Raw genomic sequence first — 60,948 nt, forward strand, 5'->3', positions numbered from 1 at the left:
TGCCACCCACGTTGCTGGAAGGCAGGGCTTTCAAACGCCGTCACTGAGCTGTAAAACAACTAAAACCCCTGTCTCCCCCATACTGTCCTTTTCACTTGAGCTTGAATCTTTTCCGAAAGCTAATTCTCACATTATGCTCCCATTTGGAGCCCATTCCCTCCGAGGCACGATCCCAGAGAGAGGTGAAACACCCAGTACTGTTTCCATGAATGAATTAAATCAAGCCAAAACTTGAACCCTTTGGTATTTCAAATTATAAATCATGTTAGGAGAGTCCGCAGAAGGGGGTCGATAAACTCTGCCTGCATGCAAACACAGCTAAGCGCATCTGTTCTAGTGTTATATCATCATCCCCTTGCATTCACAAATCTGTGTTTAAAAGCACAACATGAAAAGGAAATCATTTGTTTCGCTGCAGAAATGAAAGTAGAATCACATCACAGCAGTGTGAGTTACTCATTATTCCCAATTATGCCACGGGGATCGTTGAAGGCTGCCGATTAGCTTAAAAGCAGCAATGTCCTCTCCGTCACTTTTAAATCGCATTATGTGCGAGAAACACGTGTGAATCCCAGTTTTTCACTGTGATCCTGACATGAAAAGAGCTTGTGGGCGCCCACACTCTCAATGAATTTGGGCTTAGGTGTAAAAAAAATATGAAATTGCTGCAAAAGCACTAAATCTGATCAAGTATTTTTGGTCTCGTTTCTATAAATGTCTTAGTTCGCTTGAAAAAAAGACAAAGCTAACTTACAAGTAGCTTTTCAACACAATATGGGAGCTTGTGTTAAGTCAGTAGTTTGTGAATATTGATGAAACAGTACTAGTCCTAAGTGAACATTTTATCTTATAATATGGGAAATATATGTCACTGGCAGATTATTTCACATGTCAAGGGATTATTGATTTAAAACAAGCTCCTATTTCTTGCCAAAAAGTTGCTTGTATGTTAGTTTTGAGTCGTGGATCTCTGCAGCTCCTCCAGAGTGACAGTGGGCCTCTTGGCTGCTTCTCTATGTCCAGTCTGTCTGTATCCGGATTGACCAGAGTTCTGTGAGATGCATAAAGCTTAGAGAATTGTTTTAAAGTAAATTCAGATTCTCGTGGGGCCCCTCAAGTCAAAAGATGCAAAGCTTGCTCATACCACAGGCCGGCTCTGCTCAATGTGCATCTCTTTCCTTTCCAGTTTCATCAAGAACTTTGGAGACTATTGAGATTTGGACTGTTTGCAGGTCATGCTTATTTTTTCCAGCACAAAGTTTGAAATGTTCATTCCTCAGTGGTAAGACGCATTTTTACAACCTTCCTGATTTAATGAGATTTGCTTCAAATCTCCATTTTGTCACACTTTTTGTTAATTTACCTTGAACTCTTTTTCAGTGTTTCAACAGACGGATGTCTTGCTGGTTTCAAGCTTCCTATCAGCCAGCTGCCACAGCTTCTTGTGATTAGCAAGTATTCGCTTTGAATTGGAGGCTTACTGACACAAATAAACCAGAGTGAGTTTATTATTAGATTCCAGATATTATTCTTCTACTTTCTCTGAATAAATGCCATTGATTTCCATTCAGTTTATTTAAATGGCACATAAATTGTTGTTTCAAGACAAACAAATCCAAGTTATAGTCAGAAATATGTAAATTAAGTTCCAAAACAATGACAGATTCAAATAAAATTTCATACATTCCCTTTTGATCCTGGTTATCTGTTAGGAAAACCTTTTTCTAAAGAAAGAAAACCAGGCGATTGTATCGAGGAAATGATTTTGCAGCTATCCCTCCTCCTTAAACAAATGTTTGGTGACTGTTGATTGCAACGAGTTGTTAATTTTACAAGAATTCCCACAATCAGCATGCATGTGGAGACTGTGGAAAGAAAAATAAAAGTTATATAATCGTAGCGGTTTCTTCTTTCATGACTTTTGTTTGGTTTTGATTTTTGTTATGCATCCTTTAAGAATTGTGATTAAATTTCTTCTGATGATTTTAGTGAGGTAGTAGCCAAACTTCTTGCACTTCCATGTTTATTTTATATGAAAGAGCTTCAGCCAATCCATCAAATTGCAATTTTAATCTTTCTATTCCCTTTTCTTTGACTTTTTCTATTGTTTCAGAGAGGAACATACAAGGCCTTGAACAGCCACATTACAAGATAAAAGCAACGACCCGACCTGTTCCCGATTCAGTCGTGGTATCAGAGACGTGCGGCAGTGTTTGAGGGATTATCCACAGTTGAACAGGAAAGATTTGCAGCTAATCTTTATTGGAATGCCCATGCAAGAGAAGTTGAGGGGAAGTGGTTGGGACCAAAGGTTCGTTCCTCCTGGAAGCTGGTACTCACAGGAGTCAGGGCTAAACGATGACTAAGTCAGTTTACAGCTTGTTCCCTCTTACAGCGTCAGGGAACTGAAGTCATGTGCTGTCCTTGATTTGAAAAAGAAAATATTTTATTGCATTAAAGGCTGAAGTTTGGGGGTGCTGTGGTGGCGCAGAGGCAAAGCACAACCCATATATCGAGGCCTTAGTCCTCGTGCCGGCAGTTGCAGGTTCAAGTCCCGGCGTGGCGACATTTACTGCATGTCTTCCCCCTCTCTCATAACCCTCTTTCCTGTCAAACTACTTTCAAATAAAGGTCACTAGAGCCAACAAAAAAAAGCTGAAGTTTGTAACTTTTACAAAAAATACTTCTTTTTTTTTTTACATATTTTTTAATGCTGTCACTATGTTATGAGTTTATAATATATGAGACAGATTATGTATAAAAAAATCGAGCTCCTCCACCTACTCCCAGTCAAAAACCATGAGGAGGATCAAAGCGCTGCCAATCATGCTTGTTTACACGCTGCTAAATGTGCTAAGAATTTAGAAACAACTTACTGTTCCAGCAAAACTGTTTATCTGCTGCCATCGTAGGCTACACTGCAAAAAAACAAAATCTTACCAAGTATTTTTGGTCTTATTTCTAGCACAAATATAGTACACTAGAAAGGAGACAAAGCTAACTTACAAGTAACTTTTCTGCAAGATATAGAACCTTTTTTAAGTAAATAATTCTTAGTATCGATGAAAAAGTATTAGTTTCACTGGAGCTTTATTTCACTTATGACAAAACATTTATTACAATCTATAAGTGAAACTAATATGTTTTAAGTGTTTAAAAACCACCCAGCTGGTTTTGACAACGAGTTCATGTTTTTTTGTTGTCTGGAAAATGAGCCATTTCAAAAACCTCCGGAATGTAACACCACAAGTCAGCAGGCACTGTCCCTCACCAACCACAGCAAAGCACAGCCTCGTTACCTAGCAACCATAATGGAGCTCAGTCCGCCACCTAACAACCCAAGCAGAGTTCCAGCACATTTGGTCAGCTGGTTTTACCGCTGTATCCGCTGTACAATGGCAGCTGGAAAAGACAAGTGTTTTGCTTTTGACTTATCATCCAGAAACCACTTGCTACATTCTTGTTGCTTGTGCAGAAGGCTCCACTTCTGCTTTTTAAAGATATACAGGAGTTCAAAATAGGCAGAACTGATCAGACTTAAATCTCATTGTATGATTTTTATTTTTTTGCAAAATAATGTGATGAACATGTTTTGTTTAGCCCATAGACCTATCCTAGCCTGTTCAAGGAAGAAAAACGGGTCTCCTTTGACTTATTTTTAGGAGGTTGAGAATAAGAACTGGACCGAAATGGGAGAAATAGTTGCCAAAGTACAAAACAAAAATACATGTATCTCATGCACATTACTGTATGAGTGAAATCTCTCAGCTCTCTATGAGGAAATAGGCACAAGTTTAATAAGAACCATGCTGGATGACTGCAAACAGCTGTCACTCTAGGGATGCATTCTTCCAGATGTCTGTTTTTCTTCCCCCTCTTTCTCTGCTGCTCATCAGATGTCTGGGACAGTTAAAGGAGAACAAGTTGGCAGCCAAACAGACATCCGAGAGGGTTCGGCCTTTTTTCCCCGACAGCCATCAGTGATCTCACAGAAACACCAGACGCAGGCTGTGCAATGCCTCCCCCCGTTAACGGCTCTGCCCGCTGGACACAGATTTCCAGCTGAGAAATGAAAAGTCTGTGTTCTGTCTAAAGGAAATTGTTTGAGTACTGTAGTGTTTAAATTACAACTTTGGAGATCCACTTTGACATCCAGCTGGAGATGTAAAACAAAAGCAATATTCAGTATTTACACTGTTCACTTATTCCAATTTCCACCCTTTAGGTTCGACGTGCTGCTAAGGAAGCGTATCAGTTTCTCGTTATATTCCCAAACTCACACAAACGAGGCCAAGTCTGACCTCAATGTCCACTTAAGCTAAACTCAAGGAGGAACCAACAAACCACAAAACCTCGCCTCAACCCGACCAGGCCGCAGCCCCTGCTGGCACCCTCTCCCATCGCTGAGATCTTATAAACTATCGGTTGAAATATTGTTTTACTTTAGGCTTTTCTTTGTCCATTTTGGCAGCTCACATATCAACACTGGCTTCAGCGCTAGATCCATGAATTACCGGCCCAACATTTCAGTTTGAAAACGGGTCTCTAACAGAAAAACGTGGTCTGTTTTGATTGAACCTTCAAATAATTTAACGTGGAATGTTTCTCGAACCTGAGTTACGGTTGGAGTTTTCCTTCCAAATGCGCCAAAATCTGTGAGGCAGGTGCTGCCAAAAAACTTCCAAATCCCCAATTGATTCAGCTTCCTGGAGCATGGCGGCTTTTGCTTGTGCAACACTGACATCTCATGGAGGAGCAGAAACTCTGCACTCACATAAAGCAAAGTAATATCTTCCTGAAAATACTACAAATCTGCACAGATGTAATATTACTGGGATGTATAACACTCTGTGTGTATTGGTGGACATTCAGTCTGAATAATTTATGTCTTGCAGTATTTATATCCCTTAAATTGTTGCACATTTTGCCACATAATAGCCACACTGCTATAACACAAAATGTTCCAAAGTAATTTTGATCCAGTTTCAATTGCAAATATGTTAGTATACCTGAAATAATACAAAAGTAACTTACAAGTAACTTTACAGCAAGAAACAGGAACTTGTTCCTTAATATTGATTTTTAAAAGTATTTGTTGCATTGGCAGACTATTTCACTTATAACAAGACATGTTTCCCATGTTAAAAGTGAAATGATTTCCAATGAAAGAAACACTTTTTTAAGACTTAATATTAAGAAATTATTGACTTAAAACAAGCTCCAAGCTCTTTCTGCAAATTACTTATTAGTTAGTTTTGTCTTATTTCAAGTGTACTAAGATATTTGCACTAGAAACTAAACCAAAAATATTTGGAAAGATTTTGTTTTTTCAGTGCACGTGCATTTTAGAGATTTTACGTGAATAACCGACACAATAGAGCACATAATTTAGAAGTGGTGTTTGTTAGAGAATATTAGTGAACGATGTGAATAATTTTAAAGCAGAAACTTAAACGCCAAGTCTTTCAATGGAGCTCTGTTCAATCCATAGGAAAACGAGAAGAAGCTGAAAACCCACCACAACATTGTTCCACCGTAACTGAGAAACTGAGCAAGAAGAGAGTTAATCAGAGAAGAACTGTGGAGGAGCAGCTGAGATCCTGCTGACAGGACCGCTAATAGATGCACACTCCACAAATTTGACCTTGATGGATAAGTTACAAGTTTCAGGTTGTCTATGGTGCTTTGCTGTTTGTACAAATTGTTTTCAGAAATGCACTTTTGCAAACGTAAAGGATAATTTAAGAAATGCACCAGAGCGACTGAGAAAAGTCAAGTGATATTTTTGTTTACACTAATTAAATTGGGTTAATTTAAAGTTTACATTTTTTCCTAAAATTTCCAAAGGAAGGTTATGTTGTTGCCGTGAAATATAATTTTTATTTTAAAGCTTATTACAAATCATCACTGGGGTTACAAATGTATTTGACGTGGAGTTTTTTGGGGGGTTTTATCACAAAAGTATGTATCGCAGTCAACCAGTAGAGGGTGCTAGAGATTGATAAGTTTTTCCGCGATGGATGGACGTATAAACTTCATTAAAATGGATTGAATATGTCTTTATATGTATATATAGTTGTTTTTTTTTTAAAGTAGAGTTAGTGCACTGCATTGTGTGAATTTATATATTTGAACATTTTTTGAAATGACTGACAAATCATTGTCTTTGTTGGAAGCATTTTGGCAAACATTTTATATTTTGAAATATACATTTCTGCTAATGTCTGTTTAAAATGTTTAGCTTTCTCACTGTTGTGTAAAATGTGAACTGAGTTTAAAGTTCCCATGTGTTCCTATGAAACATAATGTTTGTTAAATTTTTTTTGGTAGCATGTAACTGTAGGCTGGGCCGCCCCAAGGCATAAGCAAACTAAGCAGCCGCTTAGGGCCCCAGGGCCTCAGTGGAGCTGATTTAAAAATAAAATTTCAGTAATAATTTCTGTGTCATTGTAATATCAAAAACACACAATTTCACTATGAACTGATTTGTTTTTGCAATAACATATATTTGATAATGTATGTGGAAATTGTTATTTTATTGATAAAAAGAAAACAAATAAATTGTCTTGGGGCGGGCTGCACAGTGCCACAGTTGGTAGCTCTGTTGCCTTGCAGCAAGAAGGTCCTGGGTTCGAGTCCCGGCCCAGGGTCTTTCTGCATGGAGTTTTCATGTTCTCCCTGTGTATGCGTGGGTTCTCTCTGGGTTCTCTGGCTTAATTGAGAACCCGGAGAGTTCTCAATTAACTCTCCGGGTTAATTGAGAAATTTTCAATTAACCCGGAATTAATTGAGAATTGGTCTCTCTGAAATTCTCTGTAGGAGTGAGTCTGTGTGTATGTGTGTGCATGGTTGTTTGTCCTGTCTCTGTGTTGCCCTGCGACAGACTGGCGACCTGTCCAGGGTGTACCCCGCCTCCTCCTGGAGATAGTTAACTGCAAATGTGCAGACATGACCTGGTGGGCCAGTCTGTCAGTCAAAGCTCTCACTGCAAAGTAGAAGAGGACAGAGGCTATAAGGATATTTAAACCTTTGCTGACGAAGATAAGCTCAGGGATTAAGATCAGCTTCACATGTACCGTATTTTCTGCACTATGAGGCGCACCTAAAAACCTTCAATTTTCTCAAAAGCTGAGAGTGCGCCTTATAATCTGGTGCGCCTTATATATGGACCAATATTGAGCCACAACAGGTCTGGCAACTACGGTAAGCAGCCGCCGACTTCATTTCCCCTGTAGAAGAAGAAGCGTGCGGTGCATCTGGGTTTTGTGTAAAGACCCCAAAATGGCTCCTATTAAGAGACACGCTTATGACTAAGCTCAAGGCGATCAGTCACGCAGTAGAACACGGGAATAGAGCAGCAGCGAGAGAATTTAACATGAACGAATCAATGGACCTTACCAAGCTCCGCCCATAGCCCACCCACGTGACCGCAAGTCTCACAAACAAAGTCTTGCGGCGCATTGTTTCTATGTAAACATGACTGATTAGTGCATCATTTCTACAGGATTTTCACAATATATCAGCTACTAAATGGACAGAGGAACTAACAAGTTCATGTCATCATCTGGGAGGAGGTTACTGGTTTCTCAGTCACAGGCTGGTTGCAAACCTGAGGCCAGCAGGTGTCAGTCAGTTATGGTAGATCTGAACTGTGGTTTGATGACGTCAATATGAGAAGCTACAGACTGACAGGAGGAACCAAAGAGCTCTGGAAAGGTAAAGGCAAATCTTCTGAAGTTGGGGTATAATTAATTTAATTTCACATAATTACCACGGTAGAAGCCATTTGTTTATTAAAATTTTATGAAATATATTTGTTCTATTTGATGTTTGTTGTGAATGACATAAAGTCACAAACGAACGAGGTCATTAGTCCAACGTTTAGAAACTACAGCGGCTGTAATGAGCCACAGCAAAGGTAAACAAAGGTAAAATAACCCGAACAGGTGATCAACTCAAAACCGCTCCTACCTTTTTACTCTTTGTAGTTTAAGGAATCATTGACTTAAGCACACCTGTTACCGTGGCAATCGCCTGCGCCCCGCAAGACTAGCAAAGATTAAGTTAAAAACATAACATTCAGTCCGTTACGATATCAAGTTTCCAGGCTTGATATTTATTTCTCGATTATTAATCAGCGCTTCCCTGAACACAGCGACGGTTGATTGACTAGCTGTACTTGGTGCTAACGTGGCTAACATGAGTAACAGTTTAGTCCAAAGCCTTTTCTGCTAAAATAAAATCTTTAGTGTATGTCAGATACAGACACATTGCATATTGATCTGTTTAGCTAACGTCAGACTGTGTAGCAGACAGGCTTCAAGGTGTAGAATTTGTATCAGTTCTGCCTTTATGCTGTACTTTAGCTAACGGGAAGCTAAGTGTGTTTGTGAGATGGCCACGCACGTTACCACGTAGAATGGACATCAGCCCCTGTGGTAAGGTCCATTGTGCGGAAGTGGATATATGTTGTGATAGCACTAACGTTTGATTTAGGAAGTGGATATATATTGTGATAGCACTAACGTTTGATTTACCGTAACAGTATCAGACTGTTTTTTACGTGTTTATTGAATCGAGGAAAAGTTCCCCTCCACTATATGTTACACCTTGCTGTTGTTAAAAGATAAACTGTGTCACGAACATACCACGTCACTTACTTTACCTCGGGGAAAATAATAAAACAGCTGTTTATTCATTTTGGGAATGAACGGAGTTTTCAGAACGCTGGTTTGTAATCTATTAATAAAGTTTGACTGAAACATCTGACTATTTTATTGACATTCCCTTTAGCGCAGTTCCATCTAATGGATGCATAACGTAACCCCAGCCTCTACTGTAGCGTCTATTCTATGCGCCTTATAATGCGGTGTGCCTTATATGTGAAAAAAGTTTTAAAATAGGCCATTCATTGAAGGTGCGCCTTATAATGTGGTGCGCCTTATAGTGCGGAAAATACGGTAAGTGTCAGTAGATCACGATACCCCAAAATTAAGGAAATCGGCGCCCAGAAATCAACTAGTGGATAAATCAGTTGGCCAATAAATGTATCCTATTATACATTTATATAATGTAAACAGCATTGCCAGAGATGCAATAAGTTTATAGCAGATGTGTGAATGATCTAATGATCGGACTGCTGATTGTAGCCAGTCCACGTTGTTAGCAGAGGGCCTCAAAACCAAATTTCGCTTAGGGCCCCATGGAGGCTTGGGCCGGCCCTGACTGTAGGAATTATATGTAGAACCAATAGATGAAGCATTGATAATGCTAAAAAGTTAAGTGGTTTTATTCCATAAAAGTCCAGTTATGTTCCAGTCCCAGTAAAACCAATAACAGCCCGTCCTGCCCCCATTATGTGCTGGTTACATGACAGCCACAGTTGAAACCTGGTGACATCATTTCTCACCCTATGGGTACGGTTTCTCTCCCGGAGAACTGAGGCACGAATTCCCATGTGTGTATTTCGGATCAATTCTCGTTCATTCAAACAGTTTGACCTTCCAATAACAATCTGATGTCAACAGTTCAAGCACGTCATTTACAGATAATGTTGCCGCTCTGAAATATTGTATAAGCTGCCAAACATGATTTTTTAAAATAAACCTAACAAGTAAAGTATTGAACACCACCGTTTAGAAGCTACAAAGCACATGTGTCAAACTCAATCTGGATTTTTAGACTCCACAGGGGAACATAAACAGAGCCTCACAGTTGTGAGTTTGAATATTTTATCAGTCAAATCAAAGCAGTTTTTATCTGCATATTGCCAAATTACATCAGTCAGTCACTCCAGGTTTTCACAGAAATTTGTGGAAAATCAACACATCCCTGCAATGTTTCGCCATAATACATAATTGTGAGTTTATTACAAATTTTATGCAAAAAAAATGTGAAAAACATTGGGTTATAGTGATACTAACACCAACCTGCAGGTGGCAGTATTTCGTACTTCTGCTGTACTGCTGTCTCAATTTTGGAGATGTCAAATTATAATCCGGGATCAACACAGCGAGTAACAAAAAGTCATATTTACCGTCATACAGAAGCGTTAATATGGCAAAATACCTTGTAAATATTTCTAAGTTAGCTAAAAAAAAAACAACAACAAATAATAATAATAACAATAATAAGAAGAATTGATTTTGATTTAAAAAGAAGAAGAAACAAACAAAAAGAAAAACAAATGAAATCTTATCAATGTAAAAAGATGTTCAATATTATTTACCTTTCTTTACCTTTAAGAAGTATATTAGTGGTGGTTTATATATTTATTTAAGCCTGTATGAATAATTTTGACCACTTATGGATTAGAAACGATCCATAAAAAGGGAAACATTACAGTTGTACACAGTATAATAATTCCACTTTGGAAAAATAATTATTCCAATGGACGAATAAATGCCTAAAATCAACATGTATGCTAATATCTACATATTAATCTTCACATTTTATCAGATTTTTACATAACTGTACATGAAAATACTTCTGAAACTAAGCTTTGTTTCTGGCATTAAAGATGAAAATATAACTAAATTACTGCTGATTATAAAATAATCTAAACATAAACTGCTGCTTTTTATCCATTTGACATTGGATTCATTTAGAAAAAGTCCATTCCCTGCTCCCTGACTCCTCGTGTCCTCGTAGTTTGATCCGTTGGTGTAATCATTTTTCCCGTGCACAATCAGTCATCAGCATTGTTTGAGAAGCGGTTTATTTTTGCCCCTCGCTGCTCAGCTAAACCAGGAAGAGGTGATGTCATGATGGCTATCGCTTACAGAGCCCTGGCTGCTCCAGATGTACAGACCTCCACCTCTCCGGAGATATGACATCAGACTGAGTGTCAGCAGGGGAACATCTGCTTGATGACCTTGCTGACCTGATGCAAGATATGAAAAGCGCAGGATTTTTTTTATGCTTTATATGGGAACATTTAAAGTCTAATAGAAGATGAGAAAATGTTAGTCTAAAAAAGCATATTGAGTTGGTAAAACATGATTAGGTTTTTGCTTGATTTCTGCCTCTTTCTTTTATCATTTTCATAAAGTTTCCCAGTATTGATTGTACTTGAAGTCTGTAGTTCAACAGTAAAAAAGCAAATATATCTTTCTTGACTCTGAAGGGTTTCCTACAGCTCTAAAATTGGGAACAGTTCAACAATTATCACAGCTTTCGTGGCCCTGAAATAATAGAACAGAGCTGTTTGGTTTCTGTGAGAACTTTAGAATGATTTCAGGTCGGCATTAAATATGGAGTTTCACACCATGAGCCCCTTCTTCTTTTTGAGTTCAACTTGGCTCAAACATTTTGTGTATCCTTCTATAAGTTTCTCACATCAGCTTGCTGGAGGTTTGGCCCATTCCTTCTAAAAGAACTGGTCTCTGGTCTGACTAAAAGTCAGGTTTGTCTGCCATCTTGCTTTCACATACATTTTCAGCTCTGCAGACAAGTTTTCAATGGCCACTTCAAAACACTGACTTTGTTGTCTTTAGCATATTTGTAACTAATTTATCAGTATGATTGGGGGTCATTTGACATTTGGAAGAACCATTTGCACTTCAGCTTTAACCTCCTGAGTCTTTTGTTTTTGTTCTGGCCATTCAGCGAGGATGAAGCAATGACTTCAAAAGAAACATAAAAATACAGATTGCTGTTTGCAAATGAACACAGAGAAAAACATTCATTTTTTTAATACATGTTCTGGAGTTTTAAGAAGCTAAAGTGGAACTATATGTGTATTTTTATTCAGCGTGTGTAATCTTCTGGTTCCAGCTGTATATATAGATTGTTTTTCTGTGCGTTTACCTTCTCAGTGGATATTATGTTTATGTTGCGCACATACAATAAATAAATAGGAATAACTTGAAAAAGGTTTCAATGATGAATTTTCCCCACCAAAGACATGAGGTTGAGATGCAATTCAAGAGTCAAAGCAAGTAAATCTTAATATGTTTTTGTATAAATTACAGCAACAATTTAACCAGTTTTATCACAAACATCTGACATTACAGGCAGATAGTAGTGAGCAGGAGACAGGTGACCAACAACAGGTGTAGAGGCAGTTGGATGAAGTCTAACATCTCACCCTTTGTTTGTGCAAAATGAGCTGCAACAACTGTGCTATCAAGGGTTAATTGTCCTTACTAACAAGTGACTGTGACAGCTGCTGTCAGTCTCCGGTTCTTCAGCTCAGTAAACCATCGCAGGCCTCCCGCCACTCAAAGTTTGGTTGATGTGGGGAGCAAGGCACAATTTCAGTTTACACATGCTAAGAAGAGAAATTGATTTTTTTTTTCTGGGAGAGGAACAGTGACTTCTTTACTTTTTTATTTTACAAACACAGATGCTAATATATATATTTTTTGTGATAGACCAACATAAAATGCTTCATAATTGTGGAGAAGGATGACAAGGATACATGGTTGCAATGTTTTTACAAATAAAAATTGGAAAATTGTGGCACACCTTTGTACTTAGCAACTAGACTCTGCATATGCATTAAAACCGCACCAGAATTCACTTACGGTAAATCAAACTGAGACAGAGGTTTGTTGGCGGACCAGACTTTGCTTTTTTGGTCTGTATCAGAGTTCAATTCTGCATACACACCTCCCCAAACGAACTGGACTTTAATCAAACCAGAGTTTGATTAAAACGGACTAAACAGGGCTGGTGTGAATGCACCCTTAGTGTGCCCCTTCTTCCATCAGAATAACAGGGGCTGAATGTTCTGTTGTTCCATTGCATGAAATCCCAATGAAATACATATATGTATATATATATATGTAACATGACAAAAGATGAAATGCTTATAGGGTAAAAACTACTTTGTTGTGCATGAGTACCTCATTTCTCAATGCTTTCACCACAAAATGAAAGAAATTGTTAGAATAGAATAGAATCAAATGTATTGCTCCCTAGGGTAAATTTGTCATGGACTCAAGGGTGTTTTATGCATAGTAACAAATGCTTAAACAAGCAATAAATACACCTAAAATACATATAAAGAGCTAAAACAAAGACTACACACACAGCCATTTAAAAAACATCACACAATGTTATTGCACTCCTTCCAGAGATCAACTTACTGTTAATTCGTTTAGCCTGAATAACTACTGATAACACTCTCTGATTGGTGCATTCGCTGTCTCTGTGCAGCAAACGGTGGAAGAGGTACACCAAGATCCCCTGGAGACAGCATTCAAATATTACCACCTTCAATATTTCTAGAAGGACTCGCAAAGCGGGAGCCAAATGAGCTACCCATTTGAAATGAGAGCTGGCTTGATGCACTACGGTCATGCTTTGCAATGCTGCAAAAAATTTTGCGTCACTGCCAACAGCCCTCGTATGACAAAATGAGTAGCATGCCCAAAGGAGTGGCGGCTCCACTTGTGTGTCAGTCATCGTAAAGCGTTTGTATCCAGTGCCAGTTTATGGAAGTCCAATGTTGTAATCGGTCCACTCTTCCTCCGGCTGGTCAGAGACAGGCAGCTCTCCAAGGTTTCTGAGCGGCTCCATCTCTGTGTGAACCCTGACCTAACAGAGCTTACTACCATAACGCTGATGTCCCATCTGCACACTTCATAGTTAGCATTATGGGGTTGTGGAGTTTGGCCTGTTTTGGGTCAAAGCAGAGAAGTACTGTAGATGGCAGTTTTAAAAGCAACAGGTTTGTGTTTACATGAGGAAATCTGCCTGTTGTAATCAAATGTTTCATTGTGATATCTGTCTTCCACAGCCCAATAGCATTAGTCTTAAAGAAATACAATTTTAGCATTAAAAATATCCTTTCAACCTCTTAGTAAGTCAACTTCTGCAAAAACACAAAGTCTTAAAAGTATTTTTGTAGTTCCTAGTGCAAATAGGAACTTTCCAGCAAGATACTTTTAACATTATAAGTGAACTAATCTGCTGCCAGTTGAACAAGTACATTTCCATCAATATTAAGGATTTATTGACTTGAAACAAACTCCTACATCTTGTCATAAAGTTACTTGTAAGTTAGTACTGCTGGGTGAATTCTTCAGACAAATAGCAGATGTACAAAATAACAAACAAGAAAATCATTTGCATTTATTTAGTTTTGTCTTATATCAAGGGTACTAAGATACTAGACACTAGTGCATGTATCTTGGTAAGAAGGTGCCAGATAAACACACTGAAAAAAACAGATGCACCTTCTTCTGCTCTTTATGTGATTCTGAAGGCTGAGGTCTGAGTCCATCACTACATCCAGATTTTAGGGCTGATCTCTAGTTTACAGCTGTAATAATAGAAGTTGTGTTCTGACTTTAGATTGTTCCTCTTTAGGTCCAAAGATAATAATGAATGGAAGTCAATGCAAAGTCCCCGTGAAGACAGAAAAATGTAATATGTGTGTGTTTTAATATTTTAACTTAATCTGAAAATATTTACAATAAAAATCCTGTCTTTAAAGACCCTATCTGTTCCAGTCTGGATTAGCTTCATAGAGTACTAATATCTGCAGCTTCAGGTCACTACATATAGTAATAAACATTTCCACATATCACAACTGACATATGACAACTGTTTGGATTCCCTCCGTTCTTACGTCACCGCACTTTCTGATTGGCTACCTGTCACATTCAACAGGCTGCATTCATTCAGGGAAAACTCCACAGACTGCAATCATCGGGCCAAGACCATGTTGAATATTCAACACACCACCACGCAACACACCACACACTGCAGGACGCTGTAAGATTGTCGTAAAGGGAAAATCGGGGGGAAAAAAAAAGAAGAAATAAATGGCTTTAGCAGGAACACCAACATGCAGAAGTATTATCTGACGTACCTCCCACACACTCTGCCCCGGGCTGCAGCAAAATTGCCAAGTCTTGACCAGTCCGCAGTAATAAAAAGGTTGGGGACCACTGTTGTAGAACACTTTGATCAGTTGAGGTTGTTGTAAATGTGATATACATATACATATACATCAGGGTTTCCCCCAGAAAATTTGCTAAGCCTGGTAGTCTTTGGTCGCCACCGTGTTTTTGTATTAAAAGATGTTAAGAACATACAAAAACTTTACAGCGCAGACACAGAGCCATGCTGGACAGCATGTTAAGACGTAAATGCCACATATAATTCTTTGTTCACAAAGATAAATCATTCTCACCGTTCGCTCAACCTCTTCAAGCGCAAATACATGTTATACCTGCAGTTCACATAGAGCTGCACAAGCAGAGCCAAGGCGGTGGGGTTTAATCTTGACTCCTACCTTGATGTAAGTGGGGCTACGGGGCTTATAATACACTGGGGGAAACCCTGTATATGTGTATATACATTAATGACTCCAAGATTTCTGGGCATCTCATCCTATCTCTATGGGAGTCCCGACACCCTACGGAGAAAACCCCTCCAGCATAACAAGGCAGTTCCCAGGAGGGGCACTCTCCAGTACCCCCTCCAAGGACTTCGAAAACTGTGGGTAATCTGAACTGTTGTTTGGCGTGTAAGCACAAATAGTCAGAACCCGACCCAAACCCGTAGGTAGAGGGGTCTACCTACAAGCATCCTCTTGGTGCCTGTACGTTGGGGTGGGTGAACAAGATGGGAGGCAACAAATGTGCCCAGTCCTGCCCAGCGCCTCTCACAAGGGGAAACCCCAGAGTGGGAGAACATCCAGCCCCTTTCAAGGAGACTGGCTCCAGAACCAGAGCCATCCACTGCAGTGAGTCCCGACTATTTCTACCCGGAACCTCAGCTCTCTCGGGGTTAAGCCTGGCCACCAGGCCCTCGCCAACGTGCCCCACTCCCAGGCCTGGCTCCACAGTGGGACTTCATGTACGGGCGAGTACAACCTCTGTTTCCAATGGTCGTATTCATCATAAGGGATCTTTGGGCTGCACTTGGTCTGGTTCCTCACCTAGGATCTGTCTGCATTGGGTGGCCCAACCAGAGGCATGAAGCCCGGACAGCATACCTCCTAGGATCACTGGGACACTCAAACCCCCCCACCACGGTAATGTAACCCACAAGAAAGGTTACTTTAAATTCACCTGATAATAATGAATGGCAGATAAATTAATTTACTTCAATGGCTAATACCAATTCTATACAATTACAAAGTTGGGCCGGATCAGAAGATTCTAAATACTAGGGAGCCTGGGTGTGAGTAATAACAGAGAGTACACAGTGTTTATAAGAAAGAATATAATTTAATATAATAACAATTGTCACTGTCTACTGGTTCTCTTGATTCTCTGGGCTGGGGCTCGCCATCCAAGTTCAGATGAGGATGATCATCGGGTCTCTGAGCACCACAGGCCAAAAATTGCACCATAACATGGAAAAAATAAAAACCTGACCTGGAACAAAGCCAAAGTAAAACATCTTAGAATATAAAATGCCAATATCAATAAAGCTTAAGCTATAATTAAAGAGATCTTTCATACTTTCTCAAGTTTTTTTCATGTTGTACAACAATATCCAAGTCATCAGAATACAATATAAACAACACATCAGCAAAACTAAAACAAAAAATTAGCTTATATGTGGTAAAGGAAAATAATAATAATAATAATAACAATAATATATTTCAATCTAAAAGTGCCAATGAAGAACATCTACAACACTAGATGTTCCCTGCAATGCCAACGGAAAAGCACTTACAAAGCAGTTAACTGAAATAGCACCATTGAAATACCAGAACATGTACTAATAGAAAACAAGTACAACTACACAGAAGAAATACAACACCCACAATAATAATAATACAAAATCTTACAATAAAAAAATATTTTTAATAAATTTGATCAGATATTACGTATTTTAGCCAATTTTCACCGAATTTACTGAGCCAACTGCCGAGCGCGTGCGGTCACCCACCGATGCTACCAACGGCTTTTTCCGGGCTTCAGTCGCTCACAATTGAAAACCCTCCGAGATCTAACAAAAACGGATTTACTATTTTGAATTATATATTTTGCGAATTTATATTAATATTGTTTTTCTTACCGATTTCCAGATTCATCAAATTTCGACAAGCTCTTCACGGAAGCAACCGTCAGCTGTTAGCTTTCAAGCGTCTGAGCAAAATCTCAGCACAGCAGTTGAAATGGGCGGGACAATCAATCTTGTTGGCTGATGTGAAATCAGACTGTGCCAGCTATTGGTTGGTTAATCCGTCACTAACACTAAAGGCATGCTTCACAGTTTTTAAAAGATTTTTAGCACTTTTAACCTATATTTATGAACATATTTATTAACTTTTCTACTTTTTAACTCTTACTGGGTTACACTAAGGTGGCAGCCCATGGAGGGGATGTGTAAATGTGTGCATGTACGTATATGTGTATATTGAGTAGCCTATTAATTATGTAAGAAAGGGAGAAAATGAGAGAGAGAGGGGAAGAAAGTTGGTTTTTAACATGTGGTGGTAAGCATATTCTGACTTTTGGTCAGTTTGCAAGCTCCTCCACTTGTGAGGTGACATGTATTTTTAAGTTTTTTAAAGTTTTTTAGGCTCTAATAAAGTTTTTTAGGCTGTTATTTAGCAGTGGTTGAACTGGAAATTGGGAGGAGAGAGAAGGGAATGACATGCAGCAAATTCCCCAGGACTGGGAATTAAACCCAGGTTGACAAACAAAACCTATAAGTAACAGTCTTATTGTAAAACTGGTTAAAAAATTACTGGATTAGGCATTTCTTAGCCCCTTTTTCTTCTCTTTTACAGAAGCAGACAACACATAAGCTCAACAACACAAAAGCTTTATATTTATTACAAATACATATAATTCATCTAAGAATTGATTTCTTCCTGTAATGGAAATGATTTCCGATTATGTTCTCTAGTTCTAGTACTTTCATGGATTGTTCTTCTTTTTTCTCTTTTCTACACAGTTTTCATGTTAAATTGGACTTTTTTGTTACGTTTGTTGTACTATCTTGAATCTGTTATTCTAAATAAAGACTAACAGAATGATCACACAGCTCCTTTTATTTTTGATAAAACTTGTTTTTTTCCTATAACAAACAAACCAGATATAACAACTTTGGGCTCCTTCAGGGTCAGGAATATTAAATTATGATTACAATTATCATCTAATATCATGTACAGATTTAATTCTAACCTTAATTTAACACCCTGGAACCTGATGAAGTCCAAACATGTTAAATCAGCTTTCTTATGTTTGGTATGAAAATAAACACAGGATTTATCTAACAAAAAAATAGTAAATGGACTGAACTTATGTAGTGCATTGCTAGTCGTGTTGACCACTCAAAGCATTTCACACTACAGTCACACTCACACCGACATGCAGGTCGGTGGGCAACTTGCCGCTAAGTGCCCTGCCCTGGGGCACCTCGACATGTGGTTGAGGAAGCTGAAATCAAACTTACAACCTTCTGGTCACAAGACGACCACTCTACCCGCTGAGCCACAGTCGCCCTAAAAAAGCCACTGCATGATCCTTTTGCTAATCTTTTTTAAAATACAGTATAACGAGTTACAGTTTAGGGCAATTTAATTTAAAAAGAGAGTAGAAAAGGTAAACTAAAGGACAAACCATAAAAGCACAAGTACAGTGAAAATAAACAGAAATCATTAGTATTAAAATAAGAAATTTTCATTCTTAAATCAATACGTTGCTATAAAAATTGAGCCGAGTGTTGTTGTGGCACTGAGCCGTCTACCACTAAATTTTACAAGTTTAACAATAATACTGCACGTATATTTGGAGTTTCTTAAACTCTTTTGGGGGCAATTTGCAGTGACCAACTGACCTGCATGTTTTAGGAGATGTGGGGGGGAACCGGAGCACCCGGAGAAAACCCACGCAAACACGGGCAGAACGTGCAAACTCCACACAGATGGTCTCTGTGAAGACGCAGTGCTAACCGCTGCACCGCCGTGCTGCCCACGTTTTTTCCAATTGGTTTGGGAAGGGATCTATTTTCTAGTTTGTCAATGGGGGAAAAAATCTTTGCCTTTTTAAATTTTCTATTGACGGAGTGTGACATGGCGCCCCGTTCACAGAGGCTACAATCTCCATGCGTTCGATTCCTCGGTTCTTCTCTTGCACACCTGTCTCCTTCTCTAAATATCAACGTCTTGTCTTCACTCTTGTTTTTTCTTTGGTTTCTTCAATCGCAGCATGTTTCGTACTATTTTCCAAATTGAAAATTTAAATTTTTTCTTTTTACCATCCTGCATGGTTCAAGCAGATTGTCCTCGGTCTCTTCTGGGGATTCCGGATCCGTGGAACAATCTGGTAAAGTTTCTCCTGGGAGTCCCTCTGAAGGAACCTCTTGACTTGAAACCTTAACCAGGTCCACTTGGCTCTGTGAGTCTTCCTCCTGCTCTTCGAAAACTGCGATGTGTTTTTGTTTGAAATCTTCATTCTCAGATCTCAGAGTGTCGGCCAGCAGTAGATCCTCTTTTGCTCTTTCCAAATAATTTTTCATACAATTTATCTCCTGCTGGTATTGTTCTGCTTGCTGTTTCAGTGCAGTGATATTGGTTTCATACCGACAGTTTAGCTCCAGGTACAAACCGTTAACCTTCTCCAAATCAGCCAGCACACTCCTTTCCTTCTAATGCAGGAATTGAATCTCTTTTCTTGTTGTTTTCTTGGAGGACGGCGTTCTCAGCTCTCATGTTTTCAAGAAGCGCCATGTCCTCCTCTGATTTCTCCACATGAGTTTTTCTCTCCTGAATTATCTGCAAATTAAGTTTTTCGACTCGTTCTTGCAGCGCAGAATAGTTTATTTCATGGATAAGCTTCTCTTTCTTTTCTCTTGAAAGAGCGGTTTCCTCCTGCTGTATCTTCTGCTGGTATGTTTCAACCTGCTGCTGTAAATCCATGTCTATTTCATACTTTGGAGCTCTTCATATAAAAGGTGAACCTGATCAAGTTCATGGAGCATCTGCTTCTCCCTCTTTTGCAGAATGTTGATCTCTCTTGACGTTTTTTGGAAGAGCTCCTCCTTCTCAGCTCTCAGGTTGTTGACGAGCTGCAGATTCTCATTCGCTGTTTCTAAGTTGGCGTCTTTCTCATGTCCCACCTCCTGCTGATATCTTTCCACGTCTCGTTTTTGTCCAGAAACACTGCTTTCATAGTTACAGTTGAGTTCATTGTATGAACTTTTGATTTGATTCAATTCTTTCTGCAAAAGTTTCTTGCTGTCTTGCAGGAATTGAATCTCTTGTATTTTCTTGGAGGACGGCGTTCTCAGCTCTCATGTTTTCAAGAAGCGCCATGTCCTCCTCTGATTTCTCCACATGAGTTTTTCTCTCCTGAATTATCTGCAAATTAAGTTTTTCGACTCGTTCTTGCAGCGCAGAATAGTTTATTTCATGGATAAGCTTCTCTTTCTTTTCTCTTGAAAGAGCGGTTTCCTCCTACTGTATCGTCTGCTGGTATCTTTTCACGTCTCGTTTTAGTCCAGAAACATCGCTTTCATAGTTACAGTTGAGTTCATTGTATGAACTTTTGATCTGATTCAATTCTTTCTGCAAAAGTTTCTTGCTGTCTTGAAGGAATTGAATCTCTTTTCTTGTATTTTCTTGGAGGACGGCGTTCTCAGCTCTCACGTTTTCAAGAAGCGCCATGTCCTCCTCTGATTTCTCCACATGAGTTTTTCTCTCCTGAATTGAACTTGTCCAAGAGCAAAACTTTTCTTGCATTTGGTTGCAAGTTTTCATACACTGAAGAAAGGTCCTGGAAGCTGTTCCTGGTGATACTGAGTGTTTTTTCCCACTGTTCAATAACGTAAGCAGGCTCTTGGACAAGTGTTTTGTGTGCAAGCTCCTGGAGGATTTTGTTTACGTTGCTGGCAGTGGGCATTCGTCTTCAACTGTGGTTATCAAGAATCTCTATCAATTCCTCTTTGTCAACACTGCTGAAGTCTTTCTGCCATGACTGAAACACAAAGCGCTCAGATTCAGGCATGAACTTAAGGAAATTCTCCACCACCTCACTTCTTACCTGTCCAAAGACTGCTTGCTCTAGTATGACAGGTGCAGTCTTCATAGGAAGATATTTCTCTCTTGTCCATCCAAAAACAATTCTTCGGCCTACAGTCTCCCACTGCTGCTGTCCATAATCATGTCTCAGAAAAGGCACTTTGTAAGTGTTTCCTGTAGTACACTGGTCATAGAAATCTTTCCAGAATTCAGAAAGACAGTCTCTAACGACTCCTCCGTCATCAGAGGACACAGATCCGCCCTCCTCCTCACCGTGGACCCGGTGTCTGAACAACATGGAGGCTCTGAGAGTCATTATTAGACTGAGGGCAGCCAGACTAGTTTATTTTTACTAAATTATTATATTTAGCTAAATATTATTGCTGAGGGACACAAACAGGCCTTCTGATATACAGATTATTTTTTTTTTTTTTAAAAAAAACCTCAAACAGGGCACTAGGTGCACCAAGGATAAAAGGGGCAGGGGCTGAAGCCCCCTTAGCCCCCTCCCCTCTGCACGTGCCTGGTCACTGTGGTTAATTCATAAATTAAAATTCACTGAAAGTGAGCGTAACGACAGCAAGAAGCCAGCCCCTCTGTCTGTCCTTTTTAGCCTCTGTCAGTGGTTGGTGTCCTTCTGTGTGATGGCTCAATAATAAGGATCGACCGTTAGTCCACAGAAGACTGCTGTCTGAGCAAAATCTATCAGAATATTTATAAATATTTATGTAAACAATAAACCTGAAAAACTCGTTTAAGGGGCATTTTGGATTTTTTTTTCCCTCTGGTACCCTAAATAGATGAGCATAGTAAACCAGCAAATGTAATACATTTTTCCCATAAGCTCAACTCATGCACAACATATATTACCTGAAATGTAATTTCTTTCATGTTAGATGCTTTAAAGATGCAAATGTTTGCCTTGTGCCAGCATTATGCTCAATGAAAAAACGGATGTCTGACACTCTTCTACCACAAAATCTAATTTGTCAGCAAATCTTTTAAGCAGCAGCAGCAGCATTCTCTTTCTTTCAGTTTTCTATGATAAAACACTGTAGAATGACTGATTGGGCACTAGAAAAAACAGCTTTTTTATAAGTAAATATAATTTATTAATATTTTCTGTGTTTTTGTAACAGCATTCCAGTCTGGCATTGTTTTCCTGTGCTATGGGAACTGGATAGTCTTCTAAATACCAGTCAACCTGATTATTAGAAGCTCCAAAAGGCCCAACATCTATCATATACTGTATATGAACTTTGCAGGCAATGGCTGATATTGCAACTTTTATCGTTTTTATTGTTGATGCTAGCAAGCATTGATAATACTACATTATCAGATGATCTACAGCTAATTGAATGCCAGAAATATTTACAAGGATTGTCCTTGATGCTTTATTGAGCCTTTTGTGTATATCACAAAAAAAGGCTATGAAAGCACAGAGTCAATGAGATTTCATAAAGAAAATTTAGATAAAGCAGTAGTAGTAGAACATAATGTTATTTTTATTAAACTTGATTGTTTTATCGTAGCAAAGCACAATGTCTCCCTGAATTTCAACATCTGCACAAAACTATTGTAGGATATTTTATAGCATGTTGACTGTTTTTACTGCTGGATAAATTCCCCACAGTACCAGATGTGCAAAATACCCAAAATGATTTTATTTCTTTTGCTGTTATTTTTAAAAAGGCTTTTAGACCAATTTCATACTTCTATATATTATCTCAACATCAGGTTTAAAGTCATTTTAATTTGGGTCTTTTAAAGATTTCTCTGAGCCATTGTTTTTCAACCTAGGAATGATTACGTGCAATCATTTTAGATTTCTTTTAATCTACGCAAGATTAAAATAATATTTCTAGGTGAAAATACACTTAAGATATGTATTATGTTGTTGCACATAATGTGCAATGGTTTGTCTTGGACTTTATGTCCTGTCAACATGTGGTATTCCAAAAATGAGTTCTGTTGCGTATCTGAAAAAAAATTGGGTTTATATAGTAGAGAAAACAGTCCTTGAGCAAATGAAAACACAAATAATGTTGGAAACAATGCAGAACGCTCTACAAGCGTAACCCTTGGCTCATGTACACTGCAAAAACACAAAATCTTACCAAGTAATTTTCGTCAAGTTTCTTGTACAAATATCTTAAAACACTTTAAATAAGATAAAACTAACTTACAAGTAACTTTTCAGCAAGACGTAGGAGCTTGTTTTAAGTCAATAATTCCTTAATATTGATGAGAAAGTACTAGTTATATTGGCAGACTACTTCACTTATAACAAGACATTTTTCCCATGTTATAAGTCAAATAATCTGCCTATGAAAATAGTACTTACTCATCAATATTAAGGAATTATTTGTAGTCATAAATCAGAAATTCCAACTTTTCAGTTTGACAAATCAGCTGCAACCCTGGTGAGTTTCAATATGGCCGCTACTCGCATCAACAACAGTAAGCGAAAACATGTTTATTTTACAAGACACACATGTAAGGGCCGTTGTTACATGTAGCAACTCTTAACTGAACAAATTACATAAAATCGGAGTTTGCATGTGGAAAGTACAGCTTATAACGATGTTCATAAGAGGTACTGAGAATAATGACTATTAGGGCGTCGCCATATTGAAATTCAAACTTCTCCGAGGTAACTGGATAAGATGACGTGACTGACGTCATCATTTCCAAATGTTTTCTGTTTACTTTTACATAGATATGATTACCGTCAAGTTTCGATAAACTTCCACTTTGGAGCCTATTGTCAAATGCTACTATCATGTAAACAAGAGACCAAAACGCAACAACACATCTCCATCTTATTGTCCTGGCATTGTCATAGAAATGGGGCCTTAAAATAGTCCTTACAACTACAATATGCTACCTATAAAAATGTTGCAACAGCACATCAAACTTCCTTCTGAGTGGTTAACTTTGTCAGTCTCGCGAGATTAACGCGATATTCAGTGGTTGCATCTTCAGACGTCAGAACGGGCTGTGACAACTGCAGCAGGTTCTTCTGCATAGATCCAGTTTAGGTTCAACACTGTTTATTCAACTGGATTCGCCTTAGTATAAACGCTCAAACCGAGACGTTTGCACGCCATAAAGGTCAAATTAAACTAATTAGGGTGTTACAGGTTTATGACAAAGTTGTTGTAAGATAAAATGCCACAACGCCTGACAGTGTCTGTATAAACTCAGTGGGTTCCTCTCTGTAATGGGACTGTAAATCTGCGGTCCAATGAATGAGCTTACAGCTGCCGCGTGCGCGCGCGTGTGTGTATGTGTGTAAGAGGGAATCCTTTGGTTAAAAGTTTAGGAAATCTTTCTACTGTCTCCTCTCATCATCATCATCATCATCAACAACGTGAGATTACCCCCACCCGCTCCGTCTTCCACGCTTTTCTTTTCTACCTTCACGCGCCGTTTTCCCAGATTTATTCACGTGCAGCTCGCGCCCGCCTCACTCAGACATGCTGCCGCCAGCTCTGTGACGTCACGTTCGACAGCAGTCGCCACCGTTTGGAGCGTAATCCTCCGCGAGTCCTCAAGACAAACTAGTCCCTCTCGTTGTGGCAGGCGCGAATTTGAGAGATTTGGTTAAAAAAAATAACTGATGTTATTTGATTAAAAAATAAGTTATATAATATATTTAAACTTTTTTTTCTTCATAAAAATATCTTCTTCCTGATAGGTAATTTTCTTCATTGCACCTGTTTTTTTAATGCACTCTAAATGAGATTTATGCTTCACTTTAATGTGTCTATGAAAAGCTCTGGTAACCAAATTCCTTAAACTGGTGTAAGTATTCAAGATATTCAGAGTTACAAATGATATAATCAAATACTTCTGCAGAATCACAAAGTTTAAAATTTGCACAATATGAAAAATAGGCACCAAAATAAATAAGTAAATGTTTCATACTTGATGTAGAGGAATAACCATGCATGAACGATGATGGTAACATGTGTAAGACATGGCTGTGTTCTTGGACACAATATTTCTTAAATAAGACCACTTTTTATCACATTGCAATCAAAGTGACTGGGAGGAAGACTAAGTGCAAGAGTTAACAGAAACCACCTAAGCCAAATCTAAAATTACAGAAAACAGAACTGACTTTATCAAGGGTAGACATTTTTTTAAGTTTTAATTTATTACCAGGCCAGGAGAGTTTAAAGTAAGAGTTTTGTCCCATTTGAAACTGTTATAATACAAATTATAGGATGTGTTTCATTTGACTGGGAGAGGGAGAAAGTAACACATCCACAAAATTACATACAAAATTGCAGTTTACAACAAAAGTTGTCAAACTTTTGTTTCTTATGACTGCATCAACTTTACCTAGAGGAAACAATCTGAGGAGGAAAAAGTCTCCCCCTTCATGAGAACCTCGAGTAAATTAGTGAGAAATTTGCATTGTTTCACAGTTACATAATCCACGATTGCCCTGCTGTGAATGAAGATGTTAATGTAGGAAAAAAATGTTGGTCCTCTTGTTGTCTGGGGTGATGCTGCATCCCGCGGCGTGATACTGGCGCTCGGCGGAGAGTGAGGCGGCCTCCCGACTCTCTGACGCCAGGTCGAGCTGCAGACTCAACTGAGGCGGTGGGAGCGCTGAGGAGGGGCCCGCATACAGACCCAGCGCCGGGGCGACAGGAAAGGTAGTGTAAAACTTTTATTCATTTATATTAAAACACAAACGCAACGTTTCTCCATCTAGGTTTTCTTCTTGGTAAACTCTGCGCGGCTTCGTTTCTGAGAAAGTAGATCCCAACGGTCAGCGGCTCTCAGCTGTGTGTCAGTTGGGAAGCTTCAAACTTTTCTTCTTCCTTTTTGGCTCACATCGTCACACTAGAGCCATATTTAGCTATGTTTCTACTACAACTGCTGCCCTTTAGCCTTCTGAAAACTTGAATTTTGAGGTCTTTTATTAAAATATATATCGATTCAGTTCTGATTCCACTGTTTACTTGATTTAAGTTTTTTATCTTTACCAATGTTTATTAGGAACCATTCCAAGTACAAACTAAATGTGAAACTCTAAGAAGAACAATTGGGAATGAATGCGTGTTGAGTTACACGATGTGAATAAATTGGTGGTGTTACTGTGTCACACATCTACTTTCTTCACATCCAAAATGGCAATTTGTCTGAGTAACTTATAAATATGTGCTAAAAGCCCTAAAAAATAAAGAATGTGTCTCCAAACTGAGGTGGTAATGTTTCATTTATGATTATTTAAATAGTATGAACACTTTGGGGATGAATGACTGAACTAAGCCATGTCTCTGTGACAAATTTAAGATCACTGATTTATCCCCTGAGGTTCTGATGTTATGCAAACCTTGAGTAAAAATATCCCAATTTTCCCAATTTATCCCAAAAAACACAAGTGCATAATATAATCTAATTGCTTTTATTTAAAAAATAAAAGCAACAATTAATACCACTTCTGCAAACGTAATGAAATATATCGATTACTACAGTTATAGTAATGCCATGTATTGATTCATTGATTACATTTTGACACAAAATTGTAGGTAGCAATATACAAGATACTCACCTGTTAAGTGTTTTGTGTTCAGAATATTACACCTTTTTTTGTTTCCGCTCCACATGGAGTAACAATCAAGTATACAAGCTAATATAAGCAGGTAAATTGTCATGAGTAGAGCCTGCAGTTGGTTTTTTAGCAGAAATAATTTCAAACACCTAATAAAGTTGATGGTTGGCGCTAGATTTTCATGCTGTGACTGAATAACAATTTATTTGTGTTTAACACCAAGAAAATAAATTGGTGTAGTCAAACTTCATATTTCCAATTTTTTTCTAAACAAAACAAATTGGGTGCATTTTAGGCAAAATATAAAATAACAGCCAATGCATAATAGCTTAGAAATGCTGACACGTTCATTAAAAATTTAGCAAAGAAAACCCAAAACACTCAGAATTAGCATTTTCCCACTGCCAACAGATTTAAGGTTAATAATAATATGGGTAATTATTAATTTTCTTTCTGTCAGTCTTGTCATTCATGAAATTTTTCAAAAATATTCCTCCTCTTATACATCTCTTCATAATTTTTCCACCGTTATCATTATTATTTTTGTACATTCAGACCTTTTCAGGGACTTCACATCATAGGATATGTTTTGTTGTGTTGCTGTATCCGTGAATTCTTATGTCTTTGCAAGAGAACGGAGGAAAACAAAGTGAGGGACCTACAGCAGCTAAGCCTAGATCTGTTGACATTATTGAGGATGACATATCAGATTACCCAAAGGACAGGAATTTGTCCTTGTTCATGCTACAGTTCCAGTTGGATCATTCCAGCATAGGAGCATTTTTAGCGCTTTGTGAGACTTGTTTCTTTGACAAATTAGATGTGATTGTTGTAATCTTTTCACTTTATATCTGTGCATGGTAACATCTACCAAAAAAATCTGCAGAGAACAACGCTAAACCAATGCCAAGTTGCAGAGCTTCTTGTATGTCTGCATGGTGTGGATATGGTAGACTGGATGTGACGGAGTGAGGTGTCCTCTCTAACATAACACTGAGTGCCAAGTGTGTTTGACATGGCAGCTTGAAAACCCATGTGTTTGCTAGTTATGTCTGTCGTGGTCTTGTGTGGACAGCTGTGTCTGGGATGTAAAGAATCTGGTTCCACTAAGGCAAAATATGATTTACCTCCAAACAACACAGAAAAACATAGTGGTTTGCTATTGTACTTTGTTTGAAGAGACATGATGGTTTTATTTCATCTTTACCGACCCTTGTTCTGTGTTTGTGTTCATGTCTGTCAGGAAGAGTGACCCCAGTGGCTAAAATGAGCCTCTTGGGTCAATGCCATGTCTAGTCAGGGAGGGCAACACCTCCTGTCTGTCTGTGGTTATTTCCAAGCCCTGCTCTTAGACTGCCGTATTGACTCGAGTGGCTATGGCAAGAATCTGCATCTGCTACTGCATGGCTGCTTGTCTGCAAGGGATGCCTTCCATAGAACCAAATGAGGTATTTACTGTTGAGTCCGCCACCTCGTATGGTTGTTTTTTTCTTTTAAACAATCAAAAATCTTCATTTTAAACTCGTTTAGTGTACACCTGATGGTCTGGTGGACTCGTTCAATTGTCGACCAAAGTTGCAACATTTGTTACATTTTCGGATGGTGCAGTTCACTTTCACATTGCACTGTGACAAATAAACCAACCCCTTTGAAGAACTTGTTTTCCCCCCTTGCCTGGGGTGGTGCTACACCAAGAACCACGGAAGGAAATGACATGAAAACTTTTAAGAAGACACTGAGCGCAATTTCCTTCTTCACGAAATATTAACAAAAATGGAGTGGTGTCAGAATTTAGCTGTTGTAGGCTTACTCTGTAGTTAATGGGGAAAGACCACAAGCCATTTCTCCCAGTTGTGCTACACTCACATGTTTGTCAGTTCTTTATGTTCTTCCAGACTAGAATTTGTAGATCTTGTAAGGGAATGAAAAGCATAGCAGCTTTCATTTAACCAGCTGATCAGCAGTGCGCTGCAACAAGTGGTGCTACTCTCCTCCACACAGCCGGACAAACTCACATCACCTCACCTGAGAAAAATACGTAGTTTAAGGTGTAGAAATGATGTCAAATCTTAGTTATATATATAAAGTTCTTTAAATGTCAGCCGATGAGATATTTAGTGGGTAAAATCAAGACACTAAAATTAAAAGCTGTTTTTTTTGTAAGAATAAAACTCATGCATGGGTTTCTCCAGTGTGATGCCTTGATCTCCTTCTCTGCTATTTTTTTAAACTGAATTGTTACCATTTTGTAAAACACAGTGTCTGGTTCGTCAGAATGAGCCCTGATTGCAGTTCGTCTGTCATACATCTTTGGCTGCACCATTCGTACTTTCTTGCTCTTTTTCTGTCTCTTCATCTTCCCCCCTTTCTCCCTCGCTCTTTCTCTTTATCTATCACCCTTTCTCGCTTCCTGCTTTTCTCCGTTTATAGCCGCTGACTCCATTGAGCGAGGGTTAATGGACGCCCCATCTAGGACCCTGCTGATAAATAATGTAGCTTCTTCATAATGCCCCGTCCCTAGGGAGGGTCCAGAGAGCATCATTACTGCCTCCTCATCCTACACAGCGCAGGCTTAAATTGATTAACAGATATCGGAGCGGTGCAAAGTGATCCATGTGACTAGTGTAGTGGCTACCAGCTCGCACCAGGTGGGTCAAACCCCTCGCCTGCCTGTGTCGCATGATCCCACTCTGTGCTCCCATTATCTCCAGTCTCTGTCCAGTGGGCTAACTGATGACCATAACATGCTACCGCTAAACTAATAGGGAAGCGCTGCGCTCGGGCTCGACTGTAGGGAATGTCAAGAGAGTTTTTTATGGGTCTGTTGTGTAAATGATTGTGAGTGTTTCAGGTTTTACAGAGAAGAGAGCAGCTCCAAAGTCACTGCTGGCATCTGTTGGCTCTTCATTGATTAGGAGGAAGTTTAAAGCTCCATGGCAACATATAGGAATCACTTCAATATAAGGAGTTCATTTAAAGGCTTAACTATGATATTTACTATTTTGTCTCACTGAAAACTAAATATAGCATATGAACATATTGGTCACTTATTAAAGTATTAATCATTCATTTTATTGCTAATAATGTTTGTTGCATACTGCTCCTGAAAATATGGTTTTTAAAGTTTATTGGTTGAAGATGAACCATTTTCACTTTTTTTATGAAATGATTTGCTCTTATTTTATGGTTCACTTTTATGCAAACCTACTAAAGTCATATTTAATACAATTGCCATAGAATATCTATGGAAGTAGTAAAGTGACTGAAAAGATTAACAAAACTTATTTTAAAAAATGAAGAACAATGTCAAAATGTGTGTACAGTATGTTTATCTCTACAATCAAAATTTGTATTTTTATTTAAGAAAAATAAAGCATCTAATATTTTGAATATTGATTAAAAAATAAATATTAGCAAAATATTTGAGAATAAAGAAATGTTGTCAGTCACTCCTTGATGTGGGACCAAGATGTTTACTTGGCTATGAAAACTAAAACTGTATGAAAAAAAAACATAAGAAATTTAAAAATATATTAACCAACAGTTATTGCACTCCAACAGCCCTTTGTGCCATATACAGTATATTGCGCATACTGACATCACAATGACAATATATTCACCATATACTGTGCATTCCTGTGTGCAGGGGTGTAGTGAGATTATTTAAAAATTTGACATTTTTCAGACCAGATGCTCCAGTCAGCTTTAATGGCTGGTAAAACTTTGATGTGTCATCACAAATTGGATTTCTAATGACAGCCAAACAAACTCAGCAGTTTCCTGTAAAGTAGACACAAGAATGTTACATCAGAGATCTGACTTTACTCTTCATAAAACACAAATTGTATTGGAATTTATCAACCAATAGTTCTAAAATAAGAAAAAAACAATTAAATCAACCAAATGTAGAGGACTCCACATTGGCGCCGTTGTACTTTGACTATCCCTAATGACGCTGTAGAAGAGCATTGTTCTAATGTGCAACACAGTGCCACATCAGGCTCTCTGAATACTCTTGTAGTGAGACAAGCAGTCAGATATGATTTACTGTCAGCGATGGAAAAATCCAGGAAACATGGCCTCCAGCTGCAGCTGAATCATAGCAAAAGATTGTGTTAGTTCTCTTCCAGATGTTATAGTCCAAACTTCCATATGAGACGGGGAATTGTTTTCATGCGGCTAGTCTTGAATTCCTCTGAGAGCGCTGGCTGTTACTGAGAAGCCTTCAAAGCATGTGTATTAGCTGGATGCTTCTTTAAATGTCTACTTATGACACAATATACCTGTGACATCGTTTTAAAACTTGAACTTTTACACTTTATGCTTAGCTGCTACCTGATGTCTGTTTTTCCTGTGGTAACATTGTCACAATCTGCTTTTTCATTTGAAACTGAGCTCTGACAAAGCAGAGATGGTGTCAGATTTTGTAATAACATTTAAAGGAAATGAACTCAGAAGTTTATTGAAGCAAATCTCGCAGTCGGTTAGGGTAAAAGGTACATGTTGTTATTTTTTTCAGGCAGAAAAATATGTCGTAGTTTCAAGGATGCTTGCCTGTGTAATACCAAAAATGGATAAATCCTGTGATCATTTTATTGGCTTAGAACCAGATTCCACATGTTGCAGTTCTGTGACAAAAACAAAAAGCTTTTATTGAAATGTTTTGAAAATTTTGGTTTTATTTTGGGGACTTTCTAATTTGCAAATATATTCAAATGTGACAGAACAACACAAAGTAATGCAAAATTGTGAAGTTCAAGATTTATTGTTTTTATTCATTTTTGTTTGTATTCATCCCACTGATAGCCTTAAATAAAATTCAGTACAACTTATTGTTTTGAGAAGTAAAGGAAAAACTGCTGGAATGTAAATATTACACATACGGATAAAGTGATGGTTGCAATTTAATCTTTTGTGCAGCTGTGGTATAAATACAGCTGTTCTGTGAAGGCCTCAGCGGTTTGGTAGAGAGCTTTAGTAACAAACAGAGTCATGCAAAACACAGTGTGTGGAAGAAAGAAAATGTTGCACATCCCCCTGAAAACACAATATAGTGGTACCAGCATCATGCTGTGGGATGACTTTCATTAGCAGGGATAAAGAAGGCTGGTCAAAGTTGGTAGGAAGTTGGATGAAGCTAAATGCCGGGAGGAATGAGCAGAACATGTGTCGACGTGTGCAAAGCTAGGAGAGAAAACTTTTAAAAGACTTGAAACCTTCCAGGGAAAGTTGGTTCTACAAAGTATTGACTCTGAATAGAATAACATTTTTATTTGTCAAAATAAAAAAGCCATTTTATTTTTCAACCCTGCACTATTTTATATTGAATTCTGTGGTTATTACTTATACTTTTGCGAAGCATGTTTCTAGATCAGACTGCATTATAACGAGTCTTACAAACACTGATGACAAAGACAGAAAACACTCTTCATCCCATAAGCTGCATCACCAGAAATAACTGCAGAGCGGTCTTAAATATGTATCTGTTCTGTATAGGCTGTTGACTTACTGTCAGATGCTGATGCATCCTCACTTAGTGCCAAATTTCTGGTCAGCTGTACATTGGATTCAGGACATTTATCCAGAGCCAAACCTCAAATATGACTGAATTTTTTTGCCTAATTTTGTTCTGACAATTAAAAAAAAGAGTAGGCGAATAGAGCAGAAAGTTTTTAATGCTGTTTAGTTTTTCCTTTTAAAAACTGGAAGGTGTGGACCTTCTGGGTATTTAATTGCCCCGTTCTGACCCACTGAATGGGCATTTTTATTCAGGGGTTCACATGTCACATCCCTTTTATTGTCCTACACAAACACATGGTTGGTGTTTACAGGTTGTGTAATTTACTAAATTAAAGCTAATCTGTTTGCTAAATAAAAAAATACATCTACAAATTACTTACAATTACTAGTCAAATGCTTGGTGGTTTACAAGCCTGCAAAATATTGAAGTCGCAACAGATTAAGGCTGAAATGATTAATCACATTAATCACAATGAATCAGTTATTGAAATAATTGTCAACTAATTTAGTAATTGATTAATCGTTGACTGAAATAAACAAACTCAGAAAAGGTCAGTTAGAACGACATATTTAGGGCAGCAATTAAGCCAAAACTCTAATGTATATACAGAGAAATTTAGCATTTAAGATAAAAAAAAACAAAAAACTAAACGTGTTCTACCCAGAACACCTCATGTGACACAGTTTTCGCTTCTGTTAAAAAATCTCCTGTTAATCTTCTTTTGCTCTCCATTTATGAATCAGAAAATAATAACTAACAGATTAGTCCTAGACTTTATTGATGTTAAATCCAGCAGAGCCATCTGAGCTTTTCACATGTTGATATTAGAAGTATTTTATTTTGGCAGCAAACACATTCTTTGCTACAAATGATCAACCAAACACTAACTTTTAGGCTTCTTTAAAAAAAAAATTATTAGTTTATTTGTAATTTTTATGCATTTCTAATATTGTATAAAATAAGCTGAAGCAGTCAAATGAAAAATCTGCAGAATGTGCCAATGTTTTTGTCCAATTAATCTTCAGAAGAATAATCAATAGATGAATCAATAGCTAGAGTAATTGTTAGTTGCAGTCCTACAATGGATATAACTGTATACTGGAACATCAACAGGTGCTGAGCATGAAATACCTCAGCACCCTCATTCTGCAGGTTGTGGAGGTTGCAGTATGCAGACCTCTTCCTGTAAGTGATATTAGTAATTGGTAATAATGTGACAAGTCATACAGACAGGAAGCTATCTGAAGAATGTCAGGCTGATGTTCACAGAGCAGTAACACTTCCCCAGAACTCATGACTGACGGGTGTGGCTGCAGCAGTCACTTTTAACCTTACCTTTCTGCAGTAGAAAAGAAAAACTACAGGATTTATTTATTTATCTTTCAGATTATAACTTCATTGTAAACCCTTTTTTTCTTGCAGGACCTTGGAAACTTGGGAAGTACTTGGGGAAAAAAAAAAGAAATCCAAGAATCAGACAGTCCGTCTCTCTTTTCTAGCTGATTCTGCTGCTTCTATTGGCGACTTCAGGAGGGAAAATTAGTCACCATGAATGTTACTTCGCTCTTCTCCTTCACCAGCCCGGCCGTCAAACGGCTGCTGGGCTGGAAGCAGGGCGATGAAGAGGAGAAGTGGGCGGAAAAAGCCGTGGATGCTCTGGTTAAGAAACTGAAAAAGAAGAAGGGAGCCATGGAGGAGCTGGAGCGGGCGCTCAGCTGCCCGGGTCAGCCCAGTAACTGCGTGACCATCCCTCGCTCGCTGGACGGACGGCTGCAGGTGTCCCACAGAAAGGGTCTGCCACATGTCATTTACTGCCGGGTGTGGCGCTGGCCTGACCTGCAGTCCCACCACGAGCTGAAGGCGCTGGAATGCTGCGAGTATCCCTTCGGCTCCAAACAGAAGGATGTGTGCATCAACCCCTACCACTATAAGAGAGTGGACAGTCCAGGTGAGAAATATCAGTCTCAAGGCAACGGTTGAATTACAGTATTTTGGGTTTGTCACTTTTTACTCCCCAACAAGTTTCAACACGGAAGCAAAAAATGTACAGGAAGGTTGTTTTTTTTATTATTCGATAGGGGAGAACCAATTGCAGTTTCCTGGTCGATTGCAGATTACCAATCATTAAAAAAACCTGGAACCTGGACCTGCCGGTTCCAAATTTGGTTGATACCAAATTTTTTTGGCTGAAAGGTCGCTAAATATAGAAAGACAGTTGCTGAGTTGGCAACAGTGGGGAGACTGTTGCCAACTGAAAACGTGCAGACAGGACCTGGTGCCTTTCTCAGAGCAGAGCAGAAGAAGATAGTTGTTGATTTTTAGACCTTTGCTGAGGTAAATAAGATCTGAGGATAAGATCAGCCAATCACCGATCCCCCAAAATGAAGGAAATTGGCCAACCCCTATTATTCATTATAAAGTACTAGATGTTTTTAGAAATTAAGCATTGGTGATTGGAATCCATATTTCTACTACGATCAAGCAGAAAATAAGACCAACAAAAATGTAATTATGTGATTTTTAGATAACTTTTTCTTTAATTTCCGTTTAGACAACTTTAGTCGGTGCTCAGATAGTTAATCTTTCTTCTTTATGCTTTGAACTGTTTTTGTTGAGAAATGTAATGACAAAAATTATAAATCAGCAAGTTTCTTCATACTTTGCTTCAAATGAGCGAGTCAGATTTATCCGCTTTTAAAGTGATGTTCCTTTTCAGTTCCTTTTCTCTGGACATTGGCTCTTTTATCCCTTATTTTCAGTCCAGTACAGCATATTGTACTGCCTAAAAATAAAAATGACTAAAAAATGACTCTAAGTGGAAGACAGAATATTGTTATTGTATGAGTCACTTATATTAAATGACATCAAGTCTCTGGTGTTGAAAGAAGGCGTTGGCATTGGTGAGAAGCGCCCCAAAGGCATTGAAGTATGATGAGAACATAACATCTCCTAGCAGACAGCTTTCTTTGATACCTCCAATATGTTGAGTACAATTAACTCAACTTAAATCATACCAAATCGCCTCTACTTTCTCACCGTTTTACCCAGGGTTACTACCAGGCGTGTAGTAACAGGATCTGGGCTGGAGGTGAGCAGCCGTCAACAGAAAGAAAATGTTCCCGTAGACCCTCAGCTGCTAAAGGAAGATTCAGCCCAAAACCTTTGGCGCTCCGATCTAAAAATGTCTTACTGTAATAACAATTAACTGCAGCATATACGGAGAGCCAAACATGCCACAATTCAGTTAAGTCAAAATATCCCAAAACTGATATTAATACATGTGGAAATCTGAATAAAACATAAGTCTAATTTGTTCATTAAAGTAATATATCTTAATTATGATAATAATGATATAGCTTAAAATATTTTTTATTTGTATTTGAAATTTTATTCATATTTTTACTTAACGGCTGTGTGCTGAAGGCAAGGCAATTTATTCGTATAGCACATTCTCAGCAACTAGGCAATTCAAGGAGCTTTTCATGATTAGGAAAAAGGAAAATAAAACAACAAACAAGAAAAAACATGACAATGCAGTGGCAAAGTAAAGGAAATGATGACAGGTTGAAAGATCGACTACAGTTTATGATGTTACAGTTATTAACTGAAGGTATTTCTAAGCAAATGGGTTCTTAGCATTGATTTAAAGGAACTGTGTTTCAGCAGTTTTGCAGTTCTCTGGACGTTTCTTCCAGATTAGAGGAGCATAAAAACTGAATGCTGCTTCTCCATGTTTCAGTTCGACTAAAGATAAACGCATGGATGAGTATTCTTAAGATCTTGTTGAGAAGTACAAGATCTCATAAATTTATTTTATCTCTTCATCTAATGACTAATTTTCCCAGAGGTCCTAGAAAAGTAGAGTTCACCCCTCTGAGATATTTTGATCTCAACTGCTTTAAAGTTGCTGTGCAGTTTAACCAGTCAGATATTATTAGGGTTTCTTTAGTAAGACATAGATGAATAGAAATTATTTCATCATGTACTTCATAACACTTCTTGAATCAGTGACCATCTCTCCTATGGTCTTTTTAATGTCTACAGTCTCAGATCAATACAGCCATGCCCTCCAGCACTATCAGCAGCAGGAGCAGCAACAGCAACTTTATACCCCATCAGGTAAAACATAGGCTACTTCTGCTTCACATACCTGATGACAGTGGTATAGAATGGTGCGATTCTATGTTAGATTCTTGACGAACATAGGCTGTTGTAGTTGTTATTTTGTAAGTTTTGTTTTTAGATCTTGGTCTATGTGCACCTCTTCAAAGGTTTGGTTTACAGGTATCATGTGAATTAGGTTTTGGTTAAGGTTGGTATAGGAATGTATTGGTAATGGTTAGTGTAGTGTGATAAGGTCAAGTATCACTAAGTAAAGAATGCTGGTTCTGTTCTGAAGATTACCATGGAACCTCTGGAGGTGCAAAGAAAGATTCTTCATAAAAATCAAGAAAATAACAGAATTAGACTTGCAGAAAAAATGTATTCCATAGAGAATTATTCTTAAAAATTGATTTTAAAATAAGTATTACGTCTTTGCCGCTGCTATATTGCGTCACACTTCTGCTCTGCCACCGTGTGTATTTTGAGTAATTATTTGATATCTTTTTTTTTGTTTAAGAACAAAATCCGACAGCTAAGCTAACCTAATACTGGTAATTTATGTTACAGTGTTTTATGCACAAACCTATTTTCGTTTAAATGTAAACTTATGGAATTTGATACAGTATGAAACCGTGTAGAGTTGTTTTAAATAAATGCTCTATTTGTTTACAGTCCTTTCCTCTTCTCAGTCATCGTTTAATAGAAAAATTGTTTCCAAATTGAATTGTGAGCCTAAAAATCAAAATAAAATTGACTGAAAGATTTGCATCTGTACAGAAAACCCTCAGCTACTTCATCATCAGACTTATACAACAGCAATGTCTTCAGTCAGGGGCTTCTACAGAGCCACTGTAATATAGACTGCTGCAGGAAATCCTCTCTGCCTGTAGCCATCAGCACCTATAGCAACTTTTTAAGGAAAATTACATGAGTTTTAGCAACATTTCATTTCTCTTTGGGATTAATAATGTACTTTTGAATTGAGTTGTAATTGTTAGGATTAGGCAGTTGATGCAGCTACTAGAATGAATCAAAGTCAATATGAGGTTGTAATATGGGTAAAAATGTGTGTGCATGTGTGTGTGTGTACTTTGATGTGTTTTTAGAGCAGGAAATTCCATGTCAGGGAGAACGGGGGCTTTGTTATACACATGCTTCAGATGGTAGACCCCTTCTTCTGCACACATTGACACAAAAGCACACATGCTCGTTCACTTGCACACAGTCTAGAAAGACTCACCAGATCTCTCTTGCTCTTACTCACACACACACACGCACACACACACACACACACACACTTGATTCTTGATTGCATGAGGGATTTGTGAGGATGGCTGGAACAGGAAGACAGTCGCTCACACACAAAGGGAGGAAAGACTCGCTGCCTGCCTTGCACACGTTTAGTTTTAGCGGCGGGTAGCTCAGGGGATTCAACTCCAGACTACCTGTCTGTTCACGCTCCTCATCTCACACACACTCTAGCAAACACACACCATGCCAACCTCCTTTCGTTGCTCGAACATCAATTTTTAACCTTTAAAATAACTTCTCTTCTGATGTATCAGCCTCATCTAAAATGTCAGCTACAGCTTTCTGTACCTACTCAGGTATTTATAGATGCAAGCGGAGCGTATCACTGTGGTTTCAGCTGCACCTGAATAGCCATCAGCCAGGGATATTTTGCCCAAGTGATGAATTCCACAAGAATGCCTCATCTCGCACCATCTTTCAGGGCAGAAACCTGAGAGTCGGAGCCAAATACCGCTGGCTCAGACCAACTGCCTGGAAGCTGACATTTGAAAAATGCAGCGACATCTGCACTCAGAATGTTGAATCATGGAGAGCAGCAGAAAGACATCAGGGTTTAATCTGAGCTCGCATGCATGTGATTGTAAGTCATGTCTGTTGTGAACTGATTACTTGTGTTTTTACGATCTGGATCTTCTTCACTTCTGAGACACAGAACAAAGGCGATTAAGAGTGATTAAAAGTATTCATACCTCTCACACTTTTTGGCCGATTTTGTCATTTAACAAAATGAAGGGGGACGGAAAGGAAACACTTTTTTTCTACAAATAAAAATCTGAAAAAATGTGCTTGGGATTTCATATTAGCCTCTCTCAGCTCCCTTTGGCCAAACTGAAAATCTGCTAATTCACAGCCGACCAAAGGTACCTTTGGAGGAGCTGTAGTCATAACACAAATATGACTTTTATGAAAAAGCTGCACAAAGAGGATTCTTATTATATATTTAATGTCTGGAGAAAAACTGGTGCTGCACACTGAACACAGAGTCTACAAGTTGAAACAATCTCCATCTACTCTGGCTGAGCCGAGTGTGCAAAGCAGATAGAGATGTTCCCCAAAAGCTATACAGCTTTTACCAACGTACATGTTTTCTTGTATTTGTGGAGTCTTTTCAATTACTAGGTTACTGAACCCCCAGCTTGTCTGATCTGATTTGATTTGGTCAGCACTAACGCATTGGTCAGTGTTAGTGCTGACCAATGTTAGAATGGTGGCATCAATGTTCATTTATAAAAAAAAAATTAAACCGTACACTGAAGAGGAAAATGCTATGCCTTGTTATTGTAAATCTTTTCCAAACAGTTGGAGTTTTATGGAGCTTTTTATTTGTAGACAGATTGTCAGCCAACATTATGTCATCAACAGTGTACAAACTGAAGTATTATTTTTCTTTTTCCAGTGTTGCCTCCTGTTTTGGTACCGAGGAACAGCGAGTTCAATGCCAAGCACACAATGCTGCCTCGCTTCCGCAACCCGCTTCAGCAGAACGAGCCGCACATGCCCCAGAATGCCACCTTCCCAGAATCCTTTACTCAGGCAAACACTGTTCCTTTCCCTCATTCTCCGGGAAACGGCTTCCCAAATTCACCCGGAAGCGGCAGCAACACCACCTTCCCTCACTCGCCATCCAGCTCCGATCCGGGAAGTCCGTTCCAGCTGCCTGGTAGGAGCGAAGAGTCTCCGTTTCCTCCACAATGTGCCACAGTTTGTCACTTTTTACATCATTCTGGGCCTTTTTTTCCTCATGTAGAGACCCCCCCACCTGCTTACATGCCCCCAGAGGAGCAGATGACGCAGGACTGTCCTCAGCCAATGGACATCAACCTCATGGCTCCACCTTTGCCTACAGAAACAAACAACCGGGCAGGTAAGGATGTGCTCACACATCTTTATGATGTGCAGGGCTCGTATATCGTTAATGAATATATTTACTTATAACCTCTACTTTAATAGCTTGGTGCAATAATTGTTTATCTTAGCTTAGTGGTTTTAATTTTCCACATAATAAAAATAAACTGTTTGAGTTTGTTTTAGCTGTTGGACATTTATGTCTATCAGCAACGAAACTACATTTTGGGTAGGTTAAATTAAAAATATGGATTTTCATTACTGCAAGCACTTCTTACACCTCACTATTAGAGCATTAATAAATATCAATATCTTTAAAAATATGATTAAATGAATGTCTATTTCTATGCAGCAATATGCAGGCCCGTCATGACAACAACTTGCTGGAAATTCTTCCAGAGATCGTTATGATTTACAGGAATATTGTTCTTTTGAGACTATTTTCAGTTAATATAGTAACACTAATGGCATAATATTGCTAGTTTGCCTTCTCAACGAACAATAAACCAGAATTTTGCACCTTGCAACTGCAAGACATTGATTTAAATATTGAAAATAAAAGATGACAACCAGAAACAATAAATAAAAAGAAAATAAAAACCACACACAACCAAAACCATAAAAAAAATTGATTAATAAGGTCTAAACAAAACTTCCTTTAAAAAATATTGATAATCAGAATGGACATTATTGAGCTCATTTTAATTTATCATACAATTAATTGATTCATTGCTTATTGATATGCAGTTACAGCCATACAGACTTTTGCCAAAGAAGACTGCAATGAAAATTTTATCATCACTTTTATCATCATCATAACAAATACCACAAAATATCTTAAGTAAACTAAAGTTTATGTCACCCACCCCTAGTAGCTATATTGTTTAATTAAAGCCAGTGGAGAATAAATCTTTACCCAATTCATGTTTTACTGTTTGTTTATGCCTGAGTTGCCACCGATTATGAAAATAATCACTGATTTACATTATGCAGCTTGTTAACAAACACCAGCTTCATGGTCTTTATCTTTTAGCACACAAAATTAGAAAACATTTAGGAGTTTGTTTTGAATTAAATCTGACTCACCACAGACAGGGCAGGGAGTGTATTAAAACCTTTGTCTGAACTTTTGTCTCCTTTTTATGGCCCATAAAGTACCTTATTTGTATCATTCTGTATCATCATTCTCTCAAAGCTCACAGATCTGTCCTCGTCCTGTTACAGCAGTAGCAGGAAGAGGCGCTGAAAGTTTTGTTAGCTGGTAACGGGAGGTCGGAGGAGTGTTAATGTTTTTCTTTTTTTTTCCTTTTCCACAAGCTGCATCCTGTACAGGGGAGCAGGTTTCTATTGTAGATCAGCTCTGGGAAGGAGAAAGACAAAACACACCTGCCAGCCAGTGCCACACTGCAGAGGAAGTTTGGGAGGGGGTGGGTTGCACCTAGATAAACATGATTTATTCTTCTTTCCATATGGGGGAGGTCATCCTGGAATGGCCCAGAAAGCTACAGGATCACACCACAAAACACAGGCTGCACCTTTTAGAGCGCAACAAAAATGACAAAGCTACTAATTAGCTTTTGAAACTTTCATTTCTATTTTCGGGCTTTTTAAAGATACGAATAATCGGATTCATTGTGACAAACTGATTATTCAAATAACTGTAACGTAATCTAGTAATACAATTAACTTCTAACTGGAGTGTACAGGCTCTAAAAAATGCCATTTGGTGAAAGAACAACAAATTCAGAGCAGTAATTAACACAAAACTGGACAAAAAATATATACTTTTTGTATTTATGACTTTAAAAAAGACCTAAGCAAACATGTGTTACTCAGGACTCCTCAAATCACTTAGTTTTAGCTGAACTCGGTTTAAATTTTGTGAAAATAGAAATCTCCTATAAAGCATCTTTTACTGTCTTATTATTAATTGCTCAACAGATCAGCCCCACACAGTATTGATGTTAAGTTAAGCATCAACATGTTTAACATGTTGATGCTAGAAGTATCATTGTAGCTGGAGATTCATCATTTGCTACAAATGTTCAAGCATACCACTAAAATAATGTTATAGCATTTTAGGCAATAAAATGTTTATTTTCTCTTTTAAAAGGAACTGAATTATATTCATTTGTATTTGCAAAATTGTATAAAAAGCTTAAGTGTTTGAAAAATCCACAGAATGTGCCAATTCTTTTTCCCTTGATTAATTGATTATCAGAATAATCAATGGAATAATTGATGACTAAAATTATCATTAGTTGCAGCACTAATGGTCTTAAACTTTTGATCATCTAACAAACAGCCTTTTTGAAGCTCTGATTTTTAGATCCAAAAGTGGAAAATATGAATTCTGGACATTTTTCAACTGGTCTTTTTATCAGAAGTATATCTCTAGCTGCGGTTCCGTTATAAATGTGCTCAAAACTTATGTTAAAAACACAAAATTTAACAATTGCGGCATTTGCATAAAATAAACAACCCCTAACCCACTTCTTGTCGTCTTCTTCATCTTTTCCGCTTGTAGTAATATCCGGTTGTCATTCTAAAGTCAATGGAAGCAGATCTTCTGAAACATTCCTGAGAAAGTTTGGAATAATTACGTGGATGAGCTGGAATTAAAAACAATCTTTCTAGCTCAGAGAAGTCTCTCTCCCTCTGTGTCTGGCCCTTTGACCTTGGCTCCCTCCACTGACCCTTTCCTTGCGCTTCCTGTGCAGATGTGCAGCCGGTGGCCTACGAGGAACCAAAGCATTGGTGCTCCATTGTTTACTATGAGCTGAACAATCGCGTTGGCGAGGCCTTTCAGGCTTCCTCCACCAGCGTTCTCGTCGACGGCTTCACAGATCCCTCCAACAACCGCAACCGCTTCTGCCTCGGCCTGCTCTCCAACGTCAACCGCAACTCCACCATCGAGAACACCCGGCGGCACATCGGCAAAGGTGAACCATCTGAACAATCAGTTCATCATTCAGCTGTACCACAGTGCTGGTGCTTTTTGGAATTAAAAAGCCCGTTATCACGTTTCTGTCAGGCGTTCACCTGTATTACGTTGGAGGCGAGGTGTACGCAGAGTGCCTGAGCGACAGCAGTATCTTCGTCCAGAGTCGTAACTGTAACTACCACCATAACTTCCACCCCACAACTGTGTGCAAGATTCCCAGTAGATGTAGCCTGAAGATCTTCAACAACCAGGAGTTTGCCGAGCTGTTGGCCCAGTCCGTTAACCACGGTTTCGAGGCCGTCTATGAGCTCACCAAGATGTGTACCATCCGGATGAGCTTCGTTAAGGTAATCTGTTTTAGAAATCCCTCTGAAAAAGACAAGTTCTGGTAAAACATTTGATCAATAAAACATTAAAGGATTGAATTTGAGGGATGTTTTCAGACTTTCCTAATCTTTATGGGACTAAGAAATACATTGATTTTACTGATTAATCAAATTTTCTGTTTTGAAGATTACATTTTTAGAAAATCTGGATTTTTTTTTCACCAATTCACTTCTTGAGTTTCCATTTTTCAAAGTGAGGTTTGCTCACCCGCAGCAGCCATCTTGTTTGATAGTTGTGTTTCACAGCTTCCATTTATTTACCTTTTAATCCAGGTCACCTCACAGAAGCTATAATTGAAATGAAAATAAGGTCTTTAAGATATTTTTTGCCTTGCATACAAAAGGTTGACTGACAGCGCTAAGAACTTACTCCTGGCTCTGGTTGTTTTTGACTGGGAGCGGTACATTACTGCAGATCATAATAGTATCACCGGAAGAAGGTGGAGAAGCTTGATATTTTTTCTCAGATTATCCGTCTCATACCATACTGTCACAACATGGTGACAGTTTTAACAAATATGTAAAAAACATATTTTTTAAGTTATATACTGCAGCTTAATGGAGAAAAATTGTAATGACATGCTGAAGGCAGACTGTTAGAAACAGCAGGAGCTTCTTAAAGAGACAGAGGCAAATTTTAAAATGTGCAAAGTCAAATTTCTTTTAAGTCATATTTTATTTTTTATATATATAACTGAATGTAACATACTTGATTGTTCTATTAAATGCCACTATGAACCTGTAAATTAAATAATCCTGCCACTTTAAGAGTCAAGACTGGAGTGGACCTTCACCTTCCAGCAGGACAACAACTCCATCATACAACCAGAGCTAAACTGACATGGCTTACATGAAGACATTCATGTCGACCTAGTCAAAGTCAAAACCTTTGTGGCAGTACTTAAAGACTGATGTTTATAGAAGTTCTCTGTGTGAACTGATTGAGCTTGAGATGTTTTACACAGCAGACGTGCAAAACTGCTAGAGACGCACCTCGAAAGACTTGCAACTGTCTCTGGAGAGAAAATAAGCAAATATGAATCCAGGTGTAAAGTGACAAAATGTGAAGAAGTTGAAGGGATATGAATATTTTTAAGAGATGCTGTCTGAACAGTTCTACTTTGAGATCTAACAGAATCCTGCCTTTCAGGGCTGGGGAGCGGAGTACCACCGTCAAGATGTGACCAGCACGCCCTGCTGGATTGAGATCCACCTGCATGGTCCATTGCAGTGGCTGGATAAAGTCCTGACCCAGATGGGTTCCCCCCACAACCCCATTTCCTCTGTCTCATAGGCTCCAGTAACCCCAGTCTCCACAGCCACGTGGCTGTCCGCACCCCAGCAGCTTGGTCCAAGTAGCGAGAATAGCAGCTAACTGGTCCCAGACTGGTTTGTAGTCCAGTCAGTGGTCTGTAAATGATGGGAGTCCAAGCTGATCTGGGACCAGTAAGGTTAGATGGATTGTTACACGGCGCTTCTACTTGAAGGACATCCGAGTTGAACACATGAACAGGTTGGGAGAGGAGGAAACAACGCGAGTGTGACGTACTGAAGATACTTGATCTTTGTGACCAACTGTAATAATTGAGGCAAACAACTCCTCTGGTATCTTCCTGCTACAACTGAAATCTAGTTTGCATTTCAATTTTCCCTTAAAAATACAGTTGTATTTGTGTTACTACGACAGTTTGTGGGACATTCCAAGTCATCAAATTTGCAGTTTTCTGATGTTTTCTGTCTCAATAAGTGGAATTGGCATCAAATGTGCAAACGCTGCAAAAACACAGAATCTTATCAAGTGATTTTGGTCTAGTGAAACTATCTTGGTACACCTGAAGCAAGACTATTTCAGCAAGAAATAGGAGCTTGTTTTACATCATTTCCTTAAAAACTGATAGTTCCACTGGCAGACTATTTAGCTTATAATATGGAATAAATGTTTTGTTAGTGAAATAATCTGCCAGTGGAACTTTTTTTAATCAATGTTAAGGAACTATTGGCTTAAACCAAGCTCCTAAATCTTGCTGAAAAGTGTAAGTTAGTTTTGTCCTATTTCAAGTGTACTAAGATATTTGTTCTTGAAGGTTGAAAAAAAATTACTTGATAAAATCCTGTCTTTTTGCTGTGCAGAGTACAAGTGGTTGATATTTTCAGTAAATGAATTGATGTTATCCCATCAGAAATCATAATTAGTCACACAAGGACAAAATGAGGGGTTTAAAAGTGCAAAGTGTCTGGTTGTGTGTGGAGCATGGGACTTAAATAGCATTTCACAAGATAAAGACTGAAACTTTCATTGTCATCTTGTTACACTTTTTGTTTACTGTGTAGATGTTGTCACCATTAGAATATGTGCTATCTGGATTTGCAGAGCATCTTTTGGTTAGTGTGGCGTTGCATAAGAATGGTAGCTGAACATGACATGAAATTGAGACAAAACACAAGAGGAAGTTTTTAGCCTACAGCAGAATGGTCTCTGATGTGGGAGCACTGGGGATTGACATCGTCATTCAAAGATTTTGGAAACACTTCATGATCCAGTTTATCTGTTAAATATAAAGTTCCATCCTGCAGCATTTTACACTTCTGGTACTGAGAGTAATTACATAAACACTGTTGATGAGGACTAATAATGTTTCATTTTTCATAAAATGTCTTTTAAATTCTCCCTGCAACCTAGAGGTTACTTTAATGAAGTTTACAGATTTATTGCTCAGAATCAAAGATTGAAAATTAAACCAGAAAAGTATTTTTAAAATGTACAAGTTACTTTCCAGTAACTCTTCTGTACCTCCAGGGTTTCTTTCCTTGAATTTACAGGTTATTTTCCTAGGACGTACAGATTACTCCTTTAAAACACTTTTCTGAAATTCAAAAATACTTTTGAAACTCAAGGGTTATGTTACTGGAACATACAGGTAACATTCTGGAGCTTACAGGATACTTCCTGAGGCCTTAAAAGTTACTTTTAAAGAACTTGTAGGTCATTTTTGAGATGAAAATGTATTTCTGAAATCTACAGGTAAGATTTCCTGAAATTTATGTTACTTTCTGATACGTGTTGAAAAGTAACCTGAAAGTCTCAGAAATCCCCTATTATTGCTTAAGAAAAACGTAAAAGAATACACTTTAAATGTTAGCATTGCAACCTGCTGGTTCTGGAAAATATCCTAGAAGTTTCAAGAAAGTAACTTGTAATTATTTTAGGAAAGTACAGGCTTGTGTTAAATATCCCTGCTAGTTTCTTGTTACTTCCAGAGTGGCATAAACCTTCTTTAGATGCTTCAAATGTTTATTTTCTGGGCCCCCCTGTTTTGACCCGTTCTGAGCATGGTTTGTGCTTCTACTATGTCAACATGGGACTGATTGTCACAAAGACTGCAGCAAATTATTGATTTTAACCAAAATATCTACTGAATTTATTTGGATGTATTAGCTGAAATTTATGTTTGAAAGCGCTCTTTGTTTCCACCCACCTGTTTCATCTTGTTACATTATTTACACAATTTTATTGAATTCTTGGTCTGTTTATTTTCATTTTTAACTCATCCTTTACTCCTCCTTCAGTACCATACGGTCCCAACTGTTTCTTTTTATGTGGTTTTGTTCTGAAGGCTGGTTTTTAAAGCTGTTTTTACACATGAACTTGCATCAATTTTCTGCATCATTTGACTTCAAGTTTCAATAAAACCTGTAGGAATATTTGTTTTGTTTTCAAACACTTGAAAGGTAGTGTAAATATTCAGTGACTGCTCATTCTCTTTTTAAAGTGACTGAACAAAGTGTATTATAATAATGTTTAAGGGAAAACGTTGAGCATTCAGATTTTAACCAGTAACTGAGCAAAATATGCCAGTTACTGTCCTATTGTGTTTTTTATTAAATGCAGATTTTGCTATTTGTTTCTTTCTTGCTTTTAGCAATCCTCTCTGAACTGAACTGATTTACTCATAACATTCTTTTTTTTTTTTTTTTGTATTTTTTGAACGTGTTTCGGTTTGTCTGCACTTTCACATTTTTGCCTCATTGTTGTTTTCTTTGTTTTTTTGTTGGTTTTTTTCCTGTTTTGCTCTGTAAAACTCCCAGAAAAGCAGTTTTATTCCATGAATATCAAGTCTCTACTGGAAGATTGAATAAAATTGTTTCATTAATCACAAAACCGGTTTCCTCCTTGGATGTGTCAACATTTCTCTGGGCAAACTTTCAGAAGTTGAAAACTTTGTGTGACTGCCTTACAAATAAGCAATATGTTTTTATGAAGGATGAAGTCCACTTTGGCTACCAATACTGCATCTGGAGTAAATGTGTGAATATTTCTGTGTCCAGATGGGTCAGTATTAGTAGAAAGGTGCTGAAAGTTAAGATTGTTAGGAACTGGAATAGAGTCATAAATAAATCTCTGACATATTTGTCTTTTTTCAGTAGTGTGGCATTTAGCAAATATAAAAGGACCTAAAACGACAAATTTGGTCAGATTTCACTTCAGACAGTACAACCGAACATCTGGTTTCAACAGTAAATAAATAAAAATAGGAGTCTAACTGTAGTAGCAGAGTATTAAAAGAATTCTGGCAAAATCTTTTGAAATAGTTTACAAGGTATTGGAATAAAATACAATGAATAATTTATAAAAAACTTAATTTGGTCACGAACTCTAAAAATTCGGTTGCAGTGTTGTAAATTGCTACAACAAATAAAAGTTATTTTTGTTTGGATGTGGCGCTTTAGGACTAAAGTTGTCAGGGAATCTCCTGGTTGCTGCACATCGTTTTCCTCCGCTGCCACCTAGAGGTAATGATTGCGAATTGCATCCATTTAAATACTTGGACTTAAATGTTTTTGCCTGTTTATTTAAGACATTTAAAAAAAACTAATATTTTTACAAATGAAACATAAAAGAAAGTTAGATTAGTCTAAAAATATATACTTTTTAAGTCATTTGCTTGCTTTTTTCGGAGCATTAAAATGACGTCACCGGAAGCCGGAAAAGAATGAATTAAACGGGACTGACATGTAAAGTGTTGCACCTCTGAGCGGCTGGTGCGAGGTCACAGTAAGTTCGGTCTTTGGTGTTTATTGATATTTCATCTGAGAAAAAAAACACTATCACAGTTTATGTTAACTTATCAACGCACATGCTAGCATTGAGCTTTAACCGTTAGTTAAATGTGAGGTGCATACGCAGCCGTTAATGAACATTAAACAACAGTTTTTGGAAACTTAGGCGGTGTTTGGTAATATCGCCCAGAAAATGTGATGTTTACCATTTTTTTGGTGAGACTTTCAGGTGGTGGTTCATGTCTCATTTTCTTCCAGACAATGAGACGGTTAGGTGTTCGTCTCCTCCGCCACTTCTACCGTCCTCCGCTCACTGGTCATAGGCTTCTCCATCAGGGGGGATTCTTAACTGGTTACCTCCCGGGTCACAGCAGCGTTATTCCGGGTTCCGGCTGCCACATCCACGGGAGTGTGAGCAGCACTGCTGTCAGCCAGCACATCCAGGCCCTGAGTGGGCCCGAACAGAGACTGTTGGATAAACTGTATGATGGACTAATCTCTGGACAGAGGGCCTCCCTGGCGGAGTCCATCACGCTGGTGGAGACCCAGCATCCCAGGAAGAAGGAGCTGGCTCAGGTGTTGCTGCAGAAGGTGCTGGTCTTCAGGAGGGAGCAGGAGAGCAGAAATGGAGGAAAACCAGTGGCCTTTAGAGTAGGTGTGTGGTACAGAGGCAGCAATGATGCTTTTCCATGCCAACACATAAATAAGAAATAATGTCCTTAACACCAACAAAGATGAAGGAAGTTTATTCCTATTCCAAAGAGTTTAATATGATGGTGTATATCATATTACACCAATGTACCTTACATAAAAAAGGAGTAAATTTCAATTGGAAAACATTTATATTTGCCTATAAATGTTTTTATAGGCAACAATAAAACATTTATAGGCAACATTCAGCATCCACCAAATAAATGTTGGTGAAGTATTCAGTGAGCTGGAAAAAGGGTGCATCTGCAGATAAAATCTTTTAATATCAACTTTTGGAAAGCTCAAGTCTTTCTGCTTAATTAGACAGCAAAAGGTGCTTAATGTGAGTTTTTTTCTTACAGAATTTGAATGAGGTTAATAAAATATTGACACTTGAGTTCTGTGTACAACACATTTACAGAGTAAGAAGTTTTTTAATCTTAAATGCAAAAATGCTAAGATTTTGCTCTGAATATATTGGTAATGGTCTTTAAGAGTCTCTATGCTCCAGTTAACGATTAATCGATTACTGAATTAGTTGACAATTATTTCAATAATTGATTAATCATGATTAATCTTTCTGCCCTGGGTCATTATGTTAGAATTTCTGCCTTTTATACAAAAATAAATTTCTTTTAATGCCAAAGCATTATGTTTAAAATAAAATAAAGCACTTTGTTATTTGTATTGATTTCACAGTAATAAGGCATGTTTTATGTAACTCAGTTTCTCCATCAGGCTGAAAAATGTTCCAAACTATACCACAGCTTTACTATAATGTTGATTAATTCTCTACTTGTTTTTGGTTTAGGTTTATCTGGCCCTCCTGGAGCTGGGAAGTCGTCATTCATTGAGGTGGTGGGAAAAATGTTAACTGGACTGGGACATAAAGTGGCGGTGCTGGCTGTTGACCCGTCCTCCTGCACTTCAGGAGGTGACAAATAAGAGTTAAAATATGGTCCTTCAAAATAAAATTCAAGCTCCAACTAAATTCAAGCTCTAACTAACTAACTGAGTTCTGGTTGCAGGGTCTTTGCTAGGGGATAAAACTCGTATGACTGAGCTTTCTAGAGACATGAACGCTTTCATCAGGCCGTCGCCGGCTTCAGGGACGCTCGGCGGCGTCACCCGGACAACCAACGAGGCCATTGTGCTTTGTGAGGGAGCAGGATATGACATCGTTCTAGTGGAGACTGTTGGTAAGGCAATCTATAGTAAAGCCACATAAGAAATTGAAGCGTAATTGTCATTGTAATTTCATTTAGTGCTGAAACGATTAATCGATTATTGAAATAATCGTCAACTAATGTAGAAATCGATTAATCGCTAACTGAAGTATACCCATTTGCTGAATGAATAACACACTCATAACAATAGTTAAGCCAAAACTGAATACAATATATTTACTTTTTGCATTTAAAATAAAAACACATTAGTCTGTGAATATGTTTTAGTCAAAACACCTCAAATGACAGTTTTAGCTTCACCCAGTTCAAATTCACTAAAGGAGTGCTAGGTTACTGCATTTAAATATTTATTTTATTATTTTAAAAAAAACAATAACATTTTGTTTTTCATCTTTTAATGTATTTTATTTTTACTAAAATTGGAGATTATTTATTGCGGATGTTGAACACTATTTCAATTTAATCCAGGTATCCGCACATCCCTTATTTCATTTATCTAAAATTAAGCCATTAAAATTAAAATTTATTAAAAAAGTAAGTTGGCCTTTAAACACAGGTCTTAGATTTTGTCTTCACACTACTATTTAATTGCATATTTTCAATGTATTTTATTTTTCGCGGTTCTTTTCTGTCAGACACTCAGACGTCTTCATTGTGTTGTGACTCGAGACCATTTAAGCTACCGCTAACTAGCTAGCTAGCTAGACTTTTTGTAAGTGTCATGGGTAAGTGCAAATTTATTTTTGCCTGAACAAAATTCTTACATTTCTGTGCAGATATAGGTCTTAAATTCCATGATAATTGTCTTAAAAAGTATTAAATTTGATTCACTAAAACCTGTAGAAATGTTTTTCATAATTTCTGATATGATATAGCTGGCTATAGGTTCATATTATTAGCCTGAAAAGAGTTTTCTTATCAGATTAAAGAACACCTGGTAAAAAGGATACTCCAGCAGATGGGTGGCTTAATTGTGCAAACAAAAATTAATAGTTTTGTGTTATACTGATTTGGTGAAAGTTGTTTTGGTTCTTCTTGTGCTGCAGAACAAAGCTAGGATTGACAGTCACAGGAAGTATTTGTAACTGTTAATACACACTTTTCGATCTTTAGTGATACTCGGACAGTTTGGTCACCAGGCCCCTGATTTGCATATCAAGGGTAAAATTTATTCACTGAGAGGAATCTCAAGTTTGTTCGACTTCATAAATATTCATTTATGATTCACCCAAACAATTCCTCAGAAGAACTTTTTTCCTTATCCACTTCTTTATTTGCTGTTAAGACATTCGAAGTTGAGTTTACAATGCAAAGAAATACAACATTTTCTCTGTAGGAGAAGTTTTTATGACGTTTTGGTGCGACCTTTTGGCTTTTTTCAGTGAAAGTTAAAGTTCTGGTCTTGCATTACTGACTGAAACATTTTTTGCTGTTTCAGGTGTTGGCCAGTCTGAGTTTGCAGTGGCAGACATGGTTGACATGTTTGTGCTTCTGATCCCACCAGCAGGTGGCGATGAACTCCAGGTAGGTGAGGAACAACACACTGAAACAACAGAACATTATTTATCTGTTATCTATCTAAAAAAAGGTTTTTGTGTTTTCCTAACAATTAGCAACCGCTACGGGTTCAGAAGTTGTTTTTACAGTTCTTACAGATTTTATGTCACTGCATTTTATCTCTGACTTTATGTGAGTGACTTAAACATAGAATGTCTCTTGTTTTAGGTCAGTTGTAAGTTATTTCCAAGTTATTTCTATTTGCTAAATGTCACAATAATTAGAGAAAAAATATGTCGGCCCATATCTACATTCAACTAAACACAGCAATAGCTTCACCAGTAGAAGAGTAAAGTTTTCCCAGTGGTTTAGCTTGATGTATCAGGTTATAATCATACTCTGATAGATTTGGAGACATTTTTCCAAATCAAGATGTGAGATGTTGACTTATCCTACCTTCAATGCTGAAAAGGTGCAACAACTAAGTATTTAAGGTTGTTTACATTTAATCAATCAGCGTCCAGAAGATTTTGATCATTTATTTTCTTACTGTTGAATTATAATGGAAAAAATGGGATTTATTCTTTTTTTTTTCCTTTTTCATTCGCACCAAACTTGTTAAAATTAGAATGCGTGTGCATTTTTCCTCCTGTAGAGTTAACATTTTTGTCAAAACAGACGAGTTGATGATGTCTTATTTGCGGAAGTCTAGGTTTGTTTTGCTGACAAAAACTATATGCTAATCAGTTTATTAATTAGGATAATTAGTGGCTTCATTAGGCCAGCTCATTATGATTCATATTGTTGTGATTGAGGTTAGACAGGAAGGTGAGATGACATTCGTTTTGATTATAATAGAGGTTTTTTCATTAGAAACGTGATGCAGACTTAAAATCAGATTGAAGAATTTATTAACACTGAAACAATGTTAGAAAAACAGTTAAAACATGTTTTTAATTACATAATTTTAATGCAATTTGGTGTAATTGCTAACCACTTCACCAAAACAACTGTATGCTTTTTTTTTGTAGAGAACATTAAGTGTTTGTTGGAAAATATTTGCTATTTTTAGATCTTAAGAAGGCGTTTCACACTGTCAGACATTACGTTCTTCTGATTAAACTTATTAAAATCTTTCTATGATGTCATATTGTGGCTTAAGTCCTGCTTATCAAACAAAACTCAATGTGTCACTGTAGAGTGGCAATGAAAAGTGAATAGTATGGAAAAAATGCAATACCAGTGGAAATATTTAAAATGAGTAAAACTGCAAATACTAACATCTTTGTAAACAGTTATTGTTTGGAGGAAGGATCTAAGATAATGCTCCTTTGTGTACTTATGATGCAGCAATCTGTAGGAAATGAAATTAGCATTATGCTAACTGTTGTGTTTATGGCATTACTGTACATTCATTAATATGCACTATCCTGTTTAAATAAAATATATTTAAATTCATCTGTAACAAAAGTGAATATAGTCTGTGTAAGATCATATAAAGTTAAATCACTGTTTGCCCTAAAAAGAAGAAATGTTGAGAGGAAATTGACTTTTTCATTATGTACACAAAACTTATTTTATCCAGTACTGTATTTAAAGCTAATATTCTTAACATTTAATTTGTATTGCTTCAAACCTGCTGTGTTGGTAATAATTTGAAACCACAAAAAGAGTTTCAGCTCAGATGAAATCATGTGGCATAACTTTACTGTCAGTTAATAAAAGCCAAGAAAACATTTCTTGTACAAAGCTGCAAATTGTTTTTCTTAGAAAGCAGCTTCTGATAGCTGCTTTTTATGGCAATGTATGCCATTTGTAACAGAAATGGCATACAAGTTTTAATTATTATAAAATGTAAGTGTTATGCAGAAAACTTTGGAGTAACATTGAAAACTTATTCTTAATTTCCATGCCTATATTCTGCAAAAGTCCTTGTTGTTAGAGTAACAGTTAATTATTTCAACTTAAACGATCCTGAAAACCATTATTCTTTCAGTCTGTGCACAGATCTGTCAGAGTTTATTTAAATAACTTTCAAATAATTTTCTGTCCAGGGCATCAAGAGGGGCATTATTGAGAGAGCCGACTTGGTGGTGGTGACAAAGTCAGATGGAGATCTGGTGGTGCCAGCCAGACGGATCCAGACCGAATACACCAGCGCCCTGAAACTGCTGAGGAGACAAACCAAATCCTGGAACGCCAAGGTGAGTCTGCGTGAGGAGACGATGGCTGCATGCATGTTAGCCGACACTGGAGGGCGGAAGAAAGGTTTGACAATAACGAAGACGTAATAATAGTATTTTTCATGCTCCATCTCAGCCTTGACCTTGTTCCTTTCTTACTAAAATCCTTCATTTTCAAACAACAGCTTCATCACTTCCGTCACCATCAATTTTAGCGTTTTTCCACATCTTTTCCCTTCAGTGGAGTCTGCTGTCTTCTCTCATTTTTAACTCACTTCGCTACATTCAGTCTTGCTTTGCATGAAACAACAAACATCTCAAATGTTTTCATATCCTTAAACCTTTACACATTTTGTCACATTACAACCCTAAAGTTTTTATGTGGTAGATCAATATAATATTGTGCATAATTGTGTAGTGCAGAGGTCTGCAACCTTTAAAATCCTAGAAGCCATATTTGCCTTCAGTCCAGCTAAATAACACGTTTAGAGCTGCAAATGTCACAACACCTTTTAAAAAAAGAAAACTATTTTTATTTTTAAAGAACTCCATTTACTTCAGTTTTTTAGTTTTTAAAATAAAGAAAAGCACAAAACCTGCCGAAAAAAAGATGGATATGTTTCTTTCTGAAATTTATAGAAAATGAAAAATGTACGTAGCAGATGGAAATGAATATTAGAATAACAAAGATTGTATAAAAGCAAGAGGTCTCACTTTAACAAGCTGTAGGTTTTTTTCTCTGGTGCACTTTTGGTTAAAAAAACCTGTTCATTCAGCAAAGTTATTCACTCTGGGTAGAGTATCAAGAAATTTGTCTCAGGTAAGTGTAGCGATACTTTACATTACTCAAGTAAAAGTAAAAAGTATGGTACAGTTAAGATATCCTGTACCATGTTCCTTTCGTTTCAAATGTTCCTTTGAAATGAAGGAACATTTCAAAAAGTTACTCAGGCAACTCACATTTTTTTGCAACTATGTGCTACTCTGCGTATTTTTCACATAAAATCACAACTAAATATGCAGACTTGTGTGCTTGTCATGTAAAATAATTGAATAAGTCTGGATAGTTCTTCATGGCGATGTGTGGAAGGAGGTTCAGACTATTTTTTTTTTTTTGTCAAACCTGTCAGATGAGTGAGGGTTTTAATCCATGTCTGTGACCCGGTCCCACCCCTCACAAATCCCCTCCTCAGGTGGTCCGAGCCTCCGCCCACACCTTTGAGGGCATCCCAGAAGTCTGGGCCAAGATGGAGGCGTACAGGGCAGCCATGTTGAGCAGCGGCGAGCTGCAGGGCCGGCGGCGGGCCCAGCAGAAGGTCTGGATGTGGAGTCTGATCCAGGAGAACGTCCTCTGGCATTTCCAGAACCACCCGGCTGTCAGAGGGACTCTGCCCCACCTGGAGCAGAAGGTCACCAGGGGAGAAATTTCTCCAGGACTGGCTGCTGACCTGCTTCTCAAATCTTTCTCAGAGTCATCGTAACATGACGACCAACAGAACGTTTGAGTTGAACAAATTCCTCGTGGCCATCGTCGCTGCGCCCCCTGTGGTCAAGGAAGGCAGGACGGAGTGAACTGCTGTGACTCTTTGATTTGCACAAAAAGTGTTTTTAACCTTTCTGAGACACAACCAAATTCTGATTCTTTTTTACTCTTAAGTATGATGGCATATGAAGGCCACCCTAAGAAAAATAAATTAATACAATTACGAGAATTAAGTTGTGCGAAAACAGTCATAACTTTGAAATTTTAAAGTCATAGTACTTTGAGAATACTCGTATGAGAATAAAGACGTACAACTAGAATTAAGTTGGAATATTTTCCAACTTAATTCTCAAAATTATACGAGAATAAAGTTGTAGTGTTACGAGAATAGTTATATTACAACTTTAATATGTCATTCTTGAAATATTACTTTTTGAAATATTACAACTTTATTCTCATATAATACAACTTTAAGCTTGTGTTATTTTGACTTTTTTCCCTTACGACTTTATTCTTGTGATTTTATGACTTTATTGTAATTTTATTTTATTTTATTAGTGTGGCCCTAATACTTCGTCATACGTAAGAGGTGGTGGGCAAGGTGTATCGTTACATCTCCATGGCAATAAGAGTAACAAGTGACTAAATAATGAATCTGATAAAGTTTTAAAGTCAACGCTGGTCCAGTTTTCTCTACAACATTAAAGATTCTCAGTCTTCAGGAAAAAGGTCCAGATTTTGAGGCTTTTCTGCTCCCACGCCTTTTCTATTCACTTTCATAAATTGGGTTCTTTACAGCTTTAAATTGAGCACAAAGAAAATCTTTAAACAATAAGCTAAACAAAAAGAGGCTTCACATATAAATAATTATGACCCTGTTGGAGCTGCTATGGACATTGTTTTATTGTGAAAATCTTTTACAGATGTTTTAACCTGATTGAAATGGTTACATAAAAGACAAATGTGAATCTTAAATCGATTATTTAAGTGTTTGTAATAGAAATTGATGAAGCTTTTCCTCCGTTGTTGTTTACATTGGAAAGAAGGGGAGTGATCAAAGTTACCTGCAAGCATTTTACTCTTGGGATTTGGCTTTTCCTCTTCTGCCTGGGGCCAAAAATACCGGGGTGAGGTTCTCTGTAAAAGACTACGGCAGACTGATCCTGCCAAAATTGACAATAAATATCGAAATAAATGAATGGATTCATAAAGTAACTCATGTACGAAATAGATCTGAAACATAAACAAAAATAACTAACTTATTTGATTATACAATGACAAGTTATTTCATTTCCAACAGTATTATTTTAACGTTGCTATTTGTTTTCTTAGTTTTTTCAAAGATGGACCCAGAAATATAGTGATGGAGTTCTGCACTACAGCTCTAGACTTAATTTTGAGTTTAACCTGAATAAACAGGGCAATGTAAACTGTATAAAAATGGGAAATGTGTGTTTTAGACTGAATGATTCGATTAGCTTTTCAGCACTTCTTTTCTTGGTTTAGTTCGAAGAATAAAGAAGAGAAGTCATATTAAACACAGACATAAGTGTATTTACACAACAATAAAGTATTTATCAGAGAACTCTGCACCAGTATAGTATACTAAAATACACCAAAAGCTTCACAAACCTGGTCAAACGGGTAAAAACAACACAACTTTAATTTGTTCAGTTAGTCCAATGTAAAATAAATTGAAACTGAGAAAAACAATAAGCTGACAAACGTTCTTTCAAATAGTTCAGAAAGTATAAATTAGGAATTCTGAATATAATGTAAAATAAATAAATAAAGGATGAGTGCAGAATTTATCGAATAGATCTGATGATCCATAATTTTTTTCAATATCAGGACTGATGCAGATATTGATATTAATATCTAGTTTAGGCTCTTTTTTTTTTCTGAATTAGACATGAAGCTGTGCGCGAATACTCGACTTATCAACACCTGGTTCTGTATGTTAAATCCTTGAAATTTCCCCCCCACTAGAGGTCTCCCAAACACCACCCAGCTCTGGGCTCATTACCCTAATGACGGGACACACACCTCCCAAACCGCCCTCCCCTTCCCAACGCCTCCTGTCCTCCATCCATTCTTCACTGAGGTTGCACAGGGTGCCAGGTCACTCGGGGGTGAAGACATCAACAGCTGCCACTCTCCTGGAGGACAGGCTGTACTGTAGTCCCTGCTCCCCTCCTCCTCCTTCAAGAAAAAAAAAAAAAGAGTGATTCCTTGAACAGTACAAAGTAAAAGCAGGCAGCTTTTAGCCTGTCTTTGTGTATTTTAGGGGGAAATTATTGGGTGCGTTCGGTTATCTGTGCCCGTCCTTGCCAGGCTGCTGGACAGACTCCCAGGTCGCTGCTCGTTTGCTCCCGTCTGCGTACGAGAGGAAGAATGCCCCCTGAATGCAGATGGATTCATTAGGTCTGAGTAACTCCCTTCTCCTCCATCATGCTGACACAAACGCATACACACTGTGACTGCTCTGGCTTTGCAACAGGGTACAGTGAGTTCTGCAGATCTCTCTCTCACACACACACACACACACACACACACACACACACACACACACACACAGGTATACACATAGTTATCTCCAGTGTAAACAACACCATGCGGTTTCGCTAAGAAAGATTTAATCAACTGCTGCCGGCTCGTGTTCGGCCATTTTAGCCTAAACACAGAGTCGCTGCACATGTGTTTAGCATTTTGCTGGATCTCTTGAATGTAAGCAGAGGGATAGAGACTGCTTCTTTGATGAGGTTTCTCATGTTTAATGGACAGGATTAGAAAGACGGTGTCAGCAGTCTGTAGGACAAATCTAAACAGAGCCTTCGTGCTGTTTTCATTCTAGGAACTCTGCTCCCCTCACAAAGCCTCAAAGTCTGGAGAGAAAACCCTGAAAAACTGGATCTGCTAAAAATGTCAGAGCTGGCATGTTGTAGCCTGGAAACACATCTGTGTTTGTCTTCCTGCTGGTTGTATCAGTGTTGGAGTTTAGTTGTTTTCTGCTCAGATCAGAGCGTAAGGAGAAGCCTGACACTGAGGGAAATGTCAAAGCAGCACTGCTACCTGGTTGATTTGGGAGGGGGGCAGTGACAAACTGGCCATGGACTGCTGAGCTGCACAGCTTCAGCCGTCCCTGCTGCTTTGCTCGTTGCACACCTCACACCTAAGCGCCGTCCGTTCCCTCCTTACACACACACAGCCGTCCAGCCAGATAACCTGCCTGGCTTTTTACTAGGAGCGGGAATCTAATCAGACTAATTCTGACTTTCATCTTCTGAGATTGTCGGACTTCTGAGAAAAAAGTTGGAATTCTGAGGGTGGAAAAAAAGAATTCTGAGAAAAAAGGTCGGGATTTTGAGAAATCTGGAATTATGAGGAAAAAAAGTCAGAATTCAGAGTCAGCACTCTGAGAATCAGAATGATGAGAAAAGGTCAAAATTATGAGAAGTGGTCAGAATTTTCAGAAAGAAACAAAATTTTGAGAAAAAAGTTGGAATTCTGAGAAAAGTCGGAATTCTGAGATTATAGTTGGAATCCTGAGATCAAAGATGTAATTCTGAGTTTAACATGGGAATTCTGAGAGAAAAAACCCATGATTCTGAGAAAAGTCAGAATTATGAGGAAAAAGTTTAAAATCAGAATACAGGGAAAAGTTGTAATTCTGAGAAAAAAATTCAGATTTTTTTATTCATTTATTTTTTCAGTGACCCTAATCCTTTTCCGTATGCCTGGCTTCAAACTTTGGTTGGGAATCGTTTACCATCTCATGATTCCATTCTGACTCTTTTGGGGGCCCAGTGTTTGATTCAAAATTGATCTTTGAGTCAAGACCAGAAATTAGTAGAGTACCCAAAAATTGGAAATCAGAAATGGTTTATAATTTTCCATTCCTAGCAAACAGCATATCTATCTACCAATCAATCAATCAATCAATCAATCAATCAATCAATCAATCAATCAATCAATCAATCAATCAATCAATCAATCAATCAATCAATCAATCAATCAATCAATCAATCAATCAGCACAGTGCCAGTTCAAAGTGCTTTCCTATCTTAAGAAAGAAACGTTGGATTAGGACTCTCCTTAATGGCGTCGGTGAGCTACAGCTCGGCTCCCCGGCACATGTAGCGCCTCGCTCATTACGCGGCTGTGATGGGTCACGCTGCTGCCTCTTCATAAGAAGACCCTCATGGCGACACGTCTTATTATATCATCCGCAGAGATGGATGTTAATACCAGGCTTCAGTGTGCGCGCTGTGTGCTCTCTAGCCTGTAGAGTGCGGAGCCGCAGTTGGTATTCAAAGTGCATCTCGTTGCGCGGAGCTAATTCTATTTAACCCGGTGAAGTCTGCTGGATGGTTCAGTGAGAATGCCCCAGGGGAGTCCAGTATGTACCTCTGCTTTATTACACACCTGAGGAGGCCCACTCTCCCACACATGTACACTCCGCTGTTTGCTGTGTGTAATTTACTGGGTCGCCTGTGGGCAAGGCCTTCATCTGCAGGAAGGCGCGAATGGAGCCTTGGCGCCAGTAATTGGACTTTAGAACAGATTGGGGAACTTGATTGACCCCCGGTAATGGATTTGAGTGAATAATTATTTGTAGTTATGGTTGGAAGATGATATCGGGGAGAGAGAGACCAATCCCACCAGTGTGACTCACCCCTGCCGCCAGAGCGGAGCGCTGCCAGCACTCAATTAATGAAATCCAGCTGCTCGGGCTCCCCACGTGTAGGAGCTGATCAAAAAACACACATAGAGGGGGTCTGGTCAGAAGAAGGGTTATCTTTATCCAACCTTCCCCTTTTTTCGCAAGACTGTCTGCCTGTGGCTCATCACAATGGTGGTTATAAAATCTCCTCCACTCCAGGTACAGGACATTAACGCTGATAATGTCTCCATTATTTTTTTAACTGCCCGTGGCCCCGCTCTGCGCGGCCCGCGGCGGACATGTTAATGAGACCCCTCAAGATGGCGGGCAGCGCCTCCTCAGGACACAAAACACAATCACTTTTAATCCAGAGCTTTTAATTGCCGGCCAAGTTTCTCAGAGTGAATTTGGACGGTTGGACGTCTGCAGGCGGGCGATGGCACACCGGCCGCCTATCAGTGGTGAAACAAACGGGAAGTGATGAAAGGTTTTTTTCTAGTGGGAAATTAAGTGTATTATTGTTGTTTGAAACTGAAATTAAAGATTTCCTTGATTTTATTTTTAGCTGTGAAGGATAACTGAGTGTCTTCGTTCCTTGATTGACTCGTTTTACTCATTATTCTCACTGCAGTAAATGTTTTGCTGCTCCTCCCTTTGCCTCTGTGTCCAAACAAAACATTTGCATGAAGTCTGGTGGAAAAAGTCTGGAATACGAATTAAAGGTTTTCCAGGCCTGAACAAGATGGAGGCAAATACGTTGATATTTACAGATTTTATTCCTCATCCCATTAAAGAAATGTCCATCCATCCATCCATCTGTCCATCCATCCATCTATCCGTCCATCTGTCCATCCATCCATCCATTTGTCCATCCATTCTTTCGTCCGTCTGTCCATCCAGAAAATGTCTTCTATAAATTTATAAATCCAGTAAAAGTCTGGAGATTTTTCATGGAGGAGTAAAAACCCTGCATGCAGAATCCTCCTGTCATATTCTCTCATCCCTTCCTCCTCCTCTTCGCTGTCCCTGTCTCTCCCTCCATCTGACCCCTCATTGCCCTGTTGCCAGTCTCTATTATTTCTGGCTGCCCAGTGGCCTGGTCAGGCTGCTGCTCCGGGCTCCAGGCAGCCCATGTTATGACAGGTAACACTGGGCCACACACTCTCTCTGGTAACACGTGGAGGTCAGCCTGTCATACCTGTCCACAGCTCATCCGTGCACACACATATTCATCTACGCACACACACATGATTCACTGTATGGACAGCTGCCAGGCGCTCTGGCTGTAACCTTACATTCAGCACAGAGCAGTAGAAATGCACCGCTTCCTGGTTCGCTCTTGCATAACGACGTTTTGTTTTTTATAAAGGTCTAACACGATGTTCTTTGGCGCCGAGGACGGCTGTTGTTGGTGTTTAGCACCGATGAGGAGGATTTAGCTGTTAACTACTGCAGGAGTCTCCTCTCTGCTGCTCACCGAGTTAATGACCGCTCACAGTTGCTGCCCTGAGGGGCCTGCAGGCCGGAGTCAGCCAACACCAGACCCTCACTGCACCATCTGCACAC

General features: G+C 38.3%; 2 protein-coding genes across 3 annotated transcripts; both read left to right on the plus strand.

Annotated features, from left to right (window-relative positions):
- The first annotated feature begins 25,507 nt into the window (after window positions 1–25,507).
- Window positions 25,508–46,780, plus strand: smad1 (SMAD family member 1). 2 transcript variants are annotated; one of them, XM_014476174.2, is made up of 8 exons: window positions 25,508–25,608; window positions 33,454–33,979; window positions 36,076–36,150; window positions 38,843–39,106; window positions 39,194–39,310; window positions 42,012–42,233; window positions 42,326–42,582; window positions 43,772–46,780. In XM_014476174.2, exons 2-8 carry the CDS (start codon window positions 33,580–33,582, stop codon window positions 43,913–43,915), a joined length of 1,479 nt encoding a protein of 492 aa, XP_014331660.1. In that variant the 5' UTR covers window positions 25,508–25,608; window positions 33,454–33,579; the 3' UTR covers window positions 43,916–46,780. The 2 variants fall into 2 exon arrangements, with proteins under 2 accessions (XP_014331660.1, XP_005797641.1); XM_005797584.2 differs by lacking the exon at window positions 36,076–36,150.
- An 826-nt stretch (window positions 46,781–47,606) lies between these two features.
- mmaa (methylmalonic aciduria (cobalamin deficiency) cblA type) lies at window positions 47,607–55,981 on the plus strand. Its single transcript, XM_014476185.2, has 7 exons — window positions 47,607–47,674; window positions 47,938–48,334; window positions 49,181–49,303; window positions 49,398–49,568; window positions 50,995–51,080; window positions 53,108–53,257; window positions 54,430–55,981. Exons 2-7 carry the CDS (start codon window positions 47,941–47,943, stop codon window positions 54,715–54,717), a joined length of 1,212 nt encoding a protein of 403 aa, XP_014331671.1. The 5' UTR covers window positions 47,607–47,674; window positions 47,938–47,940; the 3' UTR covers window positions 54,718–55,981.
- The last annotated feature ends 4,967 nt before the right edge of the window (window positions 55,982–60,948 follow it).

This window comes from Xiphophorus maculatus, chromosome 5 (genome assembly GCF_002775205.1).
Source record: "Xiphophorus maculatus strain JP 163 A chromosome 5, X_maculatus-5.0-male, whole genome shotgun sequence".
In the NCBI taxonomy this organism is placed as follows: Eukaryota; Metazoa; Chordata; class Actinopteri; order Cyprinodontiformes; family Poeciliidae; genus Xiphophorus; species Xiphophorus maculatus.

Excerpts from the sequence above, each read along its gene's own strand:
- smad1 (XM_014476174.2), top strand. The coding sequence starts at position 33,580 with ATGAATGTTACTTCGCTCTTCTCCTTCACCAGCCCGGCCGTCAAACGG. Across the intron at positions 42,234-42,325 it reads CCGGCGGCACATCGGCAAAG|GCGTTCACCTGTATTACGTT; the intron begins GTGAACCATCTG and ends CGTTTCTGTCAG. Across the intron at positions 42,583-43,771 it reads TCCGGATGAGCTTCGTTAAG|GGCTGGGGAGCGGAGTACCA; the intron begins GTAATCTGTTTT and ends CCTGCCTTTCAG.
- mmaa (XM_014476185.2), top strand. The coding sequence starts at position 47,941 with ATGAGACGGTTAGGTGTTCGTCTCCTCCGCCACTTCTACCGTCCTCCG. Across the intron at positions 48,335-49,180 it reads ACCAGTGGCCTTTAGAGTAG|GTTTATCTGGCCCTCCTGGA; the intron begins GTGTGTGGTACA and ends TTTTTGGTTTAG. Across the intron at positions 49,304-49,397 it reads GTCCTCCTGCACTTCAGGAG|GGTCTTTGCTAGGGGATAAA; the intron begins GTGACAAATAAG and ends TTCTGGTTGCAG.